This window comes from Strongylocentrotus purpuratus, unplaced genomic scaffold (assembly GCF_000002235.5).
Source record: "Strongylocentrotus purpuratus isolate Spur 01 unplaced genomic scaffold, Spur_5.0 spur5_contig_861, whole genome shotgun sequence".
NCBI lineage: Eukaryota > Metazoa > Echinodermata > Echinoidea > Camarodonta > Strongylocentrotidae > Strongylocentrotus > Strongylocentrotus purpuratus.
This window is the reverse complement of record NW_022145570.1, coordinates 4679133-4751221: the sequence shown is the minus strand read 5'-3', so window position 1 is coordinate 4751221 and position 72089 is coordinate 4679133. Positions and strand designations below refer to the sequence as shown.

The following is a 72089-nucleotide window of genomic DNA, read 5'->3' as shown; positions in this document are numbered from 1 at the left end:
AGATTACGCAATGACATAATCCAAATATTATTTCACACGAGAATTGCATTTGGTTAATTTCTTGGAAACCCTTTGCGATCATATTACACACACAAAAAATAAATATTTGATTAAATGTCTGCACGTACAGTCAAACCTGTATATTAAGGCCATCCATAGGAAACAGAGAGAGTAGCCCCTATAGACAGGTAGCCTTTTTAGATGGGTTCTACAACACACACTCGCGCACGCGCGCGCTCTCCCTCTCTCTCTCTCTCTTTATATCCTGCATCCAAAAATTGTTGGCTTTTGATTGGTTGAGAGCTCGTTACATGAGCAGAAGTATTTGAACTATTTTTTAGAAAGTACTATATGAGAGTACTATTTGGGAGTTGAAAAAATTGTGAATTTTTTTTTTTAATTGATTTTTTTTTTTTTTATGAATCTTATTTAATGAAAACAAAATATTTAAATCTTTTTAGATAAAAATTGATTTTTTTTTTTTGCCAATTTTTTTTAATTTTTTTTTTTTATAAAATATTTTTTTGATGCAGGATATAAAACAAATATACCATGCCTCTATTCGAGGTTCTGGTTAAAACTATGGGCCTCGGTGGCTCCAAAAGTACCATTTGTTTCGGGGCTGCGCCCCTCAGCAAATAGTACTATTGGAGTCACCTCTTGCGCATAGTTTTGACCAGAACCTCTCAAGACAGTGTATATTAGTTAGATAGTCTTCCCCTCCCAACCCCTTTCTTTCTCTCTCTCTCTCTTCTTCCACTTCCCGTCTCTTAACCGATTTCTTTATTTCCCCCTTGCTCTCATAATAATAAAACACTTTATTAGTCTCTCTCTCCCTCTCTCTCTCTCTCGTCCCCTCCCTCTCTTTGTCGCTCCATCTCTTTCGACCTGTGGATGAATAAATGTAAATAAAAATGTAGATAATCGACATACATGTACATGTATGATATATAGTATGTGACAATATAGGCGAGTGTGAGATGAAGAGAGAGAGAGAGAGAGAGAGAGAAAGAGAGAGAGGAAGCCTTAGGGAAGGAGAGAAAAAAAAGAGAGGGAATATTTAAAGAAAGCTATGAAGTTTAATCTAAAGAGATTAATATAGAAATATAGAGAAGAGTCAGACAGAACAATCAGTGTTGATGTATACAGTAACGGGACATTTGAGCTGATGTCATATTACTTGATTTTATTCAGGGAGGATTAGGCAATGCATGACAATATTTCTATAATTTAAATGACTTTTAACGTATGAAATTCGTTGATAAGCTTTTATCCCGCAAATATAGATATATAGATAGATAGATAGTTTATTGGTTTCCACAATATCTCATTTTACAAAGAGTGTAACAACATATTGAGAATGATTATTTTATACTTGTACATACAATGCCGGTACACACTATTCAGAATATTGTCCATTAAGTTTAACTTAAGAGATAAAGTGGCGGAGCCTATGGAAAAGCAGAGCTTGTTGTGGATAGGCTCCTTAAAACTAAAAATGACATAATTAACTCAAGTAAAGTTTATAAAATACAAATACACGCTAAAAGAGGGAAAGGGGGGTTACAGGGATACATGAACCGATACTCACAGTTAACTACAAAAGACAAGGAAAAGGGAAGGGAATATATCTGCAGCTTATTGAAACAATATTAAAATATAGTTTGTTCTCGATATGAGTATATAATAAACATAGTTGGTATGGTCATACAGTTAGTTACTCATTGTAATGAACAAAAGTATACAGTTTGGAGACAAGAATGGTCAGGAATCAGGAATGACAATATGTATTCAAATAATAACTTTTCAATTTTCTTCTGAATACATGTAAACTTACAGACCTTTTAATCACAGAATCGAGAGAATTCCAGAACTTAGGACCTGTATATATTAAGGTGTTTTGAGCAAAGCTTGTTGTCGTTCTAGGAAGGTGATAGGAAAACGCCTGTCGGGTAGAATATTCGTGGACTTGATTTCTTTTCTTAAACAAATAAGATAGTGCCTGGGGTAGTTCGTTGTTATTCAGCTGAAACATGAGGCGGCCTAATTGTAAATTAAAAATATCCCGAACTCTCAGTACTTTTGTATTAAAGAAAAGAGGGCTCGAGTGAGTACGAATAGGTACATTGCAAATTGTTCGTATTGCTCTTTTTTGAACAACCAGGTGAACAACCAGGATTTTGTCCAGTTGAAGTTTCAATGAACTACCCCAGGCAAGAATACCATAGTTCAAGTAGGGCAACATTAAAGTGGAGTACAACATTCGCAATGCATATGATGGGAACATAGGTTTCAGTTTGTATATCACACCTGCATTTCTTGATAGTAATGAACACAAATAATTTGTATGTATTTTCCAGGACATTTTATCATCGATAAACAGGCCAAGAAACTTGGTCGATTTTACTTTCTTAATTTTAACATTGTTGAAATAGATATCTGCAGGTAAATCGGAGATTGAATTGCTAACTAATATGAAATTAGTTTTGTCCAAGTTCAGTGACAGTCTATTCGCAAAAATCCATTGTGCAAAATTCTCAAGTTCCGAATTTACAGTTTCAACAAGAATTTGAGGATTCTGATGAGAATAAAATAATATTATGCTTGAGTCATCTGCGTATAGTATAAATGACAATAGTTGGGATGAAAATTTGAAATAATTTATGTATGTAATGAATAGTAGAGGCCCTAAAAGAGATCCCGAGGAACACCGCACGTGACAGGCTTGACACTCGATGCAATCCCATTTAATGAAACAAACTGTGTACGACTACTGAGGTAGCTTTTGTACCACTCCAGATATATGTGGTAAAGTTAGACGCCCCCACCCACCAAGGCCTGACGGAGATGTCAGACAAACATTAAATGTATGGTGTATCAAACTTTATAACCCTTCCTTGCGGGTCGGACAGTACAAATAACATGTCTCCTCAGAAAATACCTCCAATAAGATACAAACAAATGTTAGGTTTCAGTATAACTATAGTTGCATACGAAAGTATATATATATATATATATATATATATATATATATATTGAACTGAATTTATTTATTCACCACCATTGAAAACATTGGAACAAAAGATAAATGTACAATGACAATGTCAATATAACATAAATATGGGCAATATCTATGAGAGATAAGAGATTGTGAAAAATATCATATACTTAAACGTAATCAAACAAGTTGTCATCTATTCATGACAAGAATAATAATTATGAAATTGATTTGCAATATCAGATGATTGAGTTCAGCCCATTCAGTCCCGGGTGCGCAAGTGTTTGCTTTTGAATCTCCAACACAAGATGCCACGTTGCTGTAAGATAAGGAAGAGGTATATTGGTTATCGAGTCACGACAATCTCGTCTCCATTCCACACTCATTGGTACTCGAGACATTATTCACATCGTAGTGATTCATTGATAACATTATTTCAAATAATTATTTGTCATTTTTTGTTTGAAGAAGCTTTCATCATTAAGTCTCAAAGTAGGCCTACTTACCATTTGTGATCAGGTTTTCTTTTCTTAACCGAAACATTTCAATTAGTGTAGATTACATTTTTATGTAAAAAAGAAAAGGTTTTACTTTCCTAATTTTAGTATAGGTCAATCCATGGGATGTGTCAATTTTGTCGGCATTTGTATTGTTTTTCTCTGCCCACACAATTTCAAAAGAATCCACATAACTTGGCAAAGATGAAAATAATTTTAGATACGGTACGTTCTTGTTGTGGAAGAAAGGAGGGATATTTGATGCTTTACAAAAACAAATCTTGTAACATTGGCAAAATGATTTGGAGTCGTTTGCCCAACTAGATACATGATAGGTCGATGTGCCCAACGGGGCATATTTAAATGGTCATTAATACATATCTTTTGGCAGGGGGGGGGGGGGGCAATTTCTTGCTTCGGGCATTAAAATCCCTCGATATTATGCTACAGGGGCATTTGCTTCCCTTCCCCCCACCCTATGGCTATAGTGGTTTAGACCATGCTTTTCGATTATTTTTTAGTGTATAATAGTTTGAAAGATCGTGAATTTAGGGATAAGGCCTACACAAAAAAAGATGTTGTATTGCACTCTATTTTTAAAAACATGGGTCGGTCGGTCGGAATTTTTTCCCCTCCCTCTTGGGGGTGATATTTTTCAGTTTTTAATGCTTTGATTTTTTTTTAAAGGCCGACCGTAGATTTCAAGATTTTTGGGTTGGTCGCAAAGGGCAATATGGTATGCCTGACACTAACATTACGCACGAATATCAGTGGGTCCCGGCCACAGTGACTATATGGTTTGCACGACCCGTGCATGGTTGTCGCACGAGACGCCAGGGCCTAGAATGTAAACTATTTTGATTATTGATTCCTATCGCTCATGAGGACTGAGAGTCATTGAAAGAATGTGATGAGAGTAATACTTACTATCTTTACATACAATTAAATGCATAGTCATCGAAGCATTCTTCGCACAGTGTGCCTTCATATTCGCAAAATTCCTCAGCTACATTCCCCATGTCATCATCACTTGTGAGAGACTCGATATCCAACGCGTTGTCACCTTCATTCGCAGAGTGTATAGCTGCGGCACTCGCCGCGCCTATGAGAGCGAAGAGAAGGAGCAGGGCGGTAATGGTCTTCGATGCCATGATGAGCTCAGCTTAAACGAAAGGGAAAATGATTGTAATGAGCTGCAGCTGTTAGCCTCAAGAATAATCCTTTACAGTTGTCATAATGCAGGCGAAGTTTGATCATTCTATGTTTAGAGTGTGTAATTTTTATTCGTGAAAAATCACCGAAACCTGACGTAAATAAGATTTTTATGTTACAGATATTACAATATGTGATCAAAAGTGCAGTCAACCGTGTCCAATTGCAATTGTTAAGTATTGGGACACAGGGTAAATAGGAACAACGAACTGAAAAGTGTTTTTCGACAAAATAAATGGATATGTTTCAGCGATCGATTGAGCAGAGCTATTCCACGTCTTTCATTTAATCATAACCAAAATGAGGGTCTACATCATCACCGGGAGAAAAGTATATTCAAATCATGTTTCCTCTCATTTTAGTTCCTTTTCATCCACCTTCTATTATTTGACTTTTGATATAACTATTCATAGGTAGGTGGGATTGTCGGTGTAGAAATAGAAGAAGTAAAAATGTCAAGTTTCAACTGGGGTCCTAAGAATTGATTCAGATAATTCGTCCTTGTTTTCACGAAGTGACGGTAGTGAGGAAAATCGTAACGCAAAGTGAATGCAATTTTTTTCACTACCGTCACTTCGTGAAAACAGCGACGAATTGGTAAATTTATGGGTATTCTTTAAGATTGATAATATACATGTGATCAAACAGTCAGACTTTAAAAAAAAAGTAAAAAGGCGAGAAGTTCTACAAGAACCAGAACACCAACACCAACAACAACAATATGTTAGAAAACTAAAATAATAAATGAACTTATAGGGAAGAACTTATGTAGCTTGACATGTAATTAAGTGAAACTACATTCTCTAGGTTTGTTTTTCTTTCTCTTTTCCTCAAGTAAGATTTTTATTTCCTTAATTTCAATGATTGAATACAAAAATAACATTTGTTAAAAACTAAAGTATATTCAACAATTCTTCCAGCTTAGTAGTATTTTCTTTGCTGATACATTCATACCTTAAAATCAACCTAAGCAACGACTTGAATTACAACAACAAAAAGCATGCGGGTAAATAACAGAACCATTGGCAATCTTTTTAACGTAACATTTATAAGTTGCATATTGCGCATAATTCAAAATAATGTTCAGGAACTCTTCTTTCCTTTGTCGTTACCTACAATTAATATCTTTTGGTTTATATGTAGTTCTACTTGAAATGAGTGAAATATCAAATTACATATCATTTTCCAAAACATAATCACATCCTTGCAATATAACATGAAGTGAAACGTTGAATCAACTTGCCCACAGGTTTTGCATAATCGTTCACAATTTACCATTAAATATATACATTTTCTTTTGAGACAATAATCTTGTGAATCGTCTTGAAATAAAGTTGTTTAACTTTATTGTTACGAATATGCTTCATTTTAAATTAAAATACATCCTTCCAAACGAATTCATTATCTAAATCTAGAAAGGAATTCCAAACAAAAATGACAATTGGTTCTCTTGGCTTCTTCCGTATTAATAAACAAAAGTAATATTTCACTTTTATAACAAAAACAGTTACTTTATCCCCTGTTTCTATTTCTATAATATTTGAAATATCATATGCATCTTAAAAGTCATTGACATCTATCTAACTAAAACTGCGGAAATGCTTTCTTAAACTTTGTACATGTATATTTAAAATCAAATAAGAGCTGTTGTGCGTTCACTTTTTTTCATTGATTAATGTAAAGTCATTCCAAATACAATTTGTAATCAAATATTAATTTTCAATAAACCGGCATCTTGCCATTCTCGATAAAACCATATTTTTTCTTAAAGTTAATATTATTTTTTTTTCCAATGAATTGTCAACGAATCTTAGTTCTGACCAAGTATACAAGAAAGATCTACCTAAAATTCTGGCAAATAATTTTTAGAGCATAATAAATTCATATCTTGTATATTATAATTGGACTGTAAACAAAATGATGAATCCCCTAGTATATCTGACCAGTATCTAAACATAGTTTTTCAATTAGAGCCATCATTCACTAGTTACATTCTTATCCAGGAACTCAATTCTAAATATTTATTATTTAAAAAAACATCTGTAGTGTGAAAAACTTAGTGGAAAAGGTTATTGTATGCCAGTAAAATAAAAAGAGTTTCCAATTCGTCCAAGTCTTTCGGGTACAACAAATTTATAAAACTGATTATTTTTTCTATCATACTCACCGTACATAGCCAAAACTGCTAGAATCAGAGACAAATTTCATGTTCAAAGAAATTACATATTTCATTTGATGCTTGATTTGCTGGTCATCCGTCTATTTAAGTTATGCTAACCCAGCTTGATCAATGTTTCCTTTGAAAGGGAACGATACCATTGCTATGGTATACGCTTGCCTTGATTGATTGGGACTATTATTTATAGCTATTGTAGTTTGCAGGTAATAAATGAAATAAGAATTAAAACAAACATTGCACTGTCTACTGCACGCCATAGACTCTGTATTTAAGCTGCTTCTGACAAATCTGATGGACACATCCAAGGATTGGCAGAGCTGGACTCTGCTCAAGGCAAGACGAATTGTGTTGAAGTATCAAATTAAAATTCTTGCTAACCAATAAGCTCCGAGAAGATATATGAATATTTTCAAGTGAAATTTTAAAAGTAGGTTGAATGGAGAAAAAAATGAGGTGAAAAGAAACAAAGAAAAGCCGGATCAACATGATCAGTTTACAATGTGTATTTTCTTTAAAATTCCAAAAGTAATAAAATACCCAAATGGAAACACCTTGTTTTTTTTAAATCTCAATGTATATTTAATCGTAAAGAAATAGCTTACCTTATGGTTTAGATTGGCGACTTATATTAGTTTTCTATCAGAGGAGATGAGAGATCCGACTTGGATGTTGATATTACTCTTGCCTGAATGATAAGCTTCGACCTAGCAGAAAAACTTGTGTATCCATACTTTTGACAATCAAAGTTGTAATCAGATTGCAACCACAGCTTTTTGCAACGCGTGCAGTTGATACCCGCACTTTCTTTCTTTACTTAATTTCTAAATTCTCTCTGCTGTCTGTTCTACACAGTTTTCACATTTATCATTATATTTACCATCTGCCCTTGAAATCTTCTCCGACATAATTGATTTTTTTTTTACTGAGAGTACGACCCAAAAGACCTTTTCCTGATATTCCTCTTTTGTAAATACAGTTTTGTAAAATATTGTCACGCCATCGAGCTCCGATTATGTGACAATGCTTCTTGATGGTTTACTTTCCTTAACGCATTAATGTAATGATTTCACTTTGATAATCAGTTGTATTAGTTGTGTCCTATTTTGTAATTGGTTTATCAAGTAGAATTACAAATAGATTATAAACTATATTAATTAATCAAATTAAATCAATCAGGTCACATCTGTCTCAAGATCTGTGCGCAGGTAGATTATCAACAATATCAATTGGTCCATGTCATGGAATCATGATCCTGAACAATTGGTTGTTTTGAATTTCATTTAAGGTGTACTTAGCCGATTGCTTCAATGCTTCACTCAATGCTAATATACCTGATACTTTGATATCCAAACATTTGAGCAAAGGGGACTTTCGCTGTGCACATCTTTCATTGGAAAATGGATATCTAGTAACCAGTTAAAAAACATCTTACCCCAAATTACTCAAAAAAGAGCTCTTAGCATACTAAAAAAATAACCTGAACTGCGTTGCCGAACATACAGAGTGAAAAACAGCCTCATACCATTACTTATACGCATCCACAATTCTAGTAAACACGAAAACATATGTTTTTATATATTGACCGTATTATATATACCCCTGTCTAAATTGTTGTTTTACATGTATGTACATTATCATTACGCTTTCCTCTCTTTTAATTCCAAAAACATAATCACATCCTTGCAATATAACATGAAGTGAAACGTTGAATCAACTTGCCCACAGATTTTGCATAATCGTTCACAATTTACCATTAAATATATACATTTTCTTTTGAGACAATAATCTTGTGAATCGTCTTGAAATAAAGTTGTTTAACTTTATTATTACGAATTTGCTTTATTTTAAAGGAAAATACATCCTTCCAAACGAATTCATTATCTAAATCTAGAAAGGAATTCCAAACAAAAAATGAAAATTGGTTCTCTTGGCTTCTTCCGTACTAACAAACGATAGTAATCTTTCACTTTCATAACGAAAACATTTACTTTATCCCCTGTTTCTATTTTTCAAAGATGAGAAATATCTTATGCATCTGAAAAGTGATCGACATCACTTAATCTATCTAACCAACACTGCCTAAATGCTTTTTAAAACTTTATATATTTAAAATCAAATAAGAGCTGTTGTGCGTCGGTTCACTTTTTTAATAATTAATGTAGAGTCATTCCAAATACCATTTGTAATCAAAATATGAATTTTCAATAAACCGGCATCTTGCCATTCTCGATAAAACCATTTTTTTAAAAAGGTAATATTACTTTTTTTCCAATAATTGTCAACGAATCTTAGTTCTGGCCAAATACAAAAAAGATCTACCTAAAATTCTGGCAAATAATGTTTAGAGCATAATAAATTCATATCTTTTATATCACAATTGAACTGTAAACTCAGTGGCGAACCCCCTATTATATCTGACCAGTATCTAAACATTTTTTTTCCAATTAGAGCCATCATGCACTAGTTACATTCTAATCCAGGAACTCAATTCTAAATATTTATTATTTAAAATAAAAACATTTGTAGTGTGTAAAACTTGTTATACTTATTTTACGTTTTTGGAAAAGATTATTGTATGCCAGTAAAATAAAAAGAGTTTTCAATTTGTCCAAGTCTTTCGGGTACAACAAATTTATAAAACTGATTATTTCTTGTATCATTATCACCGTACATAGCCGAAACTTCTAGAATCAGAGACAAATTTCATGTTCAAAAAAATTACATATTTCATTTGATGCTTGATTTGCTGGTCATCCGTCTATTCAAGTTATCCTTACCCAAAATCTCGATGTATATTTAATCGTAGAGAAATATTTGTATATAATTACCTTATGGTTTAGATTGGCGACTTATATTAGTTCACTATCGGAGGAGATGAGAGATCCGACTTGGAGCTGATATCACTCTTGTCTGGATGATAGGCTTCGATCTAGCAGAATGATGTGTGTATCCATACTTTTGACAATCAAAGTTGTAATCAGATTGCAACCACAGCTTTTTGCAACGTGTCCAGTTGATACCCGCACTTTCTTTCTCTACTTAATTTCTAAATTCTCATGCCGTCTGTTCTACACAGTTTTCACATTTATCATTATATTTACTATCTGCCCTTGAAATCTTCTCCGACATAATTGATTTTTTTTACTGAGAGTACGACCCAAAAGTCCTTTTCCTGATATCCCTCTTTAGAAAATACATGTAGTAATTCCTATGTTTTGTAAAAGATTGTCACGCCATCAAGTTCCGATTATGTGACAATGCTTCTTGATGATTTACTTTCCTTAACGCTTTAATGAAATCATTTCACTTTGCTAATCAGTCGTATATTAGTTGTGTCCAATTTTGTAATCGCCTAGTAGAATTACAAATAGATTGTATATTAATTAATCAAATTAAATCAATCAGGTCACATCTGTCTCATGATCTATGCGCAGGTAGATTATCAACGATATCAATTGGTCCATGTCATGGAATCATGATCCTGAACAATTGGTTGTTTTGAATTTCAATTAAGGTGTACTTAGCCGATTGCTTCAATGCTTCACTCAATGCTAATATACCTGATACTTTGATATCCAAACATTTGAGCAAAGGGGACTTTCGCTGTGCACATCTTTCATTGGAAAATGGATATCTAGTAACCAGTTAAAAAACATCTTACCCCAAATTACTCAAAAAAGAGCTCTTAGCATACTAAAAAATAACCTGAACTGCGTTGCCGAACATACAGAGTGAAAAACAGCCTCATACCATTACTTATAGGCATCCACAATTCTAGTAAACACGAAAACATATGTTTTTTTATATTGACCGTATTATATATACCCCTGTCTAAATTGTTGTTTTACATGTATGTACATTATCATTACGCTTTCCTCTCTTTTAATTCCAAAAACATAATCACATCCTTGCAATATAACATGAAGTGAAACGTTGAATCAACTTGCCCACAGATTTTGCATAATCGTTCACAATTTACCATTAAATATATACATTTTCTTTTGAGACAATAATCTTGTGAATCGTCTTGAAATAAAGTTGTTTAACTTTATTATTACGAATTTGCTTTATTTTAAAGGAAAATACATCCTTCCAAACGAATTCATTATCTAAATCTAGAAAGGAATTCCAAACAAAAAATGAAAAATGGTTCTCTTGGCTTCTTCCGTACTAACAAACGATAGTAATCTTTCATTTTCATAACGAAAACATTTACTTTATCCCCTGTTTCTATTTCTATAAGATGAGAAATATCTTATGCATCTGAAAAGTGATTGACATCACTTAATCTATCTAACCAACACTGCCTAAATGCCTACAAGAAACTTAAGATCAAATAGTAAATCCCTCCTTGTAGCTCAAAGCACTCATAACCAGTCGTATATTAGTTGTGTCCAATTTTGTAATCGCCTAGTAGAATTACAAATAGATTGTATATTAATTAATCAAATTAAATCAATCAGGTCACATCTGTCTCAAGATCTGTGCGCAGGTAGATTATCAACGATATCAATTGGTCCATGTCATGGAATCATGATCCTGAACAATTGGTTGTTTTGAATATCAATTAAGGTGTACTTAGCCGATTGCTTCAATGCTTCACTCAATGCTAATATACCTGATACTTTGATATCCAAACATTTGAGCAAAGGGGACTTTCGCTGTGCACATCTTTCATTGGGAAATGGATATCTAGTAACCAGTTAAAAACCATCTTACCCCAAATTACTCAAAAAAGAGCTCTTGGCAACTAGTTTTAGTTTTGAATTTCAATTCTGTACTTAGCCCCAGATTACTAAAAAAAAAAAAGAGTACTTAGCATACTAAGAAATAACCTGAACTACGTTGCCGAACAGAGTGAAAAACATCCTCATACCATTATACGCATCCAGAATTCTAGTAAACACGAAAACATATGTTTTTCTATATTGACCATAATTATACCCCTGTCTAAATTGTTGTTTTACATGTACATTATCATTACGATTTCCTCTCTTTTGATGTCATTCTTTTCACTGTATCTCTCTTTCTGTCTCGGAGCGCCCCTCCCCTTTTCTCTATCTATATTAGAGCTCTCTCACCTGTTCAATCTTACAACCCTCCTTTCTCTCTCTCTCTCTCTCTCTCTCTATTAGTTAAATAGTCTCCCCCTCCCAACCCCCCCCCCTCTCTCTCTCTCTCCCTCCCTCTCTTAGATAAATAATCTCCCCCTTCCAACCCTCCTTTCTCTCTCTTTCTCTCTCTCTCTAATAGTTAAATAGTCTCCCCCTCCCAACTCCCCTCTCTCTCTCTCTCTCTCTCTCTCTCTCCCTCTCTTAGATAAATAATCTCCCCCTCCTAACCCCCTTCTCTTTCTCTCTTTCTATCACTCTCTCAGCTTCCACTTCCTGTCTCTTAACCGATCTCTATATTTCCCTTTGCTGTCATAATATTAACACACACTCTCTCTCTCTTTCTCTCTCTATTAATAGTTAATAGTCTCCCCCTCCCAACCCCATCCGCTCTCTCTCTCTTAGTTAAATAATCTCCCCCTCCCAACCCTCTTTTCTCTCTCTCTCTCTCTCTCTCTCTCTCTCTTTTCCCCCCTTCCCCTCTCCCTCTCTTTCTCGTTCCATCTCTTTCGACCTACTTGATGGATGAAAAAATGGAAATAAAAATGTAGATAATCGACATATATAATTATGTACATGTATAATAGTATGTGAAAATATAGGCGAGCGTGAGATGAAGAGAGAGAGAGAGGGGGGAAGCCTTCGGGAAGGAGAGGGGAAAAGAGTGAATATTAGAAATAAAGCCGTGCAGTAATAATCTATAGAGATAGAAAGATACAGACACGGGACTTTTTAGCTGCTAGATGTCATATTACTTGATTTTATTCAGGGAGGATTAGGCAATGCATAACACTGGATAATATTTCTAATTTAAATGCCCTTTTACGTTTGATATTCGTTGATAAACATTTATCCCGCAAATATAGATATATGTAATAGTTATAGTATATTGTAAAGCGCTTAGAGACATTTGTATTAAGCGCTATATAAAAATTAAATATTATTATATACCTCACTTAAGAAATCCAGCCATCTGATTGGTCGAAATTGCATTCATAAACTTCAACTATTCCTGTAAAATTCCCGGTAAAATTCCAAACCCATGTAATAGTTCCAAAAAATAGTTCTAAAATCCCAGTTACCATGGTTACTGGGAAAATAGTTCAGTCTTGGTGAAATACCCATAGGTTCACCTGTTAAAAAATGGTCTGAGCGATCGAGGATAACGTACGTGTGCGATGAATTGGTCGGTAATTTCAATACAATTGAATCTCGATCGATCTTACCGACAATTTTATCTTGCATTGACATGAAGACGAAAATAAACTTCCAAAAACAACATCTGCCGATAGATCTTGATCTAAGTTCGTGCCAATGCATTGCAAAAGTAAAAGAAGAGCCCGTTTAATGGAGCCACCTGCAAAGCATCCAGCACGCGAAGTCGTTTTCAATCCATTTTAATGTATACATAAGAGAAAACTGCAAATAAGGTATCAGTGCGCGATGGCCGAGCGGTCTAAGGCTGTGATTTAAGTCACATCATCGTTGGTACGCACGAGATCGGATCCCATCTTCGAAAAAAAAAAAAAAAAAAAAAAAAAATTTTTTAGTCTGCTCTCAAAGATACACTTATAAAAAAACAACCGTGCAGACAAACTAGATAAAGGCCAAGATGGTGGCATATAAAAGTATTAATGACTGCTTTAATATTCGAGAAATAGTTGTTTTTATATGCTCTCGGGAAGGTTACAATTGGGCTATTGCCCTCGGTACGCCTCGGGCAATAGCACAATTCTAACCTTCCCTTGAGCGTATGAAAACAACTTTTTCTCTCAAAGCAGTCATTAATACATTTTGAGAGGATTTTGATCGTTTAGTACGAGTATATTGAATTTCCCACATCATTTTCAGTCTTGATGTTGCATTCTTATTTAATTTTGTTTCTTTCCCTAATCTACATGTATGTTCTGTATAGGCCTATACAGTATTATCATCATATTATTGTTATCAATATGCTACGGTTTCAATAATCGCTTATTGTGGTTGATATTCGTTATGTATATCTTATTCTGAACTATTATATGATATTCACTGGTAAAAAAAACATATAAAAAATAAATAAATAAATGTATGATGTATTTAATCCTTATAACCCTTCCTTTGCGAGCCGGAAACTACAAATAACATGTCTCCTAAGAAAATACCTCCAAATAAGATACAAACAAATTATACCGTATAAATATAGTCATATATGAAAGTATATTTCAATGTTTACATTGAACAATGTTTCAATGTTTACATTGGAAATTAGATGTTTTATTTTAAAGAATGTACAACGATTACAATGATTGAAATTTAAATAGTCAATCATATCCTTGGGCAATATCTAAGAGAGATAAGAGATTGTGAAAATAACATATACCTTAATGTAATCAAAGAAGTTGTCATCTACTCATGACAAGAATAATAATTATGAAATTGATTTGCAATATCAGGTGATCGAGTTCAGCCCATTCAGTCCAGGGTGTGAAAGGACGTGTTTGCTTTTGAATCTCCAGCACAAGATGCCACGTTCCTGTAAGATAAGGAAAAAGTATATTGGTTATCGTGTATCGTCAATCTTGTCTCCATTCCATACTCATTGGTACTCACATCGTAGTGATTCATCAATAACATTATTTAAAAAATGAGTTAATTTTAGCTTTTTTGAAGATGGGCCCGCTCAAGGGGGAGGGTGCGATTTTTCAAAGTTTCGAGGGCCCAAACAAAAATTATGCTCACTACCCCCCCCCCCCCCCCCCCCCCACCCATTCATTACGTTGCTTTCAAGAGAGATGGACGTGTTTTTCGCGAGCTCCTGAAAATTGCACTTTTCTGCAGCCAAATAATGGACTCAAAGAAACTTTTTATACCAAACTGACGACGAAAGGACAGTGGTGAGATTTGTGTAATTCATTTTTCACAAATTTTTAGACTTTTAAAGATTTTGGCCATTTTATACTGTTATTTTGGTCAATTTTTAAATATTTATTTTCTTGATTTTTGAACATTAAGCGCAATATAAACACTTTACGCAGAATTCATCTTGGATACAGCGCAAGTGAGCGCAAAGATACAACGCAAGTGTGCGCTAGTGAGTTATCTCAGTATTTATTACGCACTGATGTTAACGCAGTACTTTTCAGCAAACAGGTGAACAATTATATTAAATGACGTCACAATGACCATCGGTTACGTAAGAAGTTTCCGTGTGAAGGAACTCAAAGCTGAACTGCAGAAACGTGGTCTAAATAAAAATGGTGTAAAAGAAACTTTGGTAAATAGGCTGCAAAGTGCAATCAATGACAATATCCATCAAGCGAGTAATGACAAAAGAAATCAGGAGACGAATACTGAGCAAGCTGATCTCTATGACCTATTCAATCTAGTTTTGTCGTCAGTTCATGAACTAGCCGACAGGCTTATCCATCTTGAAGCTAAGTTCGATAGTGCTGATCTGGTAAAGGAGAAAGTAGATCTCAATGAGATAGTGGGAGCTATCTCAAGCGTTAATCCCGCGAGGTATGATAATCGACCAGGAAATGTTTATACCGTCCCGACGAAGAATAGGTTCGATGTCCTTGCGGATAATCATGTCACTGACGCTGAGCCTGCTACTTCGATGTCGACTAGTGACCAGATGAAAGAGTACCGAGATGGGCATCGCCAGCGCCGCTTGTCTGAGCTACATGAATCTGTCCTCGAAGGCACAGACGTCGAGCCTCCTACTCCGATGTCGACGAGCGACCAGATGAAAGAGTACCGAGATGGGCATCGCCAGCGCCGCTTGTTGGAGGTACCTGCTGCTGTTTTCAAAGGCACTGACGCAAAGCCTTCGACTTCGATGTCGACGAGCGACCAAACCAATGAGTACCGACAAAAGAGCGGTGAAAAAGTTTCTTATTGCTCATTATCTTTAAATCCATCAACAAAATAAATTCTCCTCGTTTACCCATCGTTACAAAACTCGATAATTTTCTGTACTGTTTACTTTTTTTTGCTTCCATTTATTGAAACGTTGATTATAACCTTCCATGACCTGGTATGAATACACGTATGAATAAAGAGTGGCCTACTTGGGATACTGAATAAACACTGTCTTCTATACAAACATTTCAAGGCTCTGACTCGCAGGCCCAGGTTTAAAACCAGCTGGTTGATCTTATTTTCACATTCTTACTGTCCGAACCTTGAGAGTCTTCTCATTCTATTGTATCCCAAGTTGGCCACTCAGTATTCAAATTTGCATTTCTTTTCTTATTTAAAATCTTTATATATCAATTTGAAATCCAACTACCACATAAGTCTGTGAATATTGATGTGCATCCCCTCTTTCTTTTTTCTTCTTTTTTCTGTCTTTTCCCCCTTTTTACCAATATTTTGTTCTTCCATATTTGTATTATTATGTATCCTTTGAGGGTAGTCATACTATCAAGCTTTGCTTATTTTGTCAACCCTCCTGTTTGATGTTCTCGATTAGTTACACCCAGCCTTACCTTATTCTACATATATTCTTTTGTCATGTGTAAATTTGCAATATTTGTTTGTTATATATTTGTAAAAATGCAAAAGAAAAAGAAAATCAAACAGAAATAAATAAATCAAATCAAATCAAATCAAATCAAACGCCGCTTGTCTAAGCTACCTGATGTGGTCATCGAAGGCGACTCGATGATTAAGCACATCGAGGGCCGACTCCTGAGCCGAAAACATCGAGTAGTCTGCCATCCGAACCCAGGGGCAACGGCGGCTGATATCTCCTCTAAGAAGGCTACTGAGGGTGTAAAGGCGAAAGGAGACGTCATTCTACATGTTGGGTCAAATGACTTGTCGAAAGGTAATGGTAGTACATCCACCGCCGATGACATCATAGCATTAGCAGACGTGATTGCAGCAAAAGGCTGTGATGTATGCTTGTCTGGTGTTATACACCGCAGATGGGAATCGGTTCACCAGAGGCGCAGTGTCGATGGGGTTAATGGGCGATTGAGAAGAGCTGCCCGTGAAAGGAGATGGGGTTTCGTTGACAACGAAAACATAGGTGACAGGCACCTCGGCAGAGATGGGGTCCACATCAATAAGGCAGGACAAGCTGTTCTTGCCTCTAATCTACGCCACTTTATTGAGCGACCTCAAGGGCCACCTACACCTACTCAGCAAACGTCCTACGCTGAAGTTGTTGGATCTTCAACGCAGGATTTCGAGATGATTGCTCCGAGAGGAAGGCTAAAGTCTGCACCTGCTCTTCCAATGTTTCCACTGACAAAAGCTCAACAGGGGTGGGACGAGCATCTACGTCTTGTCATGGCAACATGCTGTTAAACTCTGTCTCTGATACTGGCATACTACATCATAATCTTCAGGATCAATCTCATGAACTGAATAAGAGTAACATTAAACAGTTGGAAGGTGGTTCAGTTCCTCCGTTTAGAAACAGGGGCTTAAAATTTGCCCATTTGAATATTCATAGCTTAGTTGCTAAGATTGACGAACTTAGATTACTTCTGAGAAATGCATCATTTGATGTTATTGGTTTAAATGAAACATTTTGCGACTCCATGATTGATGATTCTGAATTGTATATAGATGATTATATTTTATTACGTAGAGACCGTACGAGACATGGTGGTGGTGTGGCTCTATATATATCCAAGAGGTTCAATTATAAAAGAAGGGATGATTTGATTTCATCTACTTTAGAATGCCTTTGGTTTGAATTGCATTATCCAAATAAGTCTCCCATCCTGGTTGGAGAGTTTTACAGACCTCCAAATTCTCACGTTGATTTCTTTGAAGAATTAGACGAAAATTTGGACTCTGCTCTCTCGGAAGATATGAGCTGTATTATTTTAGGTGATTTCAATTGTGATTGTATGCCACACCAACTTGATCTGAATGCTGAAAAGTTAATGTTTTATACAAATATGTACGGGCTAAGTCAGCTAATTGATACTGCCACGAGAGTTACAAATACCTCTTCTACTTTAATTGATTTGATATTTGTATCAGACAAGGAACTTTACAATGAATGGGGAATATTTGAAACTAGCATAAGTGATCATTATTTGGTGTATACGGTTCGCGATTTTAGTGCAAAAATCCATAACAAATCTGAATACGCAGAATTTCGCTCGTTTAAAAATCTTGACGAGGAGAAATTTTACAATGAATTGAGAAGTACTCCTTGGCAGGTCATAAAAGATATAGATAATGTTGATGTTGCGTGGGATATGTGGTTGACTCTATTCAATAATATAATCAACAAGCACATACCAGTATGTAAAAAGCGGATAAGAAAAAAGGCATGTCCATGGATATCTGACGAGATTGTTAAGCTTATGACGGAACGTGATAAAGTTCTCAAAGCTGCTAAAGCTAACAAAAGTGATGATCTTTGGGACACCTACAAATATCTAAAGAATACAGTTATTCATCTCATGAGGAAAAGAAAAAGAGAATATAATGCAGACCAGATCTCGCAAAATCATAACAATAGTAAGCAAATGTGGAGATGTTTGAGAAACCTGGTGCCTAAGTCATTACCTATATCTCCCAATAGCATAAATGTTGATGGTGCTAATGTGTCAGACAATGCAAATATTGCTGAAGCTTTTAATGACTTTTTCATTTCTAATGCTACTAAGATTACAAAGGACCTGCGAAGGAATAAGTCTCAACTGAGAGTAGACGAGGACAATAATATTGGTCCAACTCATTCGCAATTTAATTTGAATTTGATTACTGAGGATTTTGTATTGAAACAGATTGATAATCTGAGTATAGATAAAGCAACTGGTGAAGATCACATCAGCTGTAAACTTTTAAAGATGACGAAGAATGTTATCGCAGAGTCTCTTTGTGATATCATTAACAAATCCCTGTCTACAGGAGTTGTTCCACGTGAATGGAAAAAGGCTCGGGTAGTACCAATATTCAAATCTGGAGATATTTCTTCTTTGAATAATTACCGCCCCATTTCAATATTACCTATCGTGAGTAAAATTATAGAAAGGGCCGTCCACCAACAACTCAGTGAATTCTTGGACGTGAATCAATTATTACACCCTAATCAGTCTGGATTTAGACCTAAACATTCAACAGCTACTGCCCTTGCAAAACTTGTAAATCAATGGTCGTTGAATATTGATAACAAAAATTTTTCTGGAGTTGCCTTCATAGATCTTCGTAAGGCTTTTGATACTGTTGACCATGAGCTACTTCTACATAAACTAGCTTGTATAGGTTGTAGTAATAGGACTATTTATTGGTTCAAATCATATTTAGGGGATCGACAACAAGTGACCCAATTCAAAGGAGCCAAGTCGCATCCATCAACCATCAAATTAGGTGTGCCACAAGGTTCAATTCTTGGTCCCCTTTTATTTTCAATATATGTTAATAGTCTACCTGAATGTACTCCTGAAGGTATCATAGATATGTATGCTGACGATACGACACTTACCGTCAGTGCAAGTGATGCAACTGTTGTGGAAGAAAAATTAACTGTTGCGTTAAACAGAGTCATGGCATGGATTAAGGAAAATCGTCTTGTTCTTAACACTGAAAAAACTTGTGTCATGTTAATAGGCTCTCCTGCTAATCTCAAGAAAATTGAATCTTTTACCATTTCATTAAACGGCAATTTGATCAAAAGAGTTCAATTCACCAAATGCTTAGGACTTTTGATAGATGAAGAATTGAAATGGTCTAAACAAATCGAAAACGTAAGTAAACTTACCCAGAAAAACATTGGCATGATAAAGAGAGCAAAAAGTTTTTTGCCTCAAAAATCCTTAAAGTTACTTTATAACAGTCTAGTGTTGCCACGATTAGATTACTGCTCTGTTGTATGGTCGAACCGATTTCATTCTCATACAACTAAGCTGCAAAAAATTCAAAAGAGGGCCGCAAGAATAATATTGAACAAGACATATGACACACCGTCGGCTGATTTGTTCACAAGTCTTAAATGGATGACACTAGACAAGCGGTTTGAGTTAAGTCGCGTTATGATGATATATAAATGCGTTCATAACTTAGCACCTTCTTACCTTCAGGTAGGCTTAATCAATCCTAATGATGTACATGAGCATCATACAAGGCAAATAGACAGTGGATGTTTACGTGTGCCTAGATTTCACACTGATTGTTATAAGTGTAGCCCAATTGTTTCTTCCATATTTGAATGGAATAAGCTAGATAATGCATTGAGAACGGCTTCCTCTGTCAATTCATTTAAGAGATTGTTTAAACAAAGTTGTAATTTGTGAATGGCTCAGCCGTATACGTGCATGTTCTGTAATATTTACATGACTTATTCACATAATTGCGACTTAATTAATATTTTCCTATTGACATTACTGTTTACTAGGTTAATGATTATATTTATTTTGCAAACGAGTATTATTTTTGTAACTGTTCTGTATAAATGTTATAAACGATGTAAATATGTTCATTCAGGGCCCCATGGAAGACCACTACTTGTTGGTGAATGGGCTACCCTGTCAAAATATTAGAAATAAATAAATAAAAATAAATTTATTACTCCATCAGTAAAATTCTCATCATTAAAGTCTCACAACATCGCCATAATACCAACACATCTTTTGTCTCATTGCAAATGTCATTTATGGGTTGATTATCGATTCCTATCGCTCATGAGGACTTAGATTCATTACAAGAACATCATGAGACTAATACTTACTATCTTTATCCCGTGGTAGGACAAGCAGAACAGAATTCCTCAGCTACATTCATCATATCATCATCACTTGTGAGAGACTCGATGTCTAACGCGTTGTCACCTTCATTCTCAGAGTGTATAGCTGCGGCACTCGCCACGCCAATGAGAGCGAAGAGAAGGAGCAGGGCGGTAATGGTCTTCGATGCCATGATGAGCTCACCTTAAACGAAAGGGAAAATGATTGTAATGAGCTCCAACTGTAAGCGTCAAGAATAATTCTTTACGGTTGTCATAATGCAGGCGAAGTTTGGTCATTATAAAATTATGTTTAGAGTGTGTAATTTATATTCGTGAAAAATCACATTTTTATGTTAAAGATATTTCAATATGTGCTCAAAAGTGCAGTTAACCGTGTCCAAGTGCAATTGTTAAGTACTGGGACCAGGCGCGTACGCAGGGGGGGGGGGGGGGGGGGGGGGGGGGGGGGGTGGGGGTTGAACCCCCTTTGGTATTTTTAATGTGTGTATTTTGGAGAAAAACCCCTCCTCTCTCCCCCCTCCCCCCTTTTGGGATTTTTTTTTTTAATTATCAAAAAAAAAAAAAAAAAAAAAAAAAATATATATATATATATATACCAACGGCTGACCTAAAAAAGTTGACCTTACCCCCCCCTCCCCCACCAACGGAGCAAAATGTCAAATTTCGAGACCAAAAAAAAAGAAGAAAAAAAGTGTCCTCTATTTCTCTTTTCCCCAAGTAAGATTTTTATTTCCTTAAATTCAATGATTGAATTAAAAAAAAAGCATTAGCTAAAAATTCAAGTATATTCAAACAAATTCTAGCTTAGTATAATTTTCTTTGCTGACACATTCATACCTTAAAAACAACCAAAGCAGTTAACGACTTGAATTACAACAACAAAAAGCATGCGGGTAAATAACAGAACCATTGACAATTTTTTTAACGTAACATTTATAAGTTGCATATTGCGCATAATTCAAAATAATGTTCAGGAACTTTTGTTTCCTTTGTCGTTACCTACAATGAATGCGTGAAATATCAAATTACATATCATTTTCCAAAACATAATCACATCCTTGCAATACAACATGAAGTGAAACGTTGAATCAACTTGCCCACAGGTTTTGCATAATCGTTCACAATTTACCATTAAATATATACATTTTCTTTTGAGACAATAATCTTGTGAATCGTTTAACTTTATTATTACAAATTTGCTTTATTTTAAAGGAAAATACATCCTTCCAAACAAAGTCATTATCTAAATCTAGAAATAAATTCCAAACAAAAAATGAAAATTGGTTCTCTTGGCTTCTTCCGTACTAACAAACGATAGTAATCTTTCACTTTCATAACGAAAACATTTACTTTATCCCCTGTTTCTATTTCTATAAGATGAGAAATATCATATGCATCTGAAAAGTGATTGACATCACTTAATCTATCTAACCAACACTGCCTAAATGCTTTTTAAAACTTTTTATATTTAAAATCAAATAAGAGCTGTTGTGCGTCGGTTCACTTTTTTAATAATTAATGTAGAGTCATTCCAAATACCATTTGTAATCAAAATATGAATTTTCAATAAACCGGCATCTTGCCATTTTCGATAAAACCATATTTTTCTTAAAGGTAATATTACTTTTTTTCCAATAATTGTCAACGAATCTTAGTTCTGACCAAATACAAAAAAGATTTACCTAAAATTCTGGCAAATAATGTTTAGAGCATAATAAATTCATATCTTTTATATCACAATTGAACTGTAAACTCAGTGGCGAACCCCCTATTATATCTGACCAGTATCTAAACATTTTTTTTCCAATTAGAGCCATCATGCACTAGTTACATTCTAATCCAGGAAATCAATTCTAAATATTTATTATTTAAAATAAAAACATTTGTAGTGTGTAAAACTTGTTATACTTATTTTACGTTTTTGGAAAAGATTATTGTATGCTAGTAAAATAAAAAGAGTTTTCAATTTGTCCAAGTCTTTCGGGTACAACAAATTTATAAAACTGATTATTTCTTGTATCATTATCACCGTACATAGCCGAAACTGCTAGAATCAGAGACAAATTTCATGTTAAAAAAAATTACATATTTCATTTGATGCTTGATTTGCTGGTCATCCGTCTATTTAAGTTATGCTAATCCAAAATCTCGATGTATATTTAATCGTAGAGAATTATTTGTATATAATTACCTTATGGTTTAGATTGGCGACTTATATTAGTTCTCTATCGGAGGAGATGAGAGATCCGACTTGGAGGCTGATATCACTCTTGTCCGGATGATAGGCTTCGATCTAGCAGAATGATGTGTGTATCCATACTTTTGACAATCAAAGTTGTAATCAGATTGCAACCACAGCTTTATGCAACGTGTCCAGTTGATACCCGTACTTTCTTTCTCTACTTAATTTCTAAATTCTCATGCCGTCTGTTCTACACAGTTTTCACATTTTTTAATTATATTTACTATCTGCCCTTGAAATCTTCTCCGACATAATTGATTTTTTTTTTTACTGAGAGTACGACTCAAAAGTCCTTTTCCTGATATCCCTCTTTAGAAAATACATGTAGTAATTCCTATGTTTTGTAAAAGATTGTCACGCCATCAAGTTCCGATTATGTGACAATGCTTCTTGATGATTTACTTTCCTTAACGCTTTAATGAAATTATTTCACTTTGATAATCAGTCGTATATTAGTTGTGTCCCATTTTGTAATCGCCTAGTAGAATTACAAATAGATTGTATATTAATTAATCAAATTAAATCAATCAGGTCACATCTGTCTCAAGATCTGTGCGCAGGTAGATTATCAACGATATCAATTGGTCCATGTCTTGGAATCATGATCCTGAACAATTGGTTGTTTTGAATTTCAATTAAGGTGTACTTAGCCGATTGCTTCAATGCTTCACTCAATGCTAATATACCTGATACTTTGATATCCAAACATTTAAGCAAAGGGGACTTTCGCTGTGCACATCTTTCATCGGAAAATGGATATCTAGTAACCAGTTAAAAAAACCATCTTACCCCAAATTACTCAAAAAGAGCTCTTAGCAAGTAGTTTTAGTTTTGAATTTCAATTCTGTACTTAGCCCATTACTTCGATGGTTCACTCGATGCTTATAAACAACTTCATTGTCAATATACCTGATACTTTGATTTCCAAACACTTAAAGATAAAGGGCAGTTCTGGTAATGCGATTGCATTGTGAAAGAAAAGGTGTGGAATGGATCAGAAAAAGTTGATCGTGTAGCATGTAAGTACGTGCACTGCAAGGTTCTGGAGTCATCAAAATCATAATAAATTTGGCCCAGTCTTGGTAAAGCAACAAGCACTGTACACAGAAAGATGTATATGGGACTACACAAATGGTGTCGGGGCTAGTACTATCTGATTTCCTTATCTTAATTTTATGCGCATTACTCAGCCAGTATACATTTTCTTCCAAAATTGTTTGGCACATGACATTTATTTGTAATCTTAAACATTTAGTGTAAATTTCGTTTGATTCTGTGCATATCTTTCATTGGAAAATGGATTTCTAGTAACCAGTTAAGCAACATCATACCCCAGATTACCAAAAAAAAAAAAAAAGAGTACTTAGCATACTAAGAAATAACCTGAACTACGTTGCCGAACAGAGTGAAAAAAAATCCTCATACCATTACTTATACGCATCCAGAATTCTAGTAAACACGAAAACATATGTTTTTCTATATTGACCGTTCTATACCCCTGTCTAATTTGTTGTTTTACATGTATGTACATTATCATTACGATTTCCTCTCTTTTAATGTCATTCTTTTCACTCTATCTCTCTTTCTGTCTCGAAGCGCCCCTCCCCTTTTCTTTATCTATATTAGAGCTCTCTCACCTGTTCAATCTTACACCCCCCCCCCCCCACACACACTAGCTCTTTCTCTATTTCTCCTTAGTCTCTCTCTCTATATATATATTAGTTAAATAGTCTCCCCTCCTAACCCCCTTCTCTTTCTCAGCTTCCACTTCCCGCCTCTTAACCGATCTCTATATTTTCCCTTGCTCTCATAACATTAAAAAAAACTTTCTCTTCTCTCTTTCTCTCGACAAAATGCATGGTCACTATAGACAGGTGGGCTTTATAGAAAGGAATCAAAGGATTGCAGATCACTAAGACAGGTTTGACTGCATTTCTATCGTTCCCACAATATATCATCTTACTAATGTTGGGAAAGAAGTGTGGAGAATGGTACAACTTCTGCCCAGCTAGGAAGGAATGAAAAACAAGACACACCAATTTAGATTTTTTGTTTTTCACCATCTAGAATTTAATTACAAAAAGGGAACTTATTCTACCATGAATGTACTTTCTACAAAATGTACAATGGAAAAGGGATGAGAAAAATAATCACATGACAAACAACTTAATCACAGCTTTTCTAGAATCGTATTCATGTATTATTTCACATACCAAGCGTATAGTCATACCTGTAAACAACATAAACTGCAAAATGTTAACAAAATAAATTGACCAGGGAAGGTCCAAGGTATGCCCCATACGTTATCAAGTATTATGTAGATGAATTAAGTTGGTGATGAATTGTATGCACAGCTGTGGACACATCAGGAAATTATAAGCAGCAGATTGCAGTATATACAGTCAGAAGTACATGTAGTGTCAGTTGATACAAAAATATCATTTCATTTGATTTTTTTTCTGGTTTAACTCTAGTAGGGCTATCGGCTTGATACTACCATCAGATATACTGAAATCCTTGATGTTTTTAATAACATATGGGACAAAAAAGCTACGTGTACGACTTGCCAAAACGTTAAAAGCTGCTACAGAATTTTACAAGATGTAATGTTCAAATGCATCCATGTGTTAAACAATCTGTAAGGCAGCAGAGCAAATTACAGACATTAAAAAAATTGTTCAAAGGAAAGAAATCTTATTCAAAGAATTCAAACAGGTAACCATCTAGCCCATTTAGCTGCTGAACAGACTTTTCTCAGGTTATGGCTGTATGTATGTATGTATGTATGTAATGCTTACATACAGACATCATACATGCATGTTCAGAGCTAGAAGCGGGTTAAAGGGAAAGTCCACCCCCAAAATAAATTTGTTTCGATAGAGGCAGAATAATAAGAAAATCAGGTGAGTGAAAGTTTGAGCAAATTCTGAATGAAAATAAGAAAGTTATGAATTATTGAAGTTGTGATCAATCAAATACAAATTGGCAACTCTGTGACTTATTATACGAGCTCTCCTTCATTTGCTTTGTGCATAATATTCCATAAAATCATGTTTTCTTCGTTATTGATGACGGAATATATATTTGTTCCTTGCAGGGGGAGTATAGAAACATATTTGCAATTATTATATTTAGGGTGCATGTATGGTTGAAATTTTTCTTGAGGGAATATGAAAATTTAGATTTTTTTAGTACTGAGCAAATGGAAGTTGAGCTCGCATGATACGTCATAGAGTTGCCAATTTGTGTTTGATTGATCACAACTTCAAAAATCCTAACTTCCTTATTTTTAATCAGAATTTGCTCAAACTTTCACTGACTTGTTTCTCTCATTTTTCTACTCCTTTAAAAAACTAACTTAATTTCAGGGTGGACTTCCCCTTTAACTCAGAGCTACAGTGTAGGAGTCAAAACATTTCTGGCTTGAACCAGACGATAATGTCTTTTGGCTTACAATAAACTCCTTAAATTCTAAATTACTTTTCCAATGAAGGTGTATACAGGCAACAAATCCACCTTTTTCATTCAGATAGGATATCAATCAGTTTAATCATTTCATCAGAACAACATTACACTTTTTAATCTATTTTAGTCATGTTCATGGGAATCAAATCGGGAAAATAATTCATGACAACAAGTTTAAATTTCAACTAGCATTTCAAATGCAATGTATCCAAAAACAATGATAGAAGAGCAGCCACGGACCGTTGTGAATTTAGATGTACCGGCAACTGTTTTGTGTCATGTTGAAGCAGAAGTATTACTACGAGTATTCTATTCTGAGTAGCTGAAATTTGCCATTAAAACTTCATGGGTTCCAAGTTAATAAGTCTGCCTATATTTCTTCACCTTTTTAAAGCAGCTTATTGGTGAGACTTGTAACAGAATAATGTACAATATCAACACAGAGAATAATAATTGCATAAGCATGGAAATGTGCAATTTCAACATAATACATCATTTTACAAATGAAATTATTGTTGTTTGCAGAAAAAAAGAATATGATACACATTTAAATTTTACATATAAAACAAGATGTGTAGATGAACAATGAGTCTTGATCATTATGAAGCAAAAAAAAGCCGAGGGACCAAAAGACTTGAGTTAGTGATCATCTGTTTTTGAAATATAAACACAGCAGGACTCACCAATAACTTTCTTTTTGAAACAAACGGGTCTAGACTAAAGTTATGAGATGTTATGTGCACGTGGGCCACTTTCAAAATTAAAGAGTTTTAGGGGTCTGGAATGCAATTCTGCGTGTCAAAGGGCATCAGGCATATATTAGTGTGGAACCATGCATAGAGAAAGGAAAATGAAAACTCACAACACACTTTGAAAGGAAAATGTACATAGTAAAACTGCTACCTTAATCAATGTACATTGTCCATGCCGATTCAGAATTTCAGATCACATCACATAGAATGCCATTTATTAAATTAAATTAAAACAGTGAAAATATTGCCATGTATGCTACCATCTTGCTTTATTGCAGAGATTTATATTCTGCTTACGACAAAGTGTTCTGCAAAGTTTCAAAGGATTTGAAATAAAAACTTACACAAAACCAATCACTGTGACCGGCTTCTCAAAGTTGCAATAGTTTGAAGAACAATGAAGATACAGAAATATAACAGGTTTCATGCACCTAAAAAATTTAATCGAAAGTTACACAGAACTAATTCTTACACTTCTGCTCTTGAGAGAAACAAGTTTTCAAAGAAACTAATGAAATATAACATCAGATTTTATGTAACTGTCAAGTATGTATAATACACTTCATTGCATGTCCAAAGGTAAAAGGTGTCTATATTAATTTCTTTTCCTATTTCGATGTTATAATAACTGTTATCAAGCTTTTCTCTCTACCACCTGTCATCTGTGTAAATTTTGCATTATTTAATATGAACCTAAGTCACCAAACATTCAATGCTTTATAGAGTTTCAAGGGATATTGTTCACAACAATACGTTGAAAGTGTGTTGTCAAAAGATTGACACAAACATGCATTCTTTGTGTAAACTGACAACCGCTTGCCCACATCATTTGCCAAAATTTTGAACGTCTTGTCTTAATCCATCTCCAAAGCGTTACAAGTATAGCTCTGACTGCACGCTAGGACACAAAAGAGACCATAACTTGCTTGCCTGATGAAAGTTTTAAGACTACTACATCTGTAGAGCATTGGCACTAATCTTATGAAAAACTGAGACAAATGACAAGATATTGGGCTACTACTTAAAGTTGCTGCGAGCAGATGGACAATAGAATACATAAACAAACCACAATATCAATTAAAATGTAGATCCCACATCCAGGATACAGTGGTATGAAATATATACACAAGGAGAAAAGCAAAAATTAAGTCTAAAAGTATATCAAGTATTGGTAAATAAAGTCAAAGCTTGTATATTAAAACATACACATTCCTTTTGTTAAAGGGTATAGAGCTATTATGTTTATATTTGGCTTGGTTTCTGGATATGACTTTTCATATCAACACATGCTCACAATTACTTTGGATTCACACTACACAAAGGAATACAAAATCTGTGACAAGTGCTTATTGAATAACTCCTATTACATTATTGGACTAGGAATCAAAAGCATTTGATTAGTTCTTAACGATGGGTAACATGACCACAAGATACCATAATGGATGGCAAATACACCTGAAAAACAAGTGAGCAAGATCATTGCAGAATGCATCATCGAAACTAGCTCAAAATGCAGGAGCTACATCCTCTTCAGGATTCTCATCCATTTCATTCCCTTTCTCGTCTTCTCTATCTTCACCATCCTCCGGAGAGCTCATCCGTTCTCTCTTCGTCTCCGTCTTCATCTCCGTGGGCGGAGCTTCATAATCATCCTGCCTCATCTCCCCTTCTTCGTAATCAGACACTTTGGTTTCCTTCACACGTGGTTCCTCTTTGGTTTCTCCACTCTCGTGGGAATGGGATCGCGAATGACGACTACTACGCTCCCTGGAACGCGAGCGGTGGCGTCGATCACGGTGTCGATCGCGATCTCGAGACCTTGACCTATGCCTTCGATCACGGTCAGGATCTCTGCTTCTGTTGCTTTTCCTGTCGCGGTCCTTAGACCTGGATCGAGACCTGATAAAGGCAACATAGAATAAAAGATGTTTTCTATAAACCAAGAACTACGTATAGGATGAAAGAGCAAAGCCAATGGTGTAGTCCCTACACAAACATCAAAGAGCTTGTGTAGTCACTCAAACGGTCAAGTGCTCACAAAGCACATTTATGTCTATCTTTACCTGTACAGGGTGTACATGAGAGCTTTATCTAGGTTGAAATTTCATCTTGTGGCATAGGATAGTTGAAATGAGAAATACGAATTGCTGTTACAGGTACCTTCTGATAGTAAAGTACTGTAATACTCTTTTCACACTGGTTTTGCTTAACCCCGTACTTTGCTTAGCCCCGTACTATCCTTAACCCCGGACTATTTTTTTGGCTTTTCACACCCGCTGTTTTAGTCCCGTACTAGCGCCTATTCCGGAATAAGAAAATCCCCGCTGTTCTCACTGCATTTCGTTAACCCCGGATATCGTTAATGTTATGATTGGACATACTTCGCATCTGGCCAGCTGTGATACGCTCCACTGCGTAGTACAGGACTATTTTTCGTTTCTGTTCTCATTCATTTGCTTAGCACCGCAATTGCGGGGTTAGCAGGAGTTAGCACCACAATTGCGGAGTTAGCCCTGCTATTTTGCAGGGTTAGTTAACCCCGTACTATAGGTGGGGTTAGCCAACTTTAGCCCACTTTGGTAAAAACCAGTCTGAACAGAAAGTGGAATAGGCTTAATCCCGTACTATAGGTGGGGCTAAGACCCCCCTTAACCCCACCTATAGTACGGGGTTAAGCAAAATATCGCCAGTGTGAAAACAGTATAACAAACCTTAAATAAAATGCTTTTGATACGCTACAAAATACATTTAGTTTGTCACAAGAAAAGCAGGATACAAGTGTCCTACTGTTTTTTGGAATACCCAAACTCAAGAAGCTTGGTGATATTTTAATTGTCAGTTCTATTAGATCCTCACCTCTTTTTGTCCCTAGACCGGCTGCGTCTGTGACGGTTGCTCCTAGACTTAGATCTAGATCTGAAAGACAAACAAACAGAATACTCTTATCAATGATCCTTCAGAAGTTCGGGGTAGTGTTTCACAAAACCATCCTAAGTACAAGTTCGCTGGTGACCCATTATAACACATGTTTTAATTAAAAAAAAAACACATTTCAATGAGATGTTGGAGAACTTGTAAAAGTTCGCTGGTGACCCATTATAAAACACGTTTTAAATTTAACACACTTTTCAATGAGATGTCGGTGAACTTGTACAAGTTCGCTGGCCACCCATTATAACACATGTTTTAAATTTAACACACTTTTCAATGAGATGTCGGTGAACTTGTACTTAGGATGGGTTTGTGAAACGACACCTAGGGTGTCATTTCATGAAACCAGCTCCATGACAGTAATATCCTTGTCCACGACCTACAGAGATATCTTGTAGCAGACAACCTGTTTCACAAAACCGTGAAAGGCAAATTCATGATTTTGACACTATCGGCTATATACTTTAGTCTTTGTTACAATCCGTAAGATTTTATCCTGAATTACCAAAATAAATTATGAGGGTTAATATCACTCAAATTGTTTGAAAATGTCAAAATCTAAGATAGTTGTAGCACAAATGTTACAAACATCCATTTTGCATCAAAACATGACATCAAAGAATTTATGAAATAAAGGAAACTGAAGATTGCTTTTGCGACAAGCAAATCAATATATGCAAGTAAGAGGTTACCATAGAACATATCCTATTGAAAAATACTAAAACTATATCTATTTAAGAAAATAAAGATACAAGATATTTTATGACTCGCAGTTTTAAAATTTATTATCAAATAATTATGTGATATCGTCGGTTGCCAGACAAAACGTTGCGTACCTCTTCACAACCTTTATTGGTTCATCATTAGAATCAATCAATCTATCATACATCTATTCCAGATTACAAATAAAAGGAGATATCTCTTTTAAACACATAAGAAGCTCATATCTGAACGAGTCTGAACCCTGACATACCTTCTCCTGTCTCTCTCTCTATCCCGATCTCTGTCCCGATCTCGATCCTGATCTCTATCCCGATCTCGATTCCTATCTCTGTCTCTGTTGCGACTGCTGCTTTCCCTTTCCCTATCTCGGTCCCTGTCTCGGTCCCTGTCTCTGTCCCTATCTCGGTCCCTGTCTCGGTCCCTATCTCGGTCCCTATCTCGGTCCCTATCTCGTTCTTTGTCACGGTCCTTCTCTCGTTCCTTATCTCTGTCCCCTCTGTCTCGTCTGTCACGATAGCTGCTACTGCTCTTAGGCTCCTCCTCGTCATCTCGCTCTCTCTCCATCCTTCTTTGCTCTCGTTGCTGCTCAGAATAGTTCTGTAAAGAGAAACAAACCCCATTATAGGAGCAATTGGCAAATTTAAGATAAAGTTGAGTTCTTGTCATGTGACTGTATTGTCAAAGAAAAGGTGTGGAATGGATCAGAAAAAGTTGATCCTGTAGCATGTAAGTATTGGTGTGTACTGCAAGGTTCTGGAGTCATCAAAATCAAGTAACAAGCACTGTACACAGAAAGATGTATATGGGACTACACAAATTGTGTCGGGCTACCAACCTTGATTTCCTTATCTTTCTATGCTCATTACTCAGCCAGTATACATTTTCTACCAAATTGTTTGGCAAATGACATTTATTTGCAATCATGAACATTCAGTGTAAGTTTTGTTTGATTCTGTGAGAATTCATTTTCATTTTTTACCAGAACTCAAGTTTATCTTTAAAAGAATAAAATCCTGTGAATCACCAGCTGTTGTCTTTTCTGTCATTAAAAAAATGTCTTTGAAGTCATTCATTAATCGCACACAGTTCATCATTAGATATTCTGATGTTGACATTTTTTTTATCATAAGAGTATGGATGATGACGAGATATTATTTGTGCACAAAGGGACATTTTATAAACATTACAAGCATTCATTGACAAAGGTTAAGACAAGATGTGTTAACCTTAAACGTAATAAATGATTCCGACTGCAGAGGGGCTACTTTTGCTTTCAAGGTTAAGAGACATGACTTTTTGAGGACTTTTTCTTTTAAAGAGGACCTTATCTTACCAAGAGCCATTGGAGTTTCTCTCTGATCTCAATGAATCCAAGATGAAGCTTTCCTCCAAAATGATCTGCCAACCTGCGATCATTATCCTGCAAGCCAAGGTATGCTCCACACACCTCACAGACCCGTAGCTTCTGCTGCTGGTAGGTGGATGCTGGCATGGAGTTCCTTAGCTCCTCCTGTGGAAGGTATCAAAGCACATCATGAGTTATAGGAGAAACATACTACAGCAAAGCAAGAAACTTCACATAATGAAACTCTTCATTCAACAGCCGTTTTCAAAGCATTCATAACATTCAGGATTGCCTATCTCTAGCTGTCTAACGTGACTCATCACAATACTTGGTAATGAAAGTGACATGAATGCTTAAAAATGAAACCCTCTAAAATATGCCTAAACATGGTTCATTCTTAGAAAATGTTATTATGTATTTGCTGTGAAGTGAGACAAAATTACAAACTTGAATAGTTGCTAACTATGTTATAAAAAATATGAATGACACGTGCACTTCTATGGGCAGTTTAACTCAAAAAGCTTGGTGTCCACCATTACAACCGTTACACAAACTTTAAGAATAAATATTCTTACTTACATAATCATTGTTATTGATTGATGGTGATACTGTATGTTCTCCTTGAACAAGAAAATAACTTAAGAACAATTAAATTTTGATTGTTTTCATTTTTCATGAGAATGCATGATGCCATATAACGTTCATCACCCATAATAATCATCGTCTGAATTCAGCTTTCCCCCTCCTGCGCGAATCGCAGAAGCTTTTACGTTTCATTAAATTATTAGAGAAAGAAGGCGATTCGTTGCCCGACTCTTAAACTTCGTCTGAATTCAGTTTTTCCCTCGAGTGCGATATGCGGAAGCTTTGACGTATGAGAAAGAAGGCGATTTGTTGCCCGTTCTCGACTCTTAAACTTCGTCTGAATTCAGTTTCCCCCTCGAGCGTGATATGCGGAAGCTTTGACGTTCCATTAAATTATTAGAGAAAGAAGGCGATTCGTTGCCCGACTCTTAAACTTCGTCTGAATTCAGTTTCCCCCTCGAGCGCGATATGCGGAAGCCTTGACGTTCCATTAAATTATTAGAGAAATAAGACGTTTCATTGTACCGTTCTCGAAAAAATTCTTGTCTGAATTCATTTTACCCCCCCGTCCGCGCGGAAGCTTTGACGTTTCATTAAATCATTAGAGAAAGAAGACGATTTGTTGTACCGTTCTCGACTCTTAATCCTTGTCTGAAGCCAGCCCCACCCCCCCTCTAGCACGAAGCGCGGAAGATTTGACGTTTCATTAAAGTATTAGAGAAAGAAGACGAATCGTTGTACCGTTCTTGACTCTTAATCCTTGTCTGAATTTGGTTCCACCCCCCCCCCCTCCTACGCGAAAGCTTTGACATTCCTTTAAAATTATTAAAATATTCTTTCTCTTTTTTGGTCCCATCTAGCTCTCCTTTTTTCCTTTTCCTTCCTTCTCTCATTTTGTTTAGCGGGGGCAGGGGGAGGCAAAGGCTTTTTGCCCCACCCCCATCCTGATCCGCAACTTGTTGGCGGGAAATTTGCAACTGATATCCCCTTTCTTTTATTTACTTCTTTCTCAATTTTCCTTCCCTTTATCTCCTCTTCAGTGACTGGTCCCTCAGAAACTAGTGCTAAGCCAGTCACAGAGAATTCATTATTTCAACTGATGCCTGTCAGTGCATTGTAATTTTGATTTTTCTTCAAATTTCATTTAAAAATCTTTTCATATTTGATAAATATGGTGCATTGGCATATGGGCTATGGTTGGAGCGTTGGTGTATTATGTGGATTTATCATATTCATATTCTGAATAATATTGAAAAGGATGCAATTCATAGTTGTACTCGATAATTCTCACTTAACATATTCTGTGTCACTCTCCCTGTCTTGCACAAAGAAAATATGAAAATAATATTTTGCCTTGATTAAGAAAAATTGAAAATATTATCAGTATTAAACAGGGAGAAGGAAATTAATCAAAACAAACATTGAAGAATCCAATTCAGTGTTCTTTCGTGATGCATAAGAATGAAAGTACATTAAAAGGTGAAATAATAAATTGAAGAGCGATTGTAAATCAATTCTTTGACCTTGATTGATTGAATAAAAAATAATGAAACAATATGGTCTGAGGGTCATATATTTATATTAGAAAGTTTCATCCACCATCGTGTTGTTGAACACTATTTGCAATTTAATTTTAATGCGGTGACTTGTCGGTTACGAGCAGAAGGTCATTTCAGGCGTCTATATTCTATAATACTTTCAACAGATATCTGGATAGAGACACTTCGTCACATCAAGCTACAAGAAAGTATATCATCATCTCACAGAATTCTACTCGAACACCGCATCAAAATTCTTTTCACCTTTTTTTTTTTTCTTCCTCTTTTTTTGGTCCCTTTTAGCTCTCCTTTTTTCCTTTTCCTTCCTTCTCTCTCTTTTTTTTTGGCGGGGGCGGGGGGAGGCAAAGGCCTTTTGTCCCACCCCCATCCGCAACTTGTTGGCGGGAAAATTGCAACTGATATCCCCTTTCTTTTCTTTACTTCTTCCTCAATTTTCCTTCCCTTTTTTCTTTCCATTTCCTTCCTTCCTTCTCTCTTATTTTGTTTTATTGGGGGAGGCAAGGCCCTTTCACCCCCCCCCCCCCCCGATCTCCTTCTTCCTCTTCTTTCTTTCCATTTCTCTCCTCTTTCCCTTTCCCTTCTTTTCCTTCTCTCTCTATCTCTCTCTCTCTCTCTTTTGCGGAAGGGGGGGGGGGGCAAGGCCCGCTCACCCCCGCTGGATCCGCGCCTGCATCTACCTTATATCTACTTACGTTAGACCCTAATATTGCATCTAAAAGATTGATTGACCTGGTCTCAGTGACAGGTAAACTTTTTTTTCTTAATTACTTGGTCTAACCATGTAAACCGTCTAATTTTACTTTAGATTTTCAAACAGTAACAGTTACGACCTAAATTAGGCCTAAGGCCAAGGGCTGTACTCTACATTTTAATAACAAATTAATGTTAACGTTAGACTTAACTTAAACTGTTGTGTCTCTGTGATACAAGTGGGAAAGGAACCTTTTTTTCAACAACAAAAAATAAATCTTTCCCCTTTTTTTTTTCCTTCTTTTTTTCCCTGGATCCGCCACTGATCAGGGGGATAAAAGTATACAGCTATGTAACAAGTAAATTTCTAAGAGGGAAAATGCTGACTTAAATAAATGATAATGATAAAATACCAAGGAATTTAGGAGTTTCATGGGTACCAATTCAATGGAAATTTGTATTAAAATAAGAGCCCCCGTGGACAAAAATTAATTTGAGCCCCGACTTTGACCTACATACTCCGAAATCGAACTTAGGCTGTGTTTTGATACCATGAACCTTCATATCAAATTTCATTAAAATCCGTCAAACAATACTAAAGTTATGGATCGGAAACCAGATTCGCATATTTAATGAGCTATGACATTTGATCTACATACTTCGAAATTGAACTTAGGCTGTGTTTTGATACCATGTACCTCATATCAAATTTCATTAAAATTTGTCAAACAATACAAAAGTTATGGATTGGAAACCAGATTCGCATATTTGATGAGCTATGACCTTTGACCTACATACTCCGAAATTGAACTTAGGTTGTGTTTTGTTACCATGTACCTTCATATCAAATTTCATTAAAATCTGTCAAACATAATTAAAGTTATCGATCGGAAACCAGCTGTGTATTTTTTCGCATATTTAATGAGCTATGACCTTTAACCTTTGACCTACATACTCCGGAATTGAACTTAGCCTGTATTTTGATTTCATTAAAATCCGTCAAACATTATAGTCAGGTCAAGATATGGTTTGACCCCAAAAAAATTGCAACAAAAGGTTTTTCAACGGTTTCTAGTAGTATTCGACCTCAGGAATAACATACTTAAAGTAGACCAAAATCGAAGGTTCGGAAAGCTGCTTTTTTTTTTCAAGATGGCGTCCAAGATGGCCGCCGATACCTACAAATGGCCATAAATCACTTATTATCCATCCTAGAGACATAATTTTGGTGTCTATCCCATGGTTTCGGGGGTCAGAGAATCCATTGGGACAAGAAAGAATGGTTTGTGATGGTCTACGAAACCCGAAAATCCAAGATGGCGTCCAAAATGGCCGCCATAACATAAAATGGCAATAAGTCACTTATTATCCATCCGAGAAACATAATTGGGGTGTCTACGCTATGGTTTTCGGGGTCATAGAATCCATTAGGATAAGTTAGAACGTTAAGCAGTGGTTCAGGAAAGTAGTAAAGAAGTCGGAATGAATCAACTTAAGAAATTGCCCGGGCTACCAAGTCATGGCATGGATGGAGAGTGAGAAGATATGGACGTCACAGACTGGGGCTGGAAATTAAAGGACAATCATCTGGTTCCACTGATGTCAAATACGGAGGCTGCACCTAGTAATCTTCTTAAGTTGATTCATTGCGACTTCTTTACTGCTTGTAGCACACCTCACTATACATGCAGAGGTTATGGACTACATGTAACAGTGTGTGTGTGCAGTGACGCCATTAGGGTGAGAGAGAATCATTATAAGTTCATTTCCTGTTCATAAAGTGCGCCCTCTATTGAGAAATCTTAGTGGTTTTGTGGCCCTTTGGATGCCATATTGGATTTTGTGGTTTCCTGAACCACTGCTTAACGTTCTAACTTATCCTAATGGATTCTGTGACCCCGAAAACCGTAGCATAGACACCCCAATTATGTTTCTCGGATGGATAATAAGTGACTTATTGCCATTTTGGACGCCATATTGGAATTTGGGGTTTCGTAGACCATCACAAACCATTCTTACTTGTCTCAATGGATTCTCTGACCCCCGAAACCATGAGATAGACACCAAACTTATGTCTCTAGGATGACTAATAAGTGATTTATGGCCATTTTAAGGTATCGGCGGCCATCTTGGACGCCATCTTGAAAAAAAAACAGCTTTCTGAACCTTCGATTTTGGTCTACTTTTTAGTATGTTATCCCTGAGGTCGAATACTACTAGAAACCGTGGATAAACCTTTTGTTGCAATCTTTTTGGGGTTGGGGTGTTTTTTACCGTTTATTGACCCGACTATTACTGAAATTATCGATCAGAAACCAAATTTGTTACGAACAGACGCACGCATGGAAGGAAGGATGGACGGCAGCGTTACTATATCCCTCCGACTTCGTCGACAAGGGGATAATAAAATGAGAGAACGATGAAAAACGATTGTCAAAAGAAACCAAAAATGTGGCATCTATAGACAAGTGGTCGTTTCAGGTGGTTTCACTGTAAAAGGCTAGGATGGCAACAACCTGGAAGTGATTGCAGGGGTGATAGTAAGCACTAAACAACCACCCCCCCCCCTCCCATATTAAAAAAAGGCTTCAGGAGGGGGGGGGGGCAATGTCAACATTCCCCCCTTTTGAGAAAGAAAATTGGGAAAAAGTAGGAAAAATAAGGGGAAAATAGGGAATACAGGGCTTAAATCAGAAAAAATAATAATCAGGAAACCAAATTTAAATTGGGTAATTATCAGGCCTGTGATTGGCTTACCTCTGCTGCTATCTTCTTCTGTCTGATCTCCTCCACCTCTGCCATGACCTCCATAGACTTCTCTACGTCACCTTCCTCTCCGTGCTTCTCAGCATCAGCTATCTTCTTACCCAGCATCTCAGCCATCTCATGAACACAATCAGCCTACAGAGGAGTGATCAGGGGCAAGATACAAACACGAGAAAAAAAGAACAAACAGGTGTTAGTCAACCATTCAATGTATCAATCAATGGCAGTGAATATATGGATGCATGGTATACGGTGAAAGGCCACACACTTCCATTTTATTAGCACTTCATTATGCCTGGTGAAAGATCAACACACTTCTCAGTTCAAAGGTTATGTGAAAGCTTTACGACACACAAGATACAAGCATTGTGATGTCATCCCAGCAGCTCCTGGAGGATTCAACAGTCATGTGCTGCTTCTTCTTATACAAACATGTTGATTGCTGCCTGTTTGAACCCATGGCACTTATAAATGCAGGCTCTGGAGAATGAAGGCAGCAGCAGAGTCCTACTTAGAAATACATGTTGTACTGTTTCTCTTCATTTTCAGAGTTCATCTTGCTCATCTTAGTTTTCTGAAGAAACAAGATGACTTTCATGAATAACGATGCGATACAGGCGGCAACTGCATAGCCCCTTCGAGGTGTTTTGTATTTTTAAGATGAAACAAGATGCCTGTAGACCGTTAGCTCCTGTTCCACTCCATATCATCCTAACAGTCCATCTTTCTCCATCCTGCTACAAGCAATTACAGTCCGAGGTGAGATGTGGCTTTACCTCTGCGGAAAGACCTGATTAAAACACATGCACGTGGACACCCATTCTTATAAACCTTTTTCTTTTGTTTTGACAAATTGAATACCGATGGCCACACAAATGTACAAGCACAAGATGACGAGTCAAATATACAGAGCAATGTTGAGTGGAATACAAGTGCATTGCATCTGATATATGGCTATTTCATCATCTACACAAAACAAAAACTGTTCTTACTTGACGTTAAATGATCATTATTTCCTATCCACTCCCAGTTTGAACAGGGAAAATTGGCATCCACATTGCTTTTCATTCTGATACAGGTTTGTGCAAACTGTCAATGAAAGAGAATTGTGCTGCTCCTTGGACTAAACAAGGGGGTAATATAAATACGCATGTCATGCATATTTTAAGCCAATGTCAAATGAATGAAAGAAAGTGTGTTGTCAATGTTCCAAAATGGATTGCAACTTCAGACAAATAAAACAATTTTGGCTGATTAACTCATGATGCTGACGAAGTTTGGAAGTGTATGGCCTTCTCATTGAGAGGAAGAAGGAGCTTGCATTCCTAATTTACCATTTAAAAGACTATTTCCATTATTGTGGAATAATTTCTGGTTTGAGTAAAAACAAATGCATAGAAGACATTTGGTTTGCGTTTAGACAACCTTTGAAATCAGGGCACTGAGGGTAGTTATTTATTTAATTTTTTGTTCCCAGTGTTTTAGAAGTATCAATCTACATTTTCCACTCACCACCCAGGTGTTACATGGGTGCCAGTAAGAAGAAAATTCTTGAATGCTGTGAATACCGAAAACGGTAGCCTTGATAGAGCCGAGGTGATATTGGAGCCCCTTGAACACTTATCCAACGTTATTATTTTCTCCCCAGTAATTGAATGTCATGCATTTTTCTCGCTAGGTAAATACAGAAACACAAGGTCCTTCCTTCCTTACAGGTAACTGAGTAAGTAAAATGCATAATGACTTGGTGTGGTTCAGTGTGTAATACACTATCAGCGCCTTGCACTGGGCCCTCGTCTCTCAAAGCATTCTCCTCTCATCTGTCTTTCAAACATAAAAATCAATCATTGCATGTATACGAAACAGATGAAATATGTCTTCAATGTGTTCACTTACAAAGTGCGCCCGCCAAGCCAAGCCAGCTATTCATTCTCCTTACATTCTTCCAGTGCTCTAGATCTGGAGCATGACGGTGATGACGTTTCACAATCGATTCTATCACACTACGATATCAACAATTGATACTCACGTGATGCCGCCCCACATTGCTTTTTTATTTTTTATTACGTACCCATATATTGTCTGCGCACTCTTGGGGGAAACTTTGAGTGTGAAATGCCATTAGAGCACTACAAATGAACAACAGATTTCCTGGAAGAATAACAGAAGGAATTGTCAAAGCTCCTACTGTAATAAGGGTACTCGCCGAGGTTTGTCCAGGGGTCAGAATATATCACTGGAGTATTCAGAATGTGTTTGGGTTATTTGGGTAAAAGAGAGTTAGGAACAGGTAATACTTCTGAATATATGTTTGAGGAATTGTGCCGTATACACTAGTGCAACAGGAAATTGCAGTATCTAAGCTCATCATGTTTGTGATTACTGAGGACTTCAAAATAATGCTTTAACCGGTTCTAGAAGAATACATCATCATTAACTGATCAATATCATACAGGACAACTTGTTGATGGTTTAGTTTATTTTTGGCCTGAAATGGCAATTTAGTTAGGTTTCTACTTTCTATTTCTCTCTCTCTTGGGATTAATCGAAGCTCTAAGAAAGTCACAAATACCATCCCCACTACCATAAAATAAAAGAAAGTTAGTGTCGAATAATAAAATGCTGAGCAGCTTATCATAAAACTAAACATTGGCCATCAACAAGTTGAACATTCTTAATATATTGTAAAAGAGAGGGATGTCAACAAATTATTATGTACATGTCTAATAAGAAAAAGGAAGGGATTTGCAATACAAGTGTATCAACTACACTGATCAAAAGGGGTTGGAATCATTAAGCACATGTATTTCAGAAATTGTGTGTTATTATATTTCTTTTTCTTGCTGTCAACTTACAAACTCCTTTAACATGGCACTAAAGGCAAGCGCTGCTTTCAAATGAAGCCTTGAAGTGATGATATCTGTCCGGAGGAGAGAATGGACGAACAGAGTATCAACAACTGTCCGTGACGAAGGTCTCCAAAGGGTAATGGCAGTACAGGGATAGAATATGGCATCTTTTTTTCCTTCTAATTCTTTTAAGGAAGCAGATCCGAATAACTTTACATGGACAAATGTAGGTGTCAAATATTGAATATTGGGGGAAAATGTAATGTGTAAATACACTTATGATTATTTTTTTATTTACTTGAAGTTGTGGTGGGGTTGATTTTATAGATTATTACTGATAAAATTCAAGGTCTCACTACTTTGTGCTAAGAAATGACTGTATTAAATAAGGGTGAATAGGGAGAAAAAAAGAAAACATGCAAATTCTATTAAATTAAAAAAAAACATAAGGAGTAAAATGAATTCAGATGTTGGCTTAAACACTTGTTTGGACATAAATCATGGAATATAAACATCTTATGTAAAGGGAATATCCAGCATGGATAGCAGGAAATAGAATTGATAGGAATATTCATTTGACTAAGTGCAATGTTTACAATAAACACTATCTAAAGAATAGAATGTGCACTGGTTTAAGTAAAAAGGGAATTTTTATTTCATGAAAAATATAAAAACATGGTAAACACTGAGCTACCAACTGCGAAAAACTGACAAATTACACTAGAAAATTTATGATTTGAGTATAAATTTCAGAATATTACAGACCACATAAAAAAAAATTGTTCTCTCATTCATGGTTTATTCGTTTGTTTGTTTTTGAGCTCCTTCCACAATCTGGATATACCCTGTACTAATGTCCAAACAATGACATGTTGGATAATCTATCGCTTAAGAAAGATACTACTGAGAAAAAAAATGAAGAAAAGAAAAATGTCCACAAAATTGAAAAAGAGTTTGAAAAGATTGCTTACGAACCTTGTGGTTGACTTCAGCACTAAGGCTTTCCTGGGTTTCTAACAAGCGTTTCTTGGAGTTCTCTGTACGCCGATCACAGTCAGCAATGAAAGACTGCAGATGCTGTGTAGCCTGGAAAAAAAAGAAGAAAAAGATAACATTCATAAATCATTGCCATGTTTTTAACAGAAACTGTATTACCACTAAGAACACCCTCATACAAGATAGTCAAATGATCAAATCTGGGCCCCATCTGATCTCCTAAAGTTGCAGTAGACAGGTTAACTAAACATATTCAAATTTATGGACGTTTCCTTGGTGGGGACCTAGTGACGAGTTATTCCATAAACCTGTTATTAATGAATGAACTGCAATACTTGGAATCCAGTCTGCATACGTAACTTGTTCCCAGGAAACTTTCATATATACATGAAACATGATACACGATGTATGAAGGAAAAGCATTATAACAGTTTCTGTTGGCAAGAAATTACAATTATCAAAACGTGTATAAAAATAGAATACATACATACATACATACATACAATTGTCTTTTATATAGCGCAACATCCAACGAATTGCTCGAAGCGCTTTACAGAAATAATGACATAGTAAACACAAGATAATACATGTATAAAAGAGTAATTATAATAACAAACAAAAATATTAGAATTACAATTTACTTATTGAAGAGGTACGTTTTTAGTTTTTTCTTGAAAATTTCAACTGAGGGAGAGGTACGGAGGTCGAAAGGGAGGGTATTCCAAATTTTGGGGCCATAATAAAAGAAACTACACTCCCCCGATCTTGAATTGATACGTGGTAATCGGAGGAGCGTGGGGTCGTTAGAAGAGCGGAGGTTGTATTGAAGTCTAGGAGGAGTATGTAGAAGCACAGACAGATACATTGGTGCACAATTATTCAAACATTGGTAGACAATTAGGGAAACTTTGTATATGATTCTGTTATTTACGGTTAACCAGTGTAATTGCTTAAGTAGAGGAGATGCTGATTCATACCTGCTCCCTCCCAAAACAACCCGGGCAGCACGATTTTGGATTCGTTGTAATCTTTGAATGTCTGTCACATTAGCATTCAAAAGAAGAGAGTTGGCATAGTCTATTCTACTGAGGATTAATGATCTTACGACATGATGGCACGCATCAGAGGTCAACAGATTCTTGATTCTAGAGATATTGTACAAATGAAAGTTAAGCGATTTACACAAAGCAGTAATTTGTTTAGACATGGACATTGAAGATTGAAAGAAAATACCTAAGTTTTTGACATTGTGAGAATATATGTTAATTGAAAAGATCATAATTTTGTCCATGTATCTATCTGCAAATGGTGCTGAATTTCTGCATTTTAGAAGCAGAAAATGAATTTCAGGTATCATGTATCATGAGCTTATAAAAGAAAAACCTACTAACCTAATCCATGTATGTGAAGTCATGAATGGTCGTGTTGAATTATGCATTGAAAAAGATGTGATGAAATTACGAGCAAGTGAAGTGAACATAGCCATCTCTAGGTGCCAGACTAGTAAAAATGTCCTTGTTTCTAAAGTCTAAACTACTCTTTTCTTTTTCATTGCTAAAGAGGGGCCCAGTCTTGAGTCTTGGGTATGGTCCCTAACATTTCCCCAAATACACATAAAGAAAAAAAAACATTTCCCCAAATAGCCCACAAAATTATGAAAGAGCCTCTGTACAAACCAAATTCCATTAATGTCTTGTAAAAACAGCTGTGTCCACTTAGGCTCTGTAGTGTATCACTGTATGTTGCACATGTGAATAATTGTTTGTGATTTGTGACACCCTTTAAAGCCCATCTGCACTAGTTTGGCCAGGAAGGATTAGACCTCCCTACAAGGTCACTGACAGGTGGTTATCTCATCAAATCAGCTCTCAATTAACATAAGAAAAAGGGGATCATGGGGGACCAACAGGCACCGATTAGGCATTGTTTGCTATATAGAGGGCGCAAGTAGCTTTAAGTAGTGCGGTGGGGCTTTAAATATCATTAAAGATGACCTCTCAGGTTATTCAGTGTTTTGTTTGATGAACCCGTTTGCTCATGACATTAACGTATCATACTTACATCAATGTGATATCCGAAGTCTTTGTTTTTAGCAGCTTGCTCATAGTCAGCTCTCAAAGCAGGGTCATGGTGTTTGGAACACGCACCTAGATCAGCACGCTATCAAGCAAATGATACATTCACATTAGTATCATTCATCAATAATATTGTTTTGTGGCCAGTTGTAACAAGATAAAAGAGACAAGATATTTTTTTATTTTGTCTTTGCAAACATGTTACATAGAAATTGATTTCCACTGGCGTAACAATAATTTATTCAAGAAAATACATAATTACAAGAAATACATACGGTCTATATCACGTTAATAGAAATAGATGAAATAAGGAACAAATACATGTATAAGATAATGAAGTGACAAAAGTGGTCATTAGTACTTCAAATCATGAGTTTCAGAATTAAGCATTGGTCATTACTATAATTAGGCCTAAAAAAAAGATGTATTGCCCTTTAGGTGCAAAAACATGGGTCGATCGGTCGGAAATCTATTTTACTTTTTTTTTTAAACCTCCCTCTTTGGGCTGATATTTCTCAGTTTTGAATGCTTTAATACCATTTTTTCTTCTAAAAAACGGTAAAATTAAATTAAAAAGCAGACCGTCCATTAACAAAATTCTGGGTTGGTCCCAAAAGTCAATACAACATCTTTTTTTTAGGCCTTACATGTAGGTAATGGGCATCAGGATCATTTTGGCTGTGTGTGCATGGCCGCCAATTTTTAAAACCTTTTTCAAAAGCTGTTCTTAGGACAAGTCATAGCAATTCCCGACCCTCAAAAACTGTCATCAGTCTGCATCTTAGAACCGTTACAAATAAACCTCCTCTTTGTACTTGATTAACTTTGATGTTGGGCTTCAAGTATATATGCCCCTCTGCAGCAGGATTAATGTCTATGTACTGGAGATTGCAGAGATGCCAACCCTATAGGATGGCTGTCAGTAACATTTACCACATTTGTCCGTAACAAATGGGGGTCTTTCCGGAACACAAGACACCGCAGCATAATTTTCGAGCAAAACGTACACAAATACCCAATCACTCTTACTGCATAAAAACGTTTTTAAAAATCTGTTTGCAGTCAAAGGATCTCCTCCTCGGTTACTAGCTCTTTTGAGTAAATCCATGATAATATTCAGGAAGAAAACACCTTGTTCAAGCGTCGAATGGCAAATTCGAATCCACAGTCAGAATGGCAGAACTTGTATACTACACACGCACACGTACACTCACCAATGCCACAGACACACCAGCCCAGGCCGCTGGGCCCGGCGTTCATGAACAACAACACACTGTATACCGCACTTGCAATGCGCCCGCTGAATCACCGAAGTCTTTGCTACTATATTTTGAATGGGTATTGCGGGCGCCGCGCCCACGATCATCCACCACCATGGATGCTCCCCCAAAAACGCACGACCGCACGTAGCATACTAGTACCAAAGCAGAATTGACGGCGGCCGTGTTGTTTCGGAATTAAACAAGATGGCGGCGGACGGACCATGTGCGCGAAAGTGCCTATTCAGTGTAGTCAAATTCAGTGAACTTATGAATAAATGCGTGCGACAAGCAGCGCTGTGTACGGAGGCTATGTGATAAGGCGTCATTCGCTATAATGTACTTTTATTTATTGTTTCCCGTAACCTCGTAACATGAGCATTAAAACCGTAACAAATACGGTGAAACCGTTACGGTTGACATCTCTGGGCTTGCGCCGATGTCAGAGCTTTGTACTGTCACAGCAAACAAAAATATTTTCAAATTTGTTTGTCAGCACCTACTACACTGGGACAAAACAACTTCAAAGATTGATACCGTATTCCTTTTTCAGATTTTACTTCAACATTCACTGAACAAGTTCTCTCTTATATTTTCCCTCGACCCTTCTGCCTCTATCAGTATTAACCTGGTTGAAAGGAAAGACAAGCTTCTTTCTTTCTCCTTTTTTTCTTTTTGTTTTGGAAATCTCAATTATTACCTCGTAATTCAAAGTTTTGAAAAATAGTAAGATTAAACGAGAACTTACCGTTTGAAGTTTGATCTTTATTTTATGAATATTTAGGAGGAAGTTATTACATGAGATCCCGCCAAGCGCATGCGCAGTCAATATTCAAAGCTACAAATGTGGCTACTCTCAATAGTAAGGAACAGGGAACTTACACTTAAGTTTGAAGTTTGGGTGGGTGAGGAGGGCATGTAATAACTTCCTCCTAAATATTCATAAAATAAAGATCAAACTTCAAACGGTAAGTTCTCGTTTAATCTTACTATTTTATTTCATATTTCGTCGTTCGAAATTACATGAGATTTTGAAGCATAGTAGTCACATTTGGAACAACCAACATGTACGGAAAAGTGAACACTGATTATGCAGATTGAATTGAATGCTTCTAATCAATGACTCACCATATTTGACATTTATTGTAGTCTGTTCATACATGTGGCAAAACATTTCACATACAAGACGTCCATATATAAGATGTCATAATGTTGCAAAAACATTGTTCGTTTCTGTATCTAGTTTATTCTAGACATCTGGTTTCTTAATCCCAGTTCTATTAAATAGACAGCTGGTCTCTTAATGCCAGTTCTATTGAAAAACCTTCTGATGCAGTTCTTAAAGCAGTGTGCTATCTTGTAAGACTGCCTGGGTAAAGTTTCTCTTGTTTTCAAAAGGTTTCCTGTAGAACTTCCTAAACGTTTTCTCTGAAGACCATCCTGCTCGGGCTAGGATCTGGTCCATTGGAAGTGCTGCCTTGGCAGCTGCTGAAGTTGATGCTGCCCGCGTTGAATGAGCCTTATAAACGTTTGTATCCACACCTGCTCTTTGCAAGCAGGTCTTGATCCAGCGAGATAAGGTTTGAGTTGTTACTCTATTATGAGGTCTGGTGTAACTTACAAAGAATGAGTTCTCATTCCCACGAAGTGGTCCTGTGCGCTGGACATAATGTTTCACATATTTTACAATACACAATCTTCTATCAGGTGGATATGCTTCCAATTTAAAATTAAAATCTGTATTTCCTGGTTTGCTTTGCTTCAAGTGTTCATCCAAATGAAAAACCACAAAGCCCCCTTTCAGGGTCATCTTGTTAGTCTTCAATATATGCAAGGTTTGCACTATCTGTGCCGATACAAGAGCCATTAGCATACATACTTTGAGTGTTAAATCTCTGAGGTTTAAGGAGTTTACTGGAGACAATTTTCTTAGAAAATTGAGGACTGGACTAATATTCCATATTTCTGTATATCTAGGTACGACAGGTCTGAGTTGAAAAACACCTCTCATCAGTCTGGTTATAAGTGGGTGAGTACTTATTGTCTGATTACTGTCAACGAGAATCAGAAAAGTGGATAAAGCGCTACGAGCTGTATTGATCGCACTGTAGCTAAGGTTCCTGTCATGAAATAAACTACTAAGGAATTCTAGTACCGTTTCCACCTCGGCTTGGAGGTAACTCGTATTCCTGCTGTGGCAAAATCTTCGCCACTGTGTGATGTACACTTGGTACTGCTTGCAGGTTGATGCTCTCCATGAAGCTGTAATGATATCCACTGTTCGTCTGCTTAGTCCCCGATTCTCAAAATGTTGCCGCATAACCTGCAACATAAGAGGTCAATATTAGCATTAAGAGGGTGGGTGGTGTTTAACACAGGAAGGAGTAGCAAATCTTCTTGCCTCTGGATAAACAGTGGCTCTCCTTCCATCATGCTAACCAACTGAGGGAACCACGCCTGAGTAGGCCAATTAGGGACCAGAAGTAACCCTCTAGCTTTATCCTCTCTGATTTTTTGCAAGCATTTGGGGATCATACAGAACGGTGGGAATGCATAGAATGCAAAAGGTTTCCAATCTAGCGTAAATGCGTCAACTGCAAAAGCCCCAGGGTCTGGGTGCCAAGTGACATATTTCTCTACTTGAGCATTTAGTCTCGAGGCGAACAGGTCTATTTCTGGTACACCAAAGTGGGAAACTATTCTATCGAACACTTGTCTGTTTAGTTTCCATTCTGTTCGATCATTAAATTTCCTGGATCTTTCATCTGCTATAGTATTGAGCCGACCAGGTACATGGGCTGCGGAGACCCAAATATTTCGAGAAATGCACCACTGCCAAATTTCTCTCGTCATCTTGTCACACATTGCGGACTTGCAGCCTCCCATGTGATTTGAATAAGCCACTGCAGTGGTATTATCTATTCTTACCATCACATGAACGTTACGCTTATTCATGCAAAAGGATTTTATCCCCAACCCAGCGGCTAGGGTTTCCAGGAAATTTATTTCATTGTTTCGTGCCCTTTCTGCCTCAAATTCATTCCAACGACCCCCTGTTTGCTTCTGGAGGTCAGTAGCTCCCCATCCAAGGCCACTGGCATCTGTGTGCAATTCTAAGTCAGGTTTTTTCCTAACAATTGGGGAGGAGGCCATAGAAACATTGTTCATCCACCACTTTAACTCCTCTTTTGCCTCAAGGGACAACTTCATCTTTCTGTCAAAATGACCCCTGTTTTGTCTGAGGGCTGCAATTTTGTCCCTTTCCATTGATCTATAGTATAAGGGGCCATACTCAACCGCAGGGAAAGTTGCTATGACCTTCCCAATCACTCGTGCTACCATTCGTATTGATGGGAGGTACGTGCCCATTAATTCACGGCATAAATCTTTCACTTCTTGTGCCTTTGTTTGAGGCAATTTAACAATCATACTCTCAGTGTTAAGAATGAAGCCAAGAAAGGCTAGTTCACGTGTTGGGGTGAGCACTGATTTTTTAGTGTGAATGAGGAATCCTAATTCTGAGAGGATCTTGGTTGTTGCACTCACACTCTCTTTCAGCTTTTCTTTTGTTTCACCAATAATTATGGTGTCGTCCAAATATCCTATGACTGTATGACCTGCTTGTCGCAGTTCGGCAAAGACTGGCTTCAGCAATTTTGTGAACAGTCTGGGGGCTGTGCTGAGCCCATTAGGTAAGGTTGCAAATTGCCAGCGCTCACCCTGCCACATGAACCTCAAGTATTTTCTACTATTTGGGTCTACTGGAATGGAGTAATAAGCATCTTGGAGGTCGATTGATGCAAGATAACAGTGCGGAGAAATCAAGTGCTTGGCAGTGTGGATGTTATCCATCTTAAAGTGTTGTACATTCAGACTTTGATTAAGCTCTGATAAGTCTAAGATCATACGAGTACCCCCATCTTTCTTGGGTCTCGTGAAGATGTTTGAGAGGAATTCTCCCTCTTCAAATGAGCAAGGTTCTATTACGTTTTTTGCTTGTAGAGCCAAGATTTCTTTAGTAATCTGATTTATTTCTAAAGGGCTCTTTTTGTAGCCGTAGAGGGGCTTATTTCTTGAGGGAACCCCTTTCGAATAATCAAATTCGATCTCATAGCCTCGCACTGCCGATAGCAGAAATAGATCTGACGTTAATTCACGCCATCTACGATAGAAATATATCAATCGACCTCCAACAGGCACATTTGAGATGCATTCTTGTTGTAATGTACATGAAGTAGAAGGAGCATTAACATTCTCACAATATTCATATGTGCTACTTACCTCTTTGGGTAATGGTGTAGCTATTTCCTCCTTGCTGCCTGTGGCCGCTGGAAGGATTGGGTCTGTTTTCCCATGCTCATCGTCTGGGTGTGAGGCATAGCTCTGTATGGTCTGCCTCGTTGGGTTCGCTGGCCTAAAAAAGGCGTGTTGTAGTTCCCACTTGCGGGCCTGCTACTTGGAAAAGTTTGTGATGTGCCGGCGGCACGGTTCCATCCTTGTCTGCGGTATTGAAAAGTGCTGGACGCTTGCGTCCTGTACGGATGGTACTGGGGGCGGGGTGTACGTTGTCCACGCACCACGCCAGATGCAGCTTTTTGTTGTTCTGTAAGATCTTTGACTCTCTTTGTTAAGTCATCGCCAAATAAGTACTGACTCACTGGTGTGGCAGGTTTGCAAAGATGTGAGTACTTGGCATTTAAGTCTGGCTTAATCTGATCTTTGCGTAAGCAGTTGATTTCAAAGTTTGTGTTACACAGCAATGCCAATGCATCCTGTTGTGTCTCAGATAGGCTATCGGGGGACAGAGTTTGAATAAAAGCTGTGAGTCCCCTTGTCAAAGGCTTTTGGATTCTTTGCAGTTTCAAATCACGGCTTCTCGTTTGCGAGGATAGGTTTTCCCATATTGCTGCATTCACTTTGGGGCAACACAGTGGAGTACAATTGCTTGGAGGAGGGTATTTCCCTCCAGCTTCCTCCAACACATTTTCCTCTAGCTGGTGGGACATGAGGTACATGGCAGACTTTGCTAAATCATCGTGGATCGCGCCACCAACCCCAGTAGGGATAGCAAATTTCTGAGCCAGGGCAGGAACTTTGTCCTCATTCTCCTGGTCTAAACCTGGTGCAACAGTTTCGTTGACATCACCCTCATCCATGCTGCCAATGTCATATGACGTAGGGCATTGGCCCATGTTTCCAGTGTCAATATGCTCAAAATCATCATCATCATGTTCAACTTCACGAAATCTCACGTTCGTCGCAGCTGTATCCCCTGTGGGGCGAGTTGCAGATTGACAAGGCAAAAAATCCACCATTCTCTCCATTAAGGATTCCAATTTGTCAAGTCTTCCTCGTAAATCCGTGAAGTCCTCCTTTTCTTCAGGCTTTTTGCCCTTCTTTTTAGGCCCAGAGTTCTTAGACTCATTCGAGGCAGGCTTTGCCAAGACACTTTTGCGTTTCGTATCGGAGGATTTCACTGCCGATGAGCGCTTTGGCTCAGGCTTCGTAGAGGGGCCCGCGGCGGTTTCGCCCGGGGAAGTTCCGGCTTTAGCCGTGCTCAGCGTTTCGCTGGTTTTCTGCTTGGTGCTGCCTGACGGAGACGCCATCGTGTACGGAAATCGGAACAAAACTTCGATTTTTGATATACAAACAGCACAGATTCTCAAAAGTCTTCCAAAAACATGAAAAAGGAGAGTTTCTCTCCCTAATGAAGTATTTTTTCGAAACCGGTGGTCCGAAAAAAACGCCGAAAATTAGGTATTTTGACTGCTGAGGGAAAGTTACTTTCCCTGTAAAATTCAATTGCGCGGCGAATTGACTGCGCATGCGCTTGGCGGGATCTCATGTAATTTCGAACGACGAAATATGAAATAAAATGGCAAATCATTTAGAAACAAACGGACATTGAAGAATTTGATAAGAAGATTTGATATTTACCGTGCTAGCAAGGATGTCATGTGGGCAACAATTGAGCAGGAATGAGCGGCAAACCTTTGGATCTGTGAAGTGAAAGCGTCCTGCATTTTCACCTGAAAAAAAGAGGACAGAAATGCAAAACATAAAAACACAGCATCATCAATACCAGGCTTAGAGTCAGACTACAGAATTGAAGAAAAAAACGTGTAAAAAGAAGCTTGCGCAGGGATTTCGCTAAAATTGATTGCATAAATTAATAATAATACAATTGCATACCGTAATCCGTATACTGACGAAGGGATGCGGGTCCAAAATTTGACCCGTAACTCCGGCGTGGAGATACCCTACTAAAACATACCTAAAAGGAAGTAAATATTCATTAAATGTCGAAATAAAGATCATGAGTTAAAATTTGTTATGTTTATTACCCGTTTCGTGTAGATTTTGGAGTATTTTTTGGATAAACGTTGATATTAGTTCTAGTAGGCCTATACACTTTTTCACAGGTTTCACAGCAAACCGCTGCACAAGTGCATACCGAAGGTGGGTTGCGGGCAGGCAAGCGCCTGTGTGAAGTAATCTACCGTAATGTCTCAGATTATCATTACGATAGATAACTTCACACAGGCGCGCGCTTGCAACCCACCATCAGTAGGCCTATGAACTTGCTTGCAGTGGTTTGCCGTGAAACCTTTGAAAAGGTGTATAGATCTAGGGTCTCCTACTATTTGTTTTCCCAAAAAATAACAAGAAAATTGACACGAAACAGGCAATAAACATGAGGAATTTAACTCATGATCTTTATTTGGACATTTGATGAATTTTTACTTCATTTTAAACATTTTGGGTAGGCCTAGAATCTATGTTTCAGTAGGGTTTCTCCACGCCGCGCTGAACTTAGATAGGGTCTACAGGTCAAATTTTGAATAGTCAATTTCTAGGCTTCTGAACAAGCGCCCATCATTTAATTATGATATTCACTTTCTGACACTGTTTCGTGGCAAAGCGCCAAAAAGGCGCAAGTGTACTTTCAGTGACTTTCGTATCCATTTTGGACCCCTAGCTCCGGCGTTGAGATACCCCATTAATGCAGCAGTTTGCCAGGAAACAATGTCAGAAAGTGAATATCATAGATCTAATTTAATGATGTCTTTGACTTTGTTTTTACTATTTAGGGAAAATACTCCAACAAACGAAAGGGATAAAAAATAGACAATGATATCATGACCATTATTTGAACAATTGATAAAGATCAAGTTGATTTGTTGGTAGTCTATGTTTTAGTGGGGTATCTCAAAGCCGGAGCTAGGGGTCCAAAATGGATACGAAAGTATGTCTCTGACTTTGTTTTTAGGGAAATGTTGGCTAGAGTCTAGACCCCTCTAGGCTATTTTTACCTATTCCTAGGTTTGGACCTTACCATTTCGAGATGTCCCCATCAGCTCATCGAGCATTTTCCGCATCTGTTCTTGGGCCGACATGACGACGACCACACACACTTTACACAGATACTAAATGTGATGTCGGAAAACTGATTTGTAAACAGAATTTCTTGATTTTAAATTACTCTTACAGTCCCGAGATGTCCATCAATCGAATCATAAGTTACTTAGCTTTGCATGCATTATCGACGCGACGCGTTACATTACACCCGTACTGTGCATGCGTGCGCTGCCCGCGCCCAGTATTTTGCGCTATGAATCCTTGCCGCAGATCTCGTGAAGGGATCGGACGGAGCGTTTCAGGGATTCTTTGAAGTCGGGCCGCTTCTTTGTTAGCTGGGGGGGGGGGAGGGGGGGAGGGGGGAGGGGGAGGGGGGGGGGGGGGGGGGGAGGGGGGAGGGGGGAGGGGGGAGGGGGGAGGGGGTGGGGGGGTTAGATAATTTGCTCGCCTTTTGCTGGTAATGTGAATGACGCCTTGAAGGAAAGCACATTCTTATTCCTTCTTTTCAAAATTCAATTTCATTTATCTTTTCTATAAATTTCAGGAATATTATTATAGGCAGCATGTACCACAGCTGGTACTCTGGTACGCGTATCGTTTACATACATTTCTATTGTTTTTGTCTCTACTGGAAAGGTAATAGTACTAGTCTACTATCCAGTGGCTGATCTAGGGGGGCGGGTCCCCTCCCCTGGCCAACTAACAGGTAAACTTAACTTTTTTTGTAATTCAAAAGAAGACGGGCCCCTCCCCCTAGCGCAAAAAAAGGGGGGGGGGGGGGAGTGGGTGTTTGTTTAACATAAATAGTGTTCACTACCACCCCCCCCCCCCCCCCCGCTTATTCGCCGGCCGGCTGACGCGGTACAAGATAAGCAACATACTGTGCAGGTGGGTGTGATGGTCTGAATATTAATTTTCGAACGAGCAAAAAAAAATAAGATTTGTGAGGTCCCAGTGCGAAAAATTACATCTTTAAAAAAAGACAAAAAGACAACAAAAAAAAAAACAACAAACAGATGAGCATTGAACACAATGAAGAAAGACTGAGAAGGTCTTTTATAAGTGACATAATAGCATCTTTATATAAATGCGAGCGAGCGAACTCTAGGGGAAATTCAAGAAAAGGGGGGCTCTAAGCCGCCTTGAATTAGGGTTGCATGCGGGGAAAAGGAATAGTATAGTCACTTACAGGCGCGTACGCAGGATTTTTTCAAGGGGGGGGGGGGGGGGGGGGGGTAAGAGGACACTTTTTTTTTTTGGGGGGGGGGGTATCGAAATTTGAAAATTTGACATTTTGCTCCGTTGGGGGGGGGGTAAGGTCATCTTTTTGAGGTCAGCCATGGGAATTTTTTTTTTTTTTTTTAATAAAAAAAAAAAAAAAAAAAAAAATCCAAAAGGGGGGGGGGGTTTAGGGAAATTTAGGGGGGGGGGGTTTACACACAAAAAATACCAAAGGGGGGGTTTAACCCCCCAAACCCTCCCCCTGTGTACGCGCCTGGTCACTTATCAAAACGGGGGAAAAGGACAGTCAAGAGAAAAGAAAAGGTGCTCACGTCACAGTAAAAAGGTCCATTATCAGAGGAAAAATTTGCACAGACTTCTTGCACCTAAAAATGGACACTCACCAGAGATGAAAAAAGGCACTTGTGAGAATCGGAAATGAGGAATCTGTTGAACGAAAAGATAGGCACCTGTCAGATTTTAATAGGGGTAGCCTATTTATCAATATGTTTAAAAGGGGCATTTTGGAAAAGTGGAAAAGGCTCATATAAAAAATGAAAAGGGGAACTTATATGAAGGAAATACGGTAGGCTACTTATTACCACTATATCAGAGATGAAAGGTTGCATTTAGGAAAAAGAGAAGGGGGTTCTTATTACGAAGGAAAAAGTACACTTATCTTAAAGGAAAAGGGGCACGAATCAAAGTATAAAAAAGGGCAAAAATATCAGAGGTGAAAAGGGGAATTTCTCGCACCTGAAAAGACGTAGTCACCAGAGATGAAAAGCGAGGAAAATGACAGTTATTAGAAAAGAAAAGGGGCACTTGTCATACGTAAAAGGGGGCTTTTGGGAAGTACCTGAAAAGTGGGGGCACAGTGCCCCCTCGGGCCTTCCGCCTCTGGCATAATAGGCACAAGTGAGAAAAAACGGAAAATCATGTCATTTCAGCAACATTTGTAAATGACTGCTATCGAATTATAAATATTTTTATTTGGGGGCTACTGCCCCCACGCCCCCCCCCCCCCGCATCAGTACGCCAATTTACATCGCTGCATATTATTATACATGTATATGCATGCATGTATACTTAAAGTTCAAACAATTATTATTGATGTATTAAACCAGTTGTCAAGAAAAATATCAAAAAGTCATATAACTAGATGAAAGAAAAGATTTCGGACTCAAAATCTATTTATCAACTATTATCAATTTGTAAGCCATATGTGCATGCAGCCTTAATTTCCTTTCTCTTGGTACTAAATGATGCCTTCGATTTCTATTGATTATGGTCAGTGGCTGAGTGGCATAATGAGCAAAAACTTTTGGGGGGGGGGCTGACAAAAAAAATCCGCATCACCCCACTCTTACATGCAGGCCCCGCTAAACGTTTTTCAAATTAGGGTCTAGGGGCAAAGCCCCGGCGGGGGGTCAAGGGACGGAGCCCCCGAAACTCAAGGGTTATGGGCATCAGTGGCGGATCCAGGAATTTCTTACCGGGGGGGGGGGGGGCACCAAATTGCATGGGGTGAAAACGATGAAGCGACAGAACGAACCTTTAGCGGCAAGGGAGCGGAGCGACCAAGCGGAGGTAGATCTGGGAGGGGTTCTGATCCCTCCCAAGTATAGGAAGCATTTACAATTTTAGAACCACATTAGACGCATTTTCAGGCACTTCCTGGAGTAATTAATATGACGTAAGACTGCTTTCTCCTACCCCCTCCAAGAGTGAGGGATCCTTTTGCAATTTGAGAACCCATTTGGCGCATTAATGTCCACCGGCACATCCTGGAAAAAACCCGAGGCCTTCTGATTGGTTAGAAGTTAGAGAAAAGTGATCTCTCACGAGTCGTTGCTGCACAATGTATAATTTAAAAGACGATGATCCGGTACTTCACCAGTAGTATTTGCAAACATTATCTCGAGTGTATAAATTGTGTTGTTATCAGGGGCTTCGCTAGACCTTTTGTCGTGAGTGACAAAACTAGCCACCAATTACCGACAAATGTATTAATGCCAATGTCCCAATGTTTACAAATTGAACCCTATAAACCCGGGGCCGTGACCTAGTTTATTTCTCAGTTTTCCCCCTCCTGCGCGAAGCTTTGACACTTCATTAAGTGGAAGCTTTCAAGTTTTATTGAATTATTAGAGAAAGACCCCCCCCCCCCCCCCCCCCCCCCCCCCCCCCCCCCCCACCAGTACGCCAGTGATTATGGTTAAATATGGGATTATGGTTTATCGTGAGTTATATAACAAGCTTTGAAAGAAACCGGTGGTAGAAGCCGATGAAAGAAGCTTTTGAAAACTAGAAATGTATGAATAATATCTAAATGTATTAGAATACGATCGGCTTTACGGTTTGGCGGTAGAATTGTGGGGATAGAATAGCGCAAGGCTCTGTGAGCACGCGCGCTTGGTTTGAGTTCGTTGGTTCTACGCATCGAAATCTTGGTTTGAGTTCGTTGGTTCTACGTTAGAGGCGCATTTATAGTTATTATATACATGCATGCATGCAAATACGTATAAGCTACGTGACATGGGAAGACTTTCAACATTACAGATTGATATTTTTAAATAAATAATACTTATCAAACATCTTTAGATGATTGTAGATTATCAATTACATTTTGAGACATATTTTAATTATTACAGACTTGGAAAATAATCAAAATACGAGAAAAGATATAATTTTCTTTTACTTAATCTTTACAGATTGGCAACATGTGAAGCCGTATGAAACTGAAGAATTCGACATGAAGATTGTGCCAATTTAGCGACCATATAAATAGTATAACGATTTTTACTTTTTGCAGCTGGGAAGAAAACAGCGTCTGTGCAGAGAGAGAAGGTTATCAGTATAATACATCAGTGATATCAACCTCTTTTAAGAAAAAGGTATAGGTCACATTTGAAGGCTAACAAAAATGAAAAGGTTAAATTCCACCAGCATTTGAAAGATACTAATTCAGAGCTTCCCTCGAAACGAAAGGGCTTGAAAATATCTTTTTGTGGGAAAATGATAAGGACTGTTAGTTGTCGAAATCGATTTTAGGGATTGCAATCCTTTTAGTATAGTCTGATTTTCAGACCCTTGTACCGAATGGTGTACGTTTTTTGCTGCGCAAAGATTCAATTAGTTTAATTACAAGAAGTGAGTTACTGATGTAGACAACTATGCTTTACCCCTTCAGCTCACGTACTATGCCAGTATTACTGAAGAAAAAAAAGTCAGTCAATTGGACAGTTAAGTCTAGAAAGTAAACAGGTTTCCTTGCATAATTTAAGTAGGACACTGCATGTTTAAATTTCACAGATACGTGACAAACATGACATATTCATAATTCCTGCAGCTTTCTAAAGAATTTGAAATTGGCTGCAAATGGGACATATTATACAGTACAGAAGAGAAATATTCACATAAACAAATTTTAGTTTCACATTTTAAACAAATCGCAAAAAAAAAGAATTTACATTTTCCTCGATCAGCTTGCATGAATATTTCCAATCCTTTCTTTTTTCTTTTCCACGATAATATTTCAAAATTTCCTTCATGTGAAAAAAGGGTCATGATTAAAAGAATGGCACTGATATAATTATATCGATTGCATAGAGGACCGGGAAAAATCACTGAGACAGAGCTAGTCTTCTTTATTTTAGATCAAGGCAATGAAAAGGAAATTATTATAACAAAAACTGAGTGGGACAGAAAAAGAGATGGGATATGAGAAACGATATGACTCACCTGGCATTTACCTGCCAGTAGCTGCATATATATGTTTGACCATTTTATAGTCCTTCATTTTGAATTACGTATAGGCCTATATTTAAATGTGTAGAAGATAAGGCCTATTCTTGGGAGAAGAAAAAGTGCAGAAAAAATAGATCCATGCATCATATTTTCCTTGAATATATCTGCCAGATTTTATAATGATAAAGTGAATTTTACTTTAATTTTCAAATTATCGTCTCAAACAACTTGATACAAGTTGTTAAATTGGCAATCAAGACAAAGCCATATGACGCCACGGTTTGATTGTATCGTTCGCTTATTTCTTTCTTTAGACGCGACGCCAAATTCGCGTACAATTTAATACAGCGTGAAACCTCCTGTGTAACGACATCGCGTGTTAACGATTTTTGAAAATTGTAGGGTATAATTGAACTTTATTTACATCGATATAGAGTCCCTGCAAAAGGGTAGAAACAACAACATGAGCGGTGACAAGATTGATATGAGCCTTGAGGACATAATTAAGACAAACAGAGGAAATCGTGGCGGTAGAGGAGGAAGAGGAAGAGGTGGAAACCGTGGCAGGGGACGAGGTAGCGGCGGCGGTGCAGGTCGTGGTGGCCGTGGAGGCCGGGGTGGAGGAGGCGGAGGCGGCGGCGGCGGCGGCGGACCGATGAGAAGACAAAGAGGTGGTGGCGCTGGCAGAGCTGCGCCAGGCCCATACTCACGGGTAACTGCAAATATTTAACGTGTTCACTTATTTTGAGTTTGAAAAGATGATCGAGAATTCAAAGATAGAAGTGATAGATGAGATAAATAAACTGTTCGACTGTAAATGATAAGCTTGACGAAGATGACTCAGCATTGAGAGAGAGAGAAGCTAGAGTCGGAGCAGAGTCAGACTCGGGGGATACTAGTCATACAAATCTGATATTTTGAATCTTCTAATTTTAGATTTTGACTTAATGTAAACTGTAGAAAGAATCTAGACTCCTAAGTCTGAAAGTCAATCTGAAAATGATAAGACAGTCAATGTGCCGTACTCATAAAATGTTTTGACAGAGAGAGAGAGAGAGACAGAGAGAGACAGACAGATACATGTTGTAGACTGACACAGGTCACATCAATTGGCGTAAAGTTAGACCTTGTCAAGCTAAGACTAGTAAAGCTCAAGCAATTGCTTAAATCTAGACTATCTAGGTCTAGGTCCTATCTAAGTATCTATACCTGCACAACTACAGTAAGTAAATATTTTGCAATTTTGCTTGTGTCATGTGCTCAGACTTTCAGACTCGAAGGTTCTCCTTGTCGAAACAGAAAAGTTTACAAATAGGTCTCGCCCATTCTCTTGGTTACATTTGTTCTTAATTTATTCTATTCCTGTACAACATTTGTTTTCTTCTTACAAATACAACTTATACAAGCATGAACATGATGCCTTAAGTTTAAACACAAACAACGGAGGGTGAAAAAATATGTAAGAACAGGCAGAAGTTTTGTTCAATGCATACATGTTTTAAAGAAAATGCTTGCAGTTGTAAATTTCAAGCAATTGTTTGCAGACCTGTAGCAAGCAATTGCTTGTGCTTGCTAGCACAAGCTTTTACTTGCAAAGTTGCAAGCAATTGCTTTTTTTCTTTGCATACAGATTCAAGCAGAAGGCGTCACTTGCTACTTTTATGCATTCACTACAGTCCGAATGTCTGGCAATGCCAAACATACTTTACTTACTTTACTTTAATCCATCGATGCTTGTAGGGCAATGCCTGTTCATCGATCATTGGGTTAAAAACATTTCCATCTCTCTTCGGGCGTAAGTCTTATCAAGTGAACATTTGTCTTTCATACATACATGTATGTTTAAACTGGATAGTGATGTGTGTGCATGGAGCAGAATCAGTTCTCAATTTGAATTTCTCTCTCCTTCGGGGTCAAAGACGGTAGGTAGATTCTTCCAGTGTTTGTCTAGTCTGTTTTTGAAACTACTGTACATGTATTTACTTACTGAGATGAATAGCATAAAAAGTGGGAACCTTTCAAATCTACAGAGGTCCATAACAAAAATCTCAAAGAAAATGGGGGAAAATAATACCCTTTTGAGTTCTTTGTCACGAATACTCCATGTTTGAACTGTACTTGTATGATTGAACACTTGGCTATCACTGATTAATTAGGTAAATTTTACATTTTAACATTTTTTTCTGCATGTTTCTTTTGTATTGTGTTTAGCCTAAACAGATGCCTGATCAGTGGCAGCATGACATGTACAGTGAAGGAGGAGCTGGAGCTGGAATCAGGAGACAAGGGGCTGGATTGACAACCGCAGCAAACGCATCCGGAAAACTGCTCGTTTCAAATTTGGATTTTGGTGTTTCAAACAACGATATTGAGGTTCGTATTAAGGGTACTGGAAAACTGAAAAAGAGCTCTGGTTAAAAATAAATACAAGTTTTAACATTGATGAAATCTTACTTGTTCTTTACTTTATCCCAAAGGAGCTCCCATAAACAATAAACAAACAAAATAATTTGTTTATACTGATATGCGATAAACTGAAATTGACTATTGTTTGTTTGATGTTAATTTGAACCATGTTGTAAAAGATTGTTTCAGCAGTGCTACATGGAAAGAGCAAATCTCACTTTCAAAAAACGAACAAACTGTCAGTTTGATATCTTGAACTTGTTTGAATTATCCTGCTGTACACATTCAGTCCTGAATGTTTTGATCAGCATTCTGATATGTTATTTTTACAATGATTAACTTTCACAAGCTCCTCATAATATTTTGACCCTAGGAATTATTTGCCGACTTTGGAAGCCTGAAGAAAGCAGCAGTACATTATGACAGGACTGGAAGAAGTCTTGGTACAGCAGACGTTGTCTTTGAAAGAAGAGTTGATGCCATGAAGGCCATCAAACAGTACAACCAAGTGCCATTAGATGGTGGGTCTTAAAGTATATTTTCCTGATACTTTGTGTTATTATATAATACAATACAATACAATACAATGAACATTTAGGGCGCCATTCCCATAAGGCTCAGAGCGCTAACATCAAATAATATTATTGGTCTTTACTACATATAGTAATTAAAGGCTACAATTAGATATTCCATATAAAATATTAAATTCAATTGATTAAATTAAATAATTAAACATAGAGGAGAATTCATGTAAAGAGATGAGTTTTCAGAGCCTTCTTAAAAATATCGATAGAGGCAGATTGTCTGATGGACATGGGGAGATTATTCCACCCTTTGGATGCTGCTACCGTGAAAGTCCTATCCCCGGCTTGGACACGTGTAATTGGATAATTTAGACAGAGGTTATCATTTGAAGATCTGAGATTTCTGCTTGGTGTATATAAAGTTAAACAATTAGACAGGTAATTAGGAGCTAGGTGGTGCAATGATTTATAGACATATAAGAGTAATTAATTCATCTATTCCTGTAGTATGCTAGGAAGGATGATGGGTCAAGAATTCTCTTTTCAATATGTTTGCATTAAATCCAATTAAATATTGTGTATGGTTATGTGAGGAAGGGGGAAGTGGGGTGTTAATCGACATTGGCTAAATGCATTATTTATTTTGCAAACTCTTTCAGTATTTCCAAGTATAGAATACCAAAGTGTTGGTGGTTTCTACCAATGTAGCACTGAACAATGGTGTGTTGATCACATCAGCCACAAACACTGAATTTTCCTGCTCAATCCATTGCTTGGATGCTTTTGTGTCAAATATCAGGCTCTCTTTTTTAGAACCAGTAACCTGGATTACGAATCAATATGAAGTAAGAACTTCCTTTCTCTATTGGATGTATATATATATTACATAAATCATTAAAAGCTGATTTTGGTGAAGGTGTTATGAGCACAATTTACATGTAAGTGCCTCTTCAATAGATCTGTCAAAATACAAGAAGTTGAATGTATAACCATTCTCTTTCCTTCTTCTCCTCCCTCCCCCACCCCCCCCCCCTTGTTATTCCAACAGGTCGAGCGATGAATATTCAGCTAGTGGCTTCAGCCAATGAGATTGATCCAAGCCCGATGCAGTCAAGACCGTAAGTTGATCTTGAGCTTGTGATCCATTGCTTCTACTCTGAAGCCTGTTTTGGCAGTACTTATTTGTGTGGGTCTGTTGCTTTGGTCACATCAAACACTGATATTTGGAGCGATCAAATGTCCCTGTTGGCCATATTACATAACAGGACCAAATAAGTGTCAAAATCGCTAAAACAGCATTATGATAACAATTCTACAAGTTGTATAACTTTCAAGAAATGAAGGTGTAGTGCTATCATTTTTTGTGAGAGGAAATTAGTTTCAGCTTTTGAGTATATTTAGTGTAGGTTAAATTCACTGGCAATTTTCATGGAGTAAGCCCCACTTGATGTAGTGTGATTGACTATTATCGTGGCTAATTGCTTCCTGGAAAAAGTCTGATTGTTCTTGCGATGTACCTTGCTACATCCTGTTTTGAGATTAGCGTCATATCTGTGCCTATTGTTGTTTTAACCCTTACTGTACTGGGGGGGGGGGCCTGGGAGGCCCCCCCCTCGACATTTTCGGAGATTGCGCCGCAACCGCTTGAAATTTTGAATTGTCGTTTCATGACTTTTTTCCCTCAAGTCTTACGCACGTTTTGATACCATTTTCGTCGCAATCGGATATACCTGTGAGGTGTTACATAACAATTAGTATGCGCATGTCATCAAAAATATGCTATAATTGCATATATTCATGTACAAGCAGAAATGTGAATACAGGTTTAGATGTATTCCTTCCTAAGTGGGTGATATGAATTGATATTGAATTGCTTTTATATGTTTCTCAAAGTAACTTGATGTATTCCAGAACAAAAGAATACATAAGAAATAAAAACAATAGATATAATAAGAAATAAAAAAACAATAAAATACATTAGAAAATAAATATTTGAAAATCGCATCAAATTTGCATAAATTATCATTATTAATTACATCCAAATAAATATTTTGTGTTAGAAAAGAAGTTTCATATGAATAATGAGTTTCAACATTCAAAAAGTGAAGTGTGACACGTTTTCTGTAAAATGCATAAAATTAGCATTTTGCATAATTAATTAGGCTATAACGACAAAAATTTGCATATTCGCAAAAAACTAATTACACCATCTTGTTCGTTACGTAAATATCTACAAACATGCAAATTTTCGTGTTCATCGGACATCCGACGGCCGAGATCATAGGGGGGGCCTCCCAGGCCCCCCCCCCCCCCCCCCCCCCCCCCCCCCCCAGTCAGGAGGTGCTCAAAATAGCCCAGTACAGTAAGGGTTAATAGGAGGTAGAATGTCAGTAACCTTGTATGACATGTACTGTCTGAACACTCATGGAGACATGATTCTATAGGTTAAAACTTAGTGAGAATTGCTATATCCTGGTATCAATTTAAGTCTCACAATGGAACAATGTGCGAGGATTCCTGAATAGCTCGATGACCACGCCTTTTTAGTAGGGGGATTATGGTTATTGTAGTCCCTCTCTTCGTTTTGGAGAGCTTGTACATGTAACTCTTTGTTGCATCACTGAAAGATATAACTGATACTTCTACCTGTCGGATAAGAATATCAGTCCTTGAATCCAGTGTAATGTCCAGGGGTGGGGTGGGAGGGGGCTCAATGCATGCAGCAGTTTAAATTTGCGAAGTGGAAAGTTGCAATCCCACTTTGGGGTGAAATCAAAATGATGTGAAATAATGAAAACAATATAAATAATAAATACTTGCATCACTATATTTTCAGTATTAAGCTCTACAAAGGAATTTAAATTGGGAATATCATATGCTTTCCTGCAAACCCTCCCGAATAATCCGGAATATCCTGTTTTTCAGGATTTTTAGGACCCCAAAATCTGGAATCTCCCGGATTTTCAAAATTTCGATTTTTTGTTTTTATTTTTTTATTTTTTATTTTTATTTTTTTTGTGTTGCTTAAGCCAAATTAAGCTTGTTTTATCATATGCCGCGATGTGAGAGTTCACGTCTTGCGTGCGTTGAAGGGCTGCATGATTGAGCAGCGAATTTGTATTCGCTTTTTTGCACAGATTTACCGGGTATTGCCAGTTACACTGCCGCTGCATGTGCGAACGCCTGTTAAGGGTACAGATTTCTTATTTTCGAAGACATACCATGCTAAAAATTCTAAATTCTCATTTTCAAATGTTGGCAGGTATGCATATGGGGTAATTGTTGCCCCTTAAAACTATCGGCATACAGTGGATGTTCATACACAATTTTCTGACTCAATGAATGAATGCACAGCGCCTCTTGAGTAAAAATGTTATAGCTTTGACTACTTCCTTACAATTCGTATTTCCAATTTTCAATGATTGTTGGTTGGTTGGTAGGTGTTGGGTTTCATTATTACCCAACAATAAGTACATGAACATCTTTTGTAAGTAAGGATTATCACCTAAAAAGCCTAATTTGTGTAATCCAGTAGTCTTGACCAGTAGGGGCTACAGTTACCCTGACCCACGCCAATACGACCCGTTTGATATAATATTGACCACAGGCCACAATTACCCTGACTCACGCCAATACGACCTGTTTGATATGATATTGACCGCGGGCCACAGTTACCCTGACCCACGCCAATACGACCTGTTTGATATAATATTGACCACAGGCCACAGTTACCCTGACCCACGCCAATACGACCTGTTTGATATAATATTGACCACAGGCCACAGTTACCCTGACCCACGCCAATACGACATGTTTGATATAATATTGACCACAGGCCACAGTTACCCTGACCCATGCCAATACGACCCGTTTAATATAATATTGACCACGGGCCACAGTGACCCTGACCCACGCCAAAAGACCCGTTTGATATAATATTGACCACGGGCCACAATTACCCTGACTCATGCCAATACGACCTGTTTGATATAATATTGACCACAGGCCACAGTTACCCTGACCCACGCCAATACGACCTGTTTGATATAATATTGACCACAGGCCACAGTTACCCTGACCCACGCCAATACGACCTGTTTGATATAATATTGACCACAGGCCACAGTTACCCTGACCCACGCCAATACGACCTGTTTGATATAATATTGACCACAGGCCACAGTTACCCTGACCCACGCCAATACGACCTGTTTGATATAATATTGACCACAGGCCACAGTTACCCTGACCCACGCCAATACGACCTGTTTGATAATAACATTGACCACAGGCCACACTTACCCTGACCCACGCCAATACGACCCGTTTAATATAATATTGACCAGGGCCACAGTTACCCTGACCCACGCCAATACGACCCGTTTAATATAATATTGACCACATGAATCGGCTTAATGAACATATTCATGAAGAAAACTTGCATTGGGCGTGAAATGCGCATGGTATCTCTACACAGTGGTATGAAATATTCAACCTTATCATGGAAGAATTTTTCGTTTTGTATCAAAGTTTGGAAAGGAGCAAAGAAAGAAAGTGAATTGATGAAAACGCTTTGTCATTCAACATCAATGCATTGCAGTTTGCGCAGCATGCAATGCAGTCATTTATATTGAGTTGTAAGTTGTCTCTTCATACGGCTCAGCATTTCATTAGCTTCTTTGAGATTATGTTGGTCCAAACAATCCGCATTATAAACATGCAGAAAAATTTTCTGCCACTTTCTCTTCAAACTGAAACCAGCCATAGATGTAATCTGTAGATCTGTAAGTGGCGATTTAAACCTACTTCTCCAGAAAGTTAACTGTATTATAATTCTTTTTGCCCACGCAGGAGACAGCAAGGGGGAGGAGGACGAGGAGGAGGAGGAGCGCGAGGAGGAGGAAGGGGAGGAGGAGGAGTACGTCGTAATCAGGGAGGCAACAATCAAGGGGGTTACAACCAGGGCAGACGGGGTGGAGGAGGAGGGGGAGGACGAGGAGGTGGAATGAGGGGTCGTGGTGCCGGAGGTCGAGGGAGAGGAAGGGGTCGAGGTGGTGCAGGAGGTAATAAACCTACTCCAACTGCAGCTGAATTGGATGCTGAATTAGACGCGTATAATTCACAGGTGAGTGCCATTCATTAAGGGAAGGATTATGGGCTATTTGCTGGTTTCCAAACACTTCTGGACATATTGGATAAATGCATTCCAATTTTGTTTTCCTTAATATTTTTAAGGAACAAAACATGCTAAGGGTTTCTGAATTTTCTTTCTTTTTTGTTTTCTTTTTCACCTTTTTTTCAGTCCATTCTCTAATACCTTTTGCCTGTATTTTCCCCCTTACATATTGGACTATTTTGTGTGTTAAATTCTGAATTATTTATTTTCTAAACTGTCCTGCATTTTGTTAGATTGAAAATATATTAACTTCTAAAATGAAACTTTCTCCTGAGTAACTGAATTTAAGATAAACTTGAGTTCTGGTTAATATTGAAAATAAATTCTCACATAATCTAACAAAGTTTACACTAAATGCTCAAGATTACAAAAACATGACATGTGCCAAACAATTTTGGTAGAAAGTGTATAGTGGCTGAGTAATGGGTGGGGGAGACTGTAGGAGTTTTGGCAAGCTTTGGCCATGTTTCATAAAACTTGTTATCAATAACAAATGCTAAATTTCTGTGACATACTCGCTCTCAGCCAATCAAATGCCAACATTTCAGTAGCTTATAACAGTTATTGTATCTTGGAACAAGGTCTTGGTCAATGAAAACAATCAAATCAAAGAAATTTTCAATATCCATACAATCATACTACTCATCACCTTTTAGACGTATTTCAACTTATTTCAATATGTTAGTATTAAGTGTAAGGTAGGAACTGTTTTGTACTTGTAATGCATAATATGTTTGTTGCTTTGATAGAAGAAATACAGTGTATTCAGAGTCTCTTGTGATCAACACACAGTTTCACTTTATAAATGGGCTTTTGATCCATGCTATGCCTATGGTTTCCCTCTAATCTACAGTGTATAATAATAATGTTCATGTTGTTCCTGGTTATTTATATTTAACAGATTGAAAGCTAGACAGAGTTCAGATGTACATGCCAGCTACAGTACCATATCAGGCTGGGACAATGACGATCAGCTTATTTCCTCTTTTAATTGGTAATTCTGTAAAAAAAAAAAAAAACAGTATTCCAAATTGTGTTTTTGATCAAAGGGTATGATACTATCGAGTTGGTTCCTCTTTATTCCTTTTAATTTTTTTTTTTAGGTCATTAAAATTTCACTGATGATTGTAAACTTGATATTATGTTCATGATACCAGGCTACATAGCAACTTACTATCAACTATGTCGGATCAACTTTCATGTATTAATTTTGTACATAAAACTTAGCACTATTCATACATGTATGAGTTAATGAGTTGGTAAAATGCCTAAAGGATGCCATGATATAAGATACACGGATCAATGACTATATTTAGGGACAGTGCTGTTCACAGCTGTGTATTTTGACCCTGCTTTCCATGTTCAGTGTATTTTTATGTTGCAGTGGCATTCACAAAAAGGTGGTTTAATGCATTATGTCTGAATAGGGCTCTGAATGTGATATAGATTTTTCATGTGTAAGATCTCTTTGATGTTTCACAGAGACCACCCTAGTCTATGACCTTCCTTGTCAATGACTTTGTAAATGCTATGTTGATCTTTCAGACAAAATGTGAATCAATTACTTTCTTGGTCCTGAAACCCAAAGCAGAGCAATTGATTGTACGATTGATAACTTTGTGCAATCAATCTCAAAAAGTCAATTGTCCGATCCTTTGCTAAGCTTTGTGTTACGGAACCCTGCAGCCAAGGTTTTCTCGGCATAACTTTCAGTGTAAGCAATGTAGATGATATGACTAAGTACCATGGAACCGCTTACACCGTTTTTCAGTTATTGCTATTTGCTGTATCGTCTCCAATTCAGGAACTTGTTTTTATTGTATCCCTATTGCACTGTCATCTTTTAATGATGTACATGTACTTTGTTCCCTTCCCCGGCTTGTCCCTTGAAGCGCAACTGCTTGTACAGTCAGTTATAAAGGTTTGGAAACCGCTTAATTCTTGGTTGAGCATTATCTTGTTCATATCATGTATCTTTTGCCAACTAAACACTGTAAGGTGGAAGAAACAATGTAGTTTGATATTACCTATATTGAAACACTTGATGATGCTAGGTCAGGAAAAGATGAGACAAAGAGAGAGAGAGAGAGATATGGGTCTTGTTGTGTGATATAAGTATTGTAAATATTTGTCCATTTTCCTGTACAGCAGGTAATTTTTTTTCCTAATATTATATTTTACACATACAAAAAAGACAAAAACCTTTTGAGTAATATGTAGAGAATGATATTGTGATGTGTGTAGTGTACCTTTTTTATAAAGCGGTTTTAATTCTTGTTCTGTATAGTAACGCTTTGATCTGCAAGTTGAATATTTTTAATCGTAGTACATACAAGTATAGTTTTTTGTGTTTTTTAAAGATATTAATAGTGACTTTGAAAAGGACACAATTAGGTGCGTAGCTTTACCCCTTATTTCTTTTCCCAACAAGTATGCCTATTTATTGCATTTAGGTTATTATTCCAAGGCTAGTGAGTCCATTTTCAAGCCCTGGATTACATGCTTGCACTGGAGATCATAAAGGGCATACTGTAACTTATCCTACGATAATTTCTAACAGTATAAATTTTATATAACCCATAACTACACCATCCTTTGTAAATTCTTGGAAACGTCTAGTCCAGAAGAATTCTTGTCTATTTCTTGTGCTACACATTCAGATCTAGACAATGATCCTTTTCTTTTATTTACTTCAAGAGTGGTGAGAATCCATTAATAGAAAGGAGCAATTTATGAAGGAAAAAAAGGTGATTTTGACAACATTTTCTAGTCTGCTCGTATAACATGATTGATAAAAGACTCTTTCTGGCCATTGTATAGAGATATCAGGAAGCAACATCTTCAATCTGGAACATAATGGTCAAAACATGTCTAATGGTATGATGCAAGTGGAGAAAGAAAAGTTTTAAATGACCAATGGCTGATATGGCACTGTGATTGTACTTTTATAATTACCCTCAAATCAAAAGATTCATCAATTAGTCCTGTGAGTAGTAGGCTTGAATCTAGTCTGTTGTCATAATGTCCCTTTGTGTAAGACGGTATCCCCAAAGCTAGTGTCATTGGCTTCGTGGAAAAATACACAATTATGCTCCTCTTTGATATAAAACAATTTACTGTTAAGAAGATCCCCTTTATGTCTTGGTGAAGAAAGAAAAAAACGTACCATACTGTGATGATGTCTTTTGCATCCGTCACTTTGTAAAATTTCTTGTTAATAAATTGATCAGCGAGTAGTTGGATTGATGTGCTTGTTTGTATTTCTGTTTTGGATTAATGAATGGTTTTCATATGTATTTATGGAAGTGATTTTCGAGATGATTGAGCATGGTCTAGGTGGTATGCATGTCTTGAGCAATATTGACGCAATTAAAAGGGAATGGGAAAGCAAGAAGTACGTTTGGATTGTTATCAATAATAGAATGGGAGATGGATAGCGCAAATTTTGGAGCATGTTAATAAGGTGTAAAAGAAAGAGAGAGAGAGAGACCAGTAGATTACTGGTACCAGTTGGAAACCAGTAGAAAATACAAGTTTGAGCTTTAGGACCAGTAAGAATACCCTTTTAAAGGTACTATGTCCCTTTTGCAGCCAACCTCAAATGCTGTAGAACTTTGCAGGAATTATGAATATGTCATGTATGTCCTATCTGTGAAATTTAAACGTTAGCAGTGTCCTCATATTCAAATTATGCAAGGAAACCTGTTTACTTGCTAGACTTCACTGTCAGACACTATTGAGTGACTGACTGGCTTTTTTTCTTCTTTGGTAATAACATCCATGAAAAGAGTTGTAAAGGGTAAATGAGCATTTGTCTACATCAATAACCCACTTCTTGTGATGGCCAAGATTAAACTGATTGAATCTTTGCGCTGCATAAAACGTATGACCATTTGGTACAATTGTCTGAAAATCAAGACTATTACTTTTGGGCTCTATAGCCCTAAAGTCGATTTGACAACTAATAGTCAATATTTTCCCACTTGAAGACATTTTCAAGCCCCCCCCCCCCTTTTTTTTTCAGGGAAGTTATAAATTAGTATTATCTTTCAAATGCAGTTGGAATTTAACTTTTTCATTTTTTGGGTCTGCAAATGGGACATAGTACCTTTAACTGGGACCAGTAGGTTACTGAAATTGAAACTCCACCAACTGCATGGGACAAGTTGAAAATCCATTTAACATCTGAGACCAGCTGATATTACCAGTTGAAAACCAGTAGATGATTACCAGTTGAAAACCAGTATATGATTACCAGTTGATATACCAGTTGATTTACCAGTAGATGATTACCAGTTGATTTACCAGTTGAAAACCAGTAGATGATTACCAGGTACTTGATTACCAGTGCTTTACCAATTAAAATCAACCAACTACTAGTATCTGATATATCTGTGCGGCAAATTTAAATAGTGTGCTCGAAATTACCGAAACCTAGGCCTAAATTGCTCTTCATGAAAATCACCTGATTGGTGTTTATACGCCCGTGATATTTAGCATTTTAACCTTTGATTTATTTACAACATGCTATAATTTTTGAAAATTGGAGAAGATTTGGCCTCTAATTCTAATTTTTTTAAATTTCTTATTTGTACAAACCTAATCCATGTTATATATAAAGGAGATATAGAAAAGTGAAGAAGAACATGATGGTGTATATAGTAAAGAACGAAAAGAAAAGAGGATGGTAAGATTCAAGAAGAAGAAGATTCAAGTGGGGGTTAGGGAGAGGAGACGGAGGGCAGTGTGAATAGTAACGGTATTATACTGTATCAATTTTCAACCGTTACACATTAAACTACAACATTAATTGTTGTGACTCGATAACCAATATACATCTTCCTTATCTTACAGGAACGTGGCATCTTGTGTTGGAGATTCAAAAGCAAACACTTGCACACCCGGGACTGAATGGGCTGAACTCAATCATCTGACATTGCAAATCAATTTCATAATTATTATTCTTGTCATGAATAGATGAAAACTTGTTTGATTACGTTTAGGTATATGATATTTTTCACAATCTCTTATCTCTCATAGATATTGCCTAAGGGTATGATCGACTAGTCAAATTTCAACCATTGTAATCGTTGTGTCACCCTTTAAAATATGTTTTACAAATAAAACATCTAATTTACAATGTAAACATTGATATATAAATTCATAATCATACGACTATAAGTATACGGTAACATTTGTTTGAATCTTATTGGTGAGGTATGAGGAGACATGTTATTTCGATAGTTTCCGACCCGCAAAGGAAGGGTTATAAAGATTAAATACATCAAACATTCAATGTTGGTCTGTTAACTCCGCCAGGCCTTGGCGGGTGGGGGAGGGGGTGTCTAACTTTATCACATATATCTATATTTGCGGGATAAAAGTTTATCGACGAATATCACACGTTAAAAGGCATTTAACTTAGAAATATTATCCAGTGTCATGCATTGCCTAATCCTCCATGAATAAAATCAAGTAATATGACATCTAGCAGCTCAAATGTCCCGTTTCTTTATCTTTCTATCTCTTTAGATTATTACTGCACGGCTTTCTCTCTAATATTCATTCTTTCCCCCTCTCCTTCCCTAAGGCTTCCTCTCTTTCTCTTCATCTCACGCTCGCCTATATTTTCACATACTATTATACATGTACATGTATATCGATTATCTACATTTTTATTTCCATTTCTTCATCCATCAAATACTAGGTCGAGAGAGAGAGAGAGAGAGAGAGAGAGAGAGGGAGTAAGAGAGAGAGAGGGGGAGAGCGAGAGAGGGAGAGAGAGAGAGAGAGCGAGAGAGAGAGAGAGAGAGAGAAAGGGAGAGAGAGGGAGAGAGAGAGAGAGAGAGAGATAAGGTCTTTGAATAGAATGTCAAGAAGTTGGAGAGGAAAGGCAAATGAGAGCAAGAGGAAATCAGAGATCAGTTAAGAGACGGGAAGTGGAAGCAGAGAGAGAGAGAGAGAGAGAAGGGGGTTGGGAGGGGGAGACTATTTAACTAATAGAGAAAGAGAGGTGAAAATGGGGCACTTACTGCACCTGAAAAAGGACACTCAACAAAGATGAACAACGGCACGTGTAAAAATAAAAGGGGCACTTATCAGAAGGGGAAGTGGGCAATAATTGCAACAACAAAGAAGGACACTCATCAAAATAAAAAAGCACCTGTCAGATTTGAATAGGGGCAATTATTAGAGGTGAAGGGGGTACATATATCATAAGTGGTAAGGGGTATACTTCTTGGAAGCTCTCGTACGTCAAAAGGGGCACTTACCGAAGATGAAAAAGGGCGCTTATGAGAATGGAAAAGGGGCAATTATTGCAAACATAAAGGTGCAGCTGTCAAAGGAAAAGGGGTACTTATCAGATTGTAAAAGGGAAATTTATCAGAGACGAGAATTAAGGGACAGTTATGAGAAAGTGAAGGGGATCTTATGAAAAGAGGGGGGGGGGGGTGCCTTCATTATAAGGAAAAGGGGTACATATTAGAAGGGGGAAGGGGCAGTTCTTAGAAAGGAAAAAGAGAACTTTGGGGGTACCTGAAAAAGTGTGGGGGGGCCTCTGACCATGTCCCACAATGCACTACCAATTGCACGAGGTCCGTGTGATGATGCTTTGGTATAGGAACTGGAAATTGCTTTCTGTACGCCTTTACCGCAAGATGGCGCTGTTAAAAAATACATTACAGCGATGGTATCACTATGAACATGACTGACAAAG

The 72089-nt window shown here is 37.3% G+C and overlaps 3 protein-coding genes across 4 annotated transcripts; 1 reads left to right on the top strand and 2 right to left on the bottom strand.

Moving 5' to 3' along the window:
* Positions 1–27105: 27105 nt before the first annotated feature.
* Positions 27106–52478, bottom strand: LOC115919100 (putative RNA-binding protein Luc7-like 2). Its single transcript, XM_030999685.1, has 9 exons — positions 52272–52478; positions 50873–50964; positions 43663–43761; positions 41581–41691; positions 37748–37891; positions 32145–32321; positions 31062–31408; positions 30014–30073; positions 27106–29056 (listed from the first exon to the last, which is right to left on the bottom strand). Exons 1-9 carry the CDS (start codon positions 52330–52332, stop codon positions 28663–28665), a joined length of 1485 nt encoding a protein of 494 aa, XP_030855545.1. The 5' UTR covers positions 52333–52478; the 3' UTR covers positions 27106–28662.
* Positions 47090–50553, bottom strand: LOC115929745. Of its 2 annotated transcripts, none has more exons than XR_004066708.1 (2): positions 48111–50553; positions 47090–48048 (listed from the first exon to the last, which is right to left on the bottom strand). XR_004066708.1 is itself a non-coding variant. In XM_030999696.1 (2 exons), exon 1 carries the CDS (start codon positions 50539–50541, stop codon positions 49237–49239), a length of 1305 nt encoding a protein of 434 aa, XP_030855556.1. In that variant the 5' UTR covers positions 50542–50553; the 3' UTR covers positions 47090–47258; positions 49217–49236. The 2 variants fall into 2 exon arrangements, 1 of the variants encoding a protein (XP_030855556.1); XM_030999696.1 differs by having other exon boundaries at positions 47090–47258; positions 49217–50553.
* A 5089-nt stretch (positions 52479–57567) lies between the features above and the next one.
* LOC576664 (THO complex subunit 4-A) lies at positions 57568–68613 on the top strand. Its single transcript, XM_030999679.1, has 6 exons — positions 57568–57977; positions 59477–59638; positions 60045–60192; positions 61244–61313; positions 65047–65320; positions 66273–68613. The coding sequence occupies exons 1-6, from the start codon at positions 57729–57731 to the stop codon at positions 66282–66284; spliced, it is 915 nt and encodes a 304-aa protein (XP_030855539.1). The 5' UTR covers positions 57568–57728; the 3' UTR covers positions 66285–68613.
* The last annotated feature ends 3476 nt before the right edge of the window (positions 68614–72089 follow it).

Bases quoted from the DNA above. Each gene is read 5' to 3' on its own strand.
- LOC115929745 (XM_030999696.1), bottom strand. From the start codon at position 50,541: ATGGCGTCTCCGTCAGGCAGCACCAAGCAGAAAACCAGCGAAACGCTG.
- LOC115919100 (XM_030999685.1), bottom strand. From the start codon at position 52,332: ATGTCGGCCCAAGAACAGATGCGGAAAATGCTCGATGAGCTGATGGGG. The intron at 50,965-52,271 runs GTAAGGTCCAAA...TCTTTTTTTCAG, and splicing joins GATGGGGACATCTCGAAATG to GTGAAAATGCAGGACGCTTT. The intron at 30,074-31,061 runs GTATGTCAGGGT...TTTGTCTTTCAG, and splicing joins AGAGAGAGAGACAGGAGAAG to ATCTAGATCTAAGTCTAGGA.
- LOC576664 (XM_030999679.1), top strand. From the start codon at position 57,729: ATGAGCGGTGACAAGATTGATATGAGCCTTGAGGACATAATTAAGACA. The intron at 57,978-59,476 runs GTAACTGCAAAT...TATTGTGTTTAG, and splicing joins CGCCAGGCCCATACTCACGG to CCTAAACAGATGCCTGATCA. The intron at 59,639-60,044 runs GTTCGTATTAAG...TTTTGACCCTAG, and splicing joins TTTCAAACAACGATATTGAG to GAATTATTTGCCGACTTTGG.